The sequence below is a fragment of the Myotis yumanensis genome, unplaced genomic scaffold (assembly GCF_028538775.1).
Source record: "Myotis yumanensis isolate MYYU_CA2020_CCGP unplaced genomic scaffold, mMyoYum1.0.hap1 SCAF_7, whole genome shotgun sequence".
Taxonomy (NCBI): domain Eukaryota; kingdom Metazoa; phylum Chordata; class Mammalia; order Chiroptera; family Vespertilionidae; genus Myotis; species Myotis yumanensis.
In genome coordinates this window covers 39,218,791-39,290,879 of record NW_027223758.1, presented here as the reverse complement: position 1 = coordinate 39,290,879, position 72,089 = coordinate 39,218,791, and the positions used below count along the sequence as shown (strand labels likewise).

At 39.4% G+C, this 72,089-nt stretch overlaps 2 protein-coding genes across 2 annotated transcripts; both read right to left on the bottom strand.

Annotated features, from left to right (window-relative positions):
- Nucleotides 1-20,528: 20,528 nt before the first annotated feature.
- Nucleotides 20,529-25,887, bottom strand: LOC139014565 (mucin-7-like). The gene is made up of 3 exons (XM_070421527.1): nt 25,789-25,887; nt 23,283-23,363; nt 20,529-22,432 (listed from the first exon to the last, which is right to left on the bottom strand). The coding sequence occupies exons 1-3, from the start codon at nt 25,843-25,845 to the stop codon at nt 21,776-21,778; spliced, it is 795 nt and encodes a 264-aa protein (XP_070277628.1). The 5' UTR covers nt 25,846-25,887; the 3' UTR covers nt 20,529-21,775.
- A 23,723-nt stretch (nt 25,888-49,610) lies between these two features.
- On the bottom strand, nt 49,611-59,462 carry DYNAP (dynactin associated protein). The gene is made up of 3 exons (XM_070419503.1): nt 59,406-59,462; nt 56,000-56,164; nt 49,611-50,003 (listed from the first exon to the last, which is right to left on the bottom strand). The coding sequence occupies exons 1-3, from the start codon at nt 59,460-59,462 to the stop codon at nt 49,611-49,613; spliced, it is 615 nt and encodes a 204-aa protein (XP_070275604.1).
- Between the last annotated feature and the right edge of the window lie 12,627 nt (nt 59,463-72,089).

Here is a 72,089-nt window from a genome sequence, read left to right as displayed (position 1 = left end):
CTTTTATAGCAGCTTCTTTCACTTAGCATAATGTTTTCCTGGTTCGTCTCTGATGGAACATTACTTCTCTTTTTTTATCGCCAAATAACATCCCACTGAATAGCTATTTCAAACGTTATTTTTCCATTCATCAGTGGATGGGCATTTGGGTTCTTTCCCTTGGGTCTATTTATGAATAATGCTGCTTTGAACTACGCATGCAGGTTTTTGTGTAGACATATGTTTTCATTTCTCTTGGATACAGACCTAGGAGTCAATTTCGGGTCATATGGTAACTCTTTGTTTAACCTCTTGAGGAACTTCTAGACTGTTTTCCAGAGTACAGTATCTGCATCTTCTTACATTCCCACCAGCAGTGTAAAAGGATTCCAGTTTCAACCCTGTCTTTTAATGAAGGAAAAAAATGGAGATGCTGCAGGTGCATTTATTAACCGCTGTAATTGAGGTAAGCGTTTGCTGCTTGCAGTGAGAGAAGATATTGGAGTTCTCTCAGTTCATCAAGAAGAAGATTGCACCATACTAAAGTTCATAAACTGCTATCAGGGAGCAGTTTAGATCTTGAAACAATATGGCTCAGATGCAAAGAAAAAATGAACATTTACAGCTGTTTTCATTTGTAATTTAATTGTATCTTCTATTCAACAGTTTTGGTTAAATAAGGACAGGAAAACTATTTTTATGTGCATAGCAATTATCATTTGAGTTTGTATTATTGTGAAGTTTAGCAAACTATCCGACAATGTGGCTTTCCTTTGAAGTTAAAATTGGGAAAAAATATTTGAGTTCAATGCATAACGTATCACTATCCATAGGGTCTCATTCCTAATGGATCCTTCCATCACTGAAAATGAGCTTAATCTAGTATTGGTAATGATTTTATATTCTTTAAAAGGAGAAATCAAATATAGCATCTCATGTTCCAGGACATTAGAAAACAATATAAAAGAAGATATCTGCATGTTATATAAATGAATACAAAAATTATAAGTTCATTTATCAAAAAAGATTACCTGTTCACAAGTCCTAATGAGAGATCCCATTTGGTGAGCATTTGGCTAATAACTCAGCAGCTGCAGAGCATTATTACTTAATCTAATTATTTCCAAGGAGACGTGATCTATGTGCTACAAACAAAAATGCACGCAGAGCAAACAAATAGGTGTTTATGTTTCTAACTATTCCAAATTACCCACCAAATGTACAAAAACAATATTTACCTATGGGCCACTTGCATTCCCAATGTAATGCGAAGTCTACATCATCAGTGTCGAAGCATCTTGGAGAATGAAAGCAATTATGCAGATAATTAAAGAGAAAGCAATCATTTTGCCCACCCCCCTTTTCTCTATATCCCTCCAATTATCAGAAAATTAGCATGAAATTTTTTTTCTTTGAAAAAGTGAACTGTATGAGTAATTGTTTTAATATTCTGCTTTATTTTTTTCTAGAAAGTCATATCAAATGAGAATCCAATTAGGAGGATTTGTTTCCTACCCAAATTGTGAATGTAAGGATTGGTTGATAAAGCACCCATTCCTCATGTGGAGAAAATGGGGTCAAGAGCTTCGACCTTCATGGAATCGAATGGGACTGGAGATACGATTCTGCTAACAACCAAATGATTGCTTATTAGTTGTTTCCTGGGCCAAAAACAAGACTATGGATTCCAGTTTTGTGACAGTTGGGAGATTTTGAAAATGGATTATATTGTGTCCGTATTCTTTTATTTTCTTATATAAAATAATGACATTGTGATTATCTCTTTTGAGAGACAAGCTGAAATATCCAGTGTCAGGATATCTACATTTTCTTTTCAAATGGTTCAGAAAAAAAAGTCTGGAGGTAAAACAAATGTAATCAAATGATGACACTGGGAGAATCTTGGTCAAGAATAAATAGGTGTTGCTTTTCTTACCATTTCTTGAAGGTTTGTCCTTTTTTACAATCAAATATAATTTGGGGAAGGGCTGAAAGGGCTTCAGGTGAGAAATCTAAATATCCTCTAAATCCGTGTGTGTGTGTGTGTGCGTGTGTGTGTGTGTGTGTGTGTGTGTGTGGTGAAATCTTATTAGCTAGCCCAGTGGTCGGCAAACTCATTAGTCAACAGAGCCAAATATCAACAGTACGATTGAAATTTCTTTTGAGAGCCAAATTTTTTAAACTTAAACTATATAGGTAGGTACATTGTTATTAACTTAATTAGGGTACTTCTAAGGCTTAGGAAGAGCCACACTCAAGGGGCCAAAGAGCCGCATGTGGCTCGGGAGCCGCAGTTTGACGACCACGGATCTAGCCCATTGTGAACTGTCCCTCTCTAAGTTACTATAACTCTTTCTGGCTATCCACTGAATTAGCAATAGTCATATTCTGCTCCCAATAAACATCTGTAAATTTGATTGATTGATGTCAGTTTGAAGTTCAATCAGTCTCTAACAAAGGTTTTGTAAGAGCTGATGATAATAACAATGATGACAACAGCAGCTGCCATTTATCACACACTCCTGTGCCTGGCATAGGGCTAACCATTTCACATAAAGTACATCACATGATCATACTTACTCTCCATGTAGAATCCTGGATTTTCCAACAATTCAAAAAAACAAAACACAAAACCCTGATTTGCCTCAGTAAAGCAGTTCTTTTCCTGTGGTGTCACAAGCTGGAGATGTTTAATGGAGGTTGTATAGCTCTAAAACCCAAGGATAAGCCATCTCAAAAGCAAAACTATGGAGAAACAACTTGTGGAGGCCAAGGTAGTGGTTCCCATTGTTAGTGGTGATTTCAAGACAAGCTGCAGTGGAATAACCCCGAGCCAGTCACCACACCAATCCATCAGAGTGCTGGGCCAGACACTCCATAGATCCTACATTTCCCCAACAACCTGCTGACTGCTTTTCCAAACTATCCCTGTCCATGGGTAAGGTTAATTAAGAGAAAAAATCCCGGTGCCTATTTCTGAGAGGGAAGATGTCTTTTCCATCTACATAAAGCTATTTAAATGATATCCCATGGCTTTACATTAGGTGTCCTTGACTCCTGACATCCAGCAAAGAATCCTGTGGGCCACACATGGTGCATAGAACTGTAAGAAGTCCATGGAGATAATCCCATATGTAGCTACTGGCAAGGCAATTTGTCACAGCAGCACTGAGGCTAACCTGAGCATGGACATGGTTGTAAGAAAATCATTGAAATGGATGCTGTAGAAATGAGAAGTTATGGACACATCTAAGAAAATAATAAAGCCTCAATATCTTAGCTGTATGATGTTATCTTTGGGTAATCAAATAATAGTAATTAAAGTGAGTGATAATTTCCTATCAATAGATTTATAATGTGTATTGTTGAATGAGCTAACTCATGAAAGACAATGTGTTTATTCATATTTTTTCTGAAATATGTTTTATTTTCTAGGAAAAGAGATAGCAATCTTACTCATATTTTAAAAATATATTTTTATTGATTTCAGGGAGAGAGAGATAGAAACATCAATGATGAGAGAGAATCATTGATCGGCTGCCTCCTGCATGCCCCCTACTGGGGATCGAACCTGCAACCTGGGCATGTGCCCTTGACCAGAATCGAACCTGGGACCCTTCAGTCCACAGGCCGACACTCTATCCACTGAGCCAAACCGGCTAGGGCTTACTCTTATTTTTTAATGATTAACTCTAATTAGTAGAGTTTATTTATATGACTATGCAGAAAGCAGAGTGAAAGATATTTTTCATAGAATAGAACTTTTTTGTTTTATAAAATTCATTTAATAACCCACGTGGTCCTTCATTTTTTAATGAAATACTAAAGTCAAATACATTGGGCTACTGTAGCTTTTGGCTTTGCTTTTCCCCTCAGTGACATATGTCTACGTGGAACAAAATAAAGGATAAAGCAAACAGAAGACGTGAGCATCCTTGTCTTCAGCTAAATCCAACAGATTTATGAACGGGGAGCCAGAATGTTGGCACACTTACCTGGCTCTGGAATTTAGCTTTGCTTAACTCAACATCATCCCGCATGCCATGTGCCACACTGGCCAAGTTATTTCCTCCTCTACAACCTTTGCAGGCAGCTTCTATTTCTGGAATGATTTTAATTCCAGTCATCACATAGAGGGGTCCTTCTCACCAATTGGATCTTGGCTTCCATATCACCTTCTCAAGGAGGTCTTTCCTGAACCTCTTCCCATATAAAATCCTCCATGGGCATACCTTTTATTTTTTAGCTCCAAAGGTTGTTTGATTCCTTCATAGCACTTATCACAACTTTAAAGTATTTTAGTCTCATTTGTTTATGTTTTGCTTATTTGCCTATTTTTTGTCCTTCCCGCTATTCTTTATGGCTCATGAAGGCAGGACCCATGCCTTCCTGTTCACGTTGTACCCTCCGCATACAGCAGAGAATGTGGCAGATGGTGGGTACTCAGTTGACACTGGCTAAAGGAATGAACAGCTAGGTCACTAGACATTCATCTCTAATCTGGCCTGAATTAGGAAAGAGGACTGGATGGTTCAGACTGGGTCAATTCCCTCTTTGACTAGGGTATTACGGTCTGCTAGGCCACAGTAAAATATAGACAAACATAGTTTGGCTTAGCACAACACAAGTTTATGTCTCAGTCATGAAACAGCAGGAGATGGTTCTAAGTCAATAGGGATGGGGCAGAGTGACTGACCCGCAGCCCTCCCATCACACATGGCTTCCAAGCCCACAGTGGGAGCTGACAGCCTAGTCAGCCACAGGGGAAAGAGCACCTGGAGTGCACATGGGAGGTTTCCAGGAGCTCAGCCTGCACAGGGTACACAGTCGTTTTGCTTGTTCCAGTCACGTGTCTACCTCAGCTGCAAAGGATGCTGGGAAACACAGCCTAGTTGTTTTTTTCTGGAAGATTTTGGATAGCATAAAGAATTTTTAAAATTCTTTTATTCATTAACCTGATAAGTGCCTGTTAGAAGTCTGAATTTATAAACGTGAATAGATCCCTCCCCAGAAAGCTTACAGAGGAGCAGGAAAATATATATGTAAATAATAAATACTCACTGTGATTTTTAGTTGTAATACAATGTTCCATCTAAAGAATGGATTAATTTGCTTTATCCTGAATTAGATTCTGCTGTACAAAAGTTAAATGACATTATCAAAAGTGCCATTTGGAAATGAATATCTTCTTAGTGTCACAAGACCACAGTAAAGTGACCCTAAGAACAAATTAGTTGTGTCAAATGCTGAGAACGTATTTCACCTTTACTGTAATATTAAACTTCCAGTATATCCCCACCAAAATTTTAATGGTAAAAATTTTAGTCATTATTATATTTAATAAGCTATCAGATTTTTTCTTTTATTCCACATTTATTAATGGTAATATTTGGATTTGGCCTCAGCATTAGCTGAATATGGATTTTAACACTTGATCATTCAGCATTCAGTCAAAATATGTATTCTGTGAACTTCTAAATAATTTTAACATACAGACATTTTTATATAAAATATTTAATACTAAAATATATTTAGCAAATAGTTTAATGATAATACAGACCTACCTCATTCATTCTAGTGGTTATGTTTCATTATATTGACATCCTCTGATTTATTGAATCATTCCTCTAGAATGGAAATCCAAGTGGTTTCTAGCTGTTCGATTTTTGCAAACAGTGCTTAATGAACATGCCTTTATCTTTGTATACTTCTGCCAGTGGATGACTGGCATATTTTCCTGGGAATAGAACACTCTCTGTGTGAATTTTAAACTCTGATAGGGATTGCTAAGAGCTATACAAAAAATGCATCATATACTTGGAGTGCTCGTAATTATTTTCACCCCACCCCCCAAAAATGTATTAATACCTGGATCAGGACTAAACATGGCATATTAAAGATTTAGAAGAGCTTGTTAGCTAGAGAAAAAGATACATATCTAAATTTTAAAATATTCAATCTAATTTAAAATTATTTTAACTGTTGCTAACAAAGGAAAACCAGTAAGCAATTAAGAACTTTAACATGTCTTCCTTCTGTCGTTTTTTATTTGTTCATTATTGTCAAGAAAGAAGAAAGAAAGAAAGGGAGGGAAGGAGGGAGGGAGGGAGGAAGGAAGGAAGGAAGGAAGGAAGGAAGGAAGGAAGGAAGGAAGGAAGGAAGGGAGGAAGGAAGGAAGGGAAGAAGAACCCTTTCTAGGTCCTGGTCCCTGGTGACTTTTGCATTCTTTCCAACTGGCATCCACCAGATGTCTCCCCTTCTCTGCTCAGGTGTACTTTCAGAAGTCTATAGACGCTCCTATTGGTAAAGTAAAACTTAAAATATTTGCTCATAGAGTTTGTTATTCAGGGTATATCTTATCTCTTTACAAATAAACATGAAAATGCTTCTTTTAGAATTAGACCCTAACATTAGTAAAAGTGGCTTGATGCTAACAAAATTTCCTCTATTCTAGAAAAAAAAAAAAGGACTGTACTGATAACAGAAAAATACTTTTTAAGAAAAGATCATTACACATGGGGGTAATATATACCTTAACAACATAAAACTAATCTACTTTAAAAAATCCACCAACTAAACCAATCTGTTCTGGTGTGATAGTAATAACCCCCCTTCTAACTGAAAGATATTCAACCCTACCTACATTTTTATGAGAGCCTGTTAAATACTCCCAAAGTTGCTCAAGGGTAAGCTCTTTCCAGTATTGCCAAATTATATAAATATTAGGTTTTAAATGCGTGTGTTAACCTCCTATTGCACTTGGTACAGACAGTGATTTATAAAAACAAAACGTTTAAAAAAATCCTATTTATGAAGGAGCTGTGCAAGCAGGAGAAGGAGGAGAGGGAAGAGCCTTACATAAGGCAAGAGAGAACTCAGTAATTCAGCTGCGTGTGGTATTCTGAGTACTACACAGCCATGGGAGAAGTGTAGCTACAGTGAAACACACAGGCCAAAGTTCTTTTAAGATGCAGTCAAATCGTTTTCTTGTTCAAAACTGGGAAGTGGAAGAGGAAAAGAACCATATGTATTCTTTTCCTTAACCCTAAATCTCCCATTTTCCTCCACTTTTCTTATTTCCCTGAAAGGCTTTTCCTTAGAATCAAGCTTGGAAAAGAATGATTTCACTCATATATGGAATTTAATGAACAAGCTGAACTAACCAGCCAAAATAGAGATAGTTTTATAGATAGAGAGCAGGCAGACAGCTCTGGGGGAGGGAAGATTAAAGGGGGTGTTGAGCAAAAAGGAAAAAAGAACTCATGGACATGGACAACAGTGTGGTGATTGTTGGGGGAGGAGGTGGAGGAGGTTGTAAAGGGGATAAATGGTGATGGGGGAAAATAATAAATTAAAAAATAAAGTATTTTAAAAATTAAATTATTTTTAAAAAACAACAAAAACTGGAATTCTATACCCTACAATCCCCACCATTCCAAATCCTCTAATGTAATATATATAATATAGGTACTCCTTTTTTTCAAAGTTTTATTTCCTTTTATCCCATAGCAACTCTGCAGACATTACTGCAACTTAGAGCAGTCAAGGAACTTGCATGCCACACACACTTGGGGGTGAGACAAGAGCACAAAACTCAAAGGTATTTTCACCATTTGGCCATCTTTTCTCTATGGGGTGCCTTCCCCTTTTAGTACTTCCATGTACATAAACTTCTAGTCCTTTAAAAATAAAGACAATTGAACCTTATCATATGAAATCATTGAATCAAACTCTAATGGATTAAAGTTATACTAAAAAGCACATTCAATAAGAAACTGTATTTGAATATTTATATAATCTTTAGTGCTGGAGAAAAACTTCAGAGGCATAGCACTACAGCAAAAACAAAAAAAAAGAAAAGAGAGAGAGCTCTTCAGATAAGAACAATTCTATGCTTCTGAATTTAAGGAATCATAGCGAAGTCAAATTTACAACAGTTGTGACAAGTTACTTAGCTTTTCAATGTTTAAATATCGCTTACAAGTCAGTAAGAAGAGACAATTACCCCATTAAAATGGGCAAAAGACATGAACAGGGCAGTTTTACTAAACATACATCTAATAAGTAGAGATGAAGTAGCACAAGCAAGCATGAAAGCATGTCCATTCTCACCAGTAATGAAATGAAGCATAGACACTTGATGTTCAGCTAATCTTCTTATGTCAATTTGGGCAAAATTTAAAAATATTATTTAATTTGGTAATAGTGTCAAGAAACTAGACACTCGTACATTTTTGGCGTGAAATAAAATTTGTATGATCTTTATGCAGAACAATTGGATAAAATGTTTTGAAAATTCTTAAAAGTGTACATATTTTAACCAGAAATTTTAGATACAGGGATTTATCTTACGTTAAAAAATTACTCCTGATTTCAAAGATGTTTGTTACAGTACATATTTAAAAACATCTTAAAAATTGAAATCAACCTAAATATCCAACCATAGGGAATTGGTTAAACTAAAATGGATTATTAAATAGAATATTGTAAAGTCATTAAAAAATACCATGTTGTAGGATCATATTGTTTTGACCTGGGCTGAATATAACAAATTGCTGGGTAAAAAGAGAAATTTATCTCAATAAGTGAGGTACTTTATCTTGTGCTTTGAGGGAAAACATGACACCTCTGTACAATAAAAGAAGTCTAAAGAACAATACATCAAAATGCTTACAGTGCTTGCCATTGTATGCATGCTGATACGATGAATAAAGTTGAAGGCCTGGGGAGGGGCAGAAGTGGGGTGGAAGGAGCCAATAGGGAGAAAAGTCGAAATCTGTAATACTTTTAACAATCAAGATAAATTTAAACTTTTTTTAATTTTCCAAATAGTCTTTTGCTTTGAACACATTTTGTTTTCCAAATTAGAAAAATACTATTAAAGTATAGACGTGCTAAACATAACAGACACTTGAATTTACTTATGTTAAGCCCAAGTAACTTCAGCCTGAGGCTGGTCAGGAAGGCTTTGGAGCAAAAAGAAGAATTTGGAGTTCAGATTTCCCTTTCTCCCCAGCAGGCGAGAAGTATCTCCAGGGGAAGGACTCTCGCCTCTCATTAGTTCCTTTATCCAATGTAGAGAAGTTCTTTCACAGAGAAATGTGTAATATTGCTATTTCCACAAACAGGGTAGGGCCAGAATCTGCAGTGATTTCCACTTGTCAGGAGGTGCTTAGCGGGCAGTCCTTTAGATCTTCAAATAAAAATGTCTCTATGAAAGGCTTAGGTAGGATTACTGCTGAGCCAGGGCATTCAAGTTGGAGGAAAATGCTCCATGGGTAGGTTTTCTTCCAATCATTTCTGTGGTCATTCAGGATTATTCAAGAAAGTGATTGCGACATCAAAGCCTTGAACAATTTAACAAGAGCCACTTTCCATTTCCCAGAAGCCCCGGGGCTCTCTGGGGCCCAGGTGTGGAGGACAGCTGGGAGGGCGGGAGTGACAGCGGAGAGTCCCTAAGGGGAGCTCCTGTCTCCTGGAAGCCACTGAGTAACTCCTAGGAAACACCACTGGGCACAACCTGGCTGGGAGGTCCACTCACTGTTTTTGTTGTCTCCATCTCAGAGCCAGAACGGATGCCTCCTGCCTTCCTCAGTTTCCCCACCAGACCTGGCTTTGACTTCACTAGTTCATTTCAGGCTGTCCCACATTTTAGTATTTTCTGACACAAAAATAGAGTTGCTCACTCATCATTAAGTCAGCTGGAGAGAGGATCCTGAGAAAGCAGAGTTGACATGTTTTTGTAAGCATGCACACTGTTTGTCTGTGAAGTTATTCAATAATGACAAGTCAAAATAACTAATGTTCTGATTCTGTGCCATAAATATCTAGAACCATTGTGCAGTGCAGAAAAGCAAGCAGAAGATGACTTAGCCATGAGAGCAACCTTACAACTAAAGCCAGCCCTCCAACTGAGAACATCTGCCCTGAAGCACTATAAACCCCCACATTCAAAAACATAGATTATTGTCAAAAAGACAGAAATCTTTTCACTTTCAGAAAAAATGCCCATTGGGCTGGGAAGTAACCAAGCTCAGGTGAGGTGCTGGGGGAGGCCTACTCAACCTGTGTTGGTAGAAGCCACAGCAGGCCTGTGCACTCCTTACTAGTAGATGGTTCCTTTCCAATTCAACATGGGTATTGAAATTAGACCCACCTTGGAGGATAAGATAATCAACCCTGTTAAATTGCAATTATCTGAAAGGTGCTTTCTAATAATCAGTCCCTCCACACATTTAAAGTGGAAATCGTAAGAATATTTCATTACTACTGACATATGACAAGCACTTAATTATAAGGTACAATTATTCAACTGAAAAATACTATTATATTTAATCTTATAAACTCTATACTTTATATGCAACTATTTACAACTCCAAGATTTAGATAAAAGCCTTGACAAGATTACAATTTATACATAGAACTGATGTTCAAACCCGTTTCTCTCTTCAAAAAGTCCCACACTGGATCACTCTCATTCATCTAGATTCTAGATTCTAGAATAATAGAACCACATTGCACCTAATGTTGAAAATCAAGTATTTTTTTCATTCCCAAAAGAAGTAAAAATAATAATGCCACTCTTTATTGTTATGATTTTTTATAGCTTCAAAATGCTTTCATACCCATGATATCAGATTATCTTGAAAACAAACCTTAGCAACCAGTTTGATTATCTCCATCTACACTAATAAAAGAGAAACATGGTAATTGGCGTACGACCGCTACCCTTCCCATTGGCTAATCAGTATATCCTTATGCAAATTAACTGTCAGCCAAGATGGCGGCCGGCAGCCATGCACTGAAGCGAGCATGAGGCTTGCTTCCTCCAGGGACTGCAGACTGCAACGTTCCCTGCCTCACTTGCCAGCCTCTCAACTGCAACTCTAAGCAACTATTACTATGTTGCAAATAAGAAACTAAACAAAACCGGCTTTCAGTCAGCCCCGGACCGCAACATTGTATCCATGTTTTCAGCAGCGAGGCCTCAGAGCTAAAGCTGGCCCAGAATAAAAAAAAAAAGAAAGAAAACAAGGAGCGGTTGGGAGCTTTTAGTCAACTGCCAGTGGGAAAACAGCCCTCAGCCCCTCAGCCAGCCTGGCCAGGCACCCCAGTGGGGACCCCCACCCTGATCCAGGACACCCTTCAGGGCAAACCAGCCGGCCCCTACCCGTGCACCAGGCCTCTATCCTATATAGTAAAAGGGTAATATGCCTCCCAGCACCGGGATCAGCGGAGCAGCGAGGCCTCCCAGTACTGGGATCAGCGTGACAGGGGGCAGCGCCCAAACCCCCTGATCAGCCCTGCCCTGTGCCTGATAGCAGGGAGCTCCCCAATCCCCCAATTGCCCTGCGACTCTGTGTTTGACAGGGTGCAGCGCACCAACCCCCTGATCGGCCCTGCTCTGTGTGTGACAGGGTGCAGTGCCCCAACCCCCTGCCCCCACGGGCCCTGCTCTGTGTGTGACAGGGTAGCGCCATAACCTCTCCATCGGCCCTGCCCTGAGTGTGACAGTGGCGGTGCCCCAACCCCCTGATCGGCCCTGCTCTGTGGGTAATAGAGGGTGGCGCCCCAACCCCCCTCCACGGGCCTTGCTCTGTGTGTGACAGGGTAGAGCCATAACCTCCCCATTGACCCTGCCCTGAGTGTGACAGGGTGCAGTGCCCCAACCCCCTGATCTTCCCTGCTCTGTGTGTGACAGGAGGCGGTGCCCCAGCTCCCCTATCGGCCCTGCTCTGTGAGTGACAGGGAGCAGCACCCCAACCCCCTGATCGGCCCTGCTCTGTGCGTGACAGGGGGTGGCGCCGCAACCTCCCCATCGACCCTGCCTTGAGTGTAACAGGGGGCGGTGCCCCAACCCCCCAATCAGTCTACCCTGAAAGTGACTGAGGGTGGCATTGCAACCTCCCGATCCGCCCTGCTCTGTGCATGACGGGGCGGCGCCCCAACTCCCCAATCGGCCCTGCTCTGTGCCTGACCAAGGGCTGCACTTAGGGATTGGGCCTGCCCTCTGCCACCCGGGAGCAGGCCTAAGCCAGCAGGTCGTTATCTCCCGAGGGGTCCCAGACTGTGAGAAGGCACAGGCCGGGCTGGGGGACCCCCCCCCCCCCCCCGCGAGTGCACAAATTTTTGTGCACCGGGCCTCTAGTTTTATAGATAAAGAAGCTGATTTCCCAAAAATGGGAAAGGTTCTCCCAAGGGTACATAACTGTTTAGAAGCAAGGCCTCCATCCTGCCTTAGTGGTTCCATGTGCAGTGTGGGTTCTGTACCCATGATGCTCTTCTAGGGCCATGTTTTTTGCCAGATGCTATCATTTCTTCAGGTGGTACCCTGGTATGTATGATAAGAACACTTTACAGAGAGAGACCTGTGGAAGTATTTGAATTTGCCCTCCTGCCCTGAATCACCCCCATGACTAGGATAATCTAGCTCAATTGTCAAAAGCAATTGATTTAAATGCATATACGTTATGAAGATGGCCTTGGGGGATAGAGTCTGTGAGAATTTAAAGTAACATATAAACTGAAATATACAAGAATGTATTTCATTCACTAAAACATTCTTAATTAAATTTATTGGGGTGATACTGGTTAATAATATGATATAAGTTTCAAGAGTACATTTCCATGATACATCATCTGTATATTGCATTGTGTGCCCACCACCCAAAGTCAAGTCTTCTTCTGTCACCATATATTTGACTCCTTTATCCTTTATTGTTTAAATTTAAATCTTAATTTTCTGTACCAAAATGGTCTTAACTGGTCCCCAATTTTTTAAAAATAGCTAAATTTGTTTTAAAACATTTTTTGTTACTATGAGGAGATGTGTGTATATTAATGTGGCTTAGCCAGCTATTAACACATTCACTCTGATGCACTTGCAGGAGGGAAGGTGAATCCTTTTATCTCCCACTTGACCTTCACCTCCAATCATTGCAGGGTCTTGCTGTGTGCACTTTAATTTTATTCCACCCCACCCCTAACTTTCATTCAGCTTTAGATAAAGTAATACTTTCTCAGAAGCTTCAACAATCTTGTGGCATTTTTCTTCGTTGAATGCCCATATTGGTTGTAATTTCCTAAATATTTATAAATTATTCATTCAAGGAGGAACAATAGCCAGAAATATGCTAGGTGGCAAAGGTAACACCATCCTTGACATAAGAATTCACCATTAGCCTCGGATAACATTTATTGAACACTTGCCAGGTGCCAGGCTAATATAGTAATCTATTCACTATTCACAATGGACACCTGAAGTAAGTGGTCCTTTTAATGTCCACTTTCTAGATGAGAAAACTGAGGCACTGAGAGTCCAGGTAATTTGCAGAAGGTCACACAGTAAGTGAGAGAGCCAGGTTTCAAGTCCCTGGCTGCCTGGTTTTAGACCTTGTACACTTTAACTACTCTATGTACTATATTTAGAGACAAGTAAAACCCTCTGAGGACTGAAAAGAAGAAAACCTGGTTCTAGGGGAAAATAAAAAAATTGAAGATATGATTAAAAATATGAAAAATAAAATTCCATTGGAGTACATGATTTTCTTTCTTCAAACTAAAAAAAAAAAAAACATAAAAATGAGGTAGTAATAAAAACTGAGTTAAATACATTAGTAAATACAGGATGAATGTCAAAATGGAAGTCAGAAAAGATTTCATGTTAGCGCAGACCCGGATGAGTCATGGCACTTCAGCGTTGCCACTAATACACTGCCTGGAAAGATAACAGGGTTAAAGTCCTTTGCACTGTGCCAGCACTTACCACTTTATTTTAGCTTCAGGATTTTCATCTCAAAAGTCAGGAGTTTGGATGAGATAATCTCCATGATCTCTTCCTGCTTGATGTTTCTGGGATGTAGTCAGTACCATAACTTCTTGCTTTGTAAGTTTTTCCGTTCCAGGAACAGGGCTGGGCTCTGCGGGGTTACTCACAGGCATATGGCATGGTTTTCCTCCGTCCAGGAGGAGTTGTGATGCTCACCTGTGCCAGGTGAAACTCCTGGAGACCTGAATCCTCAGCTGCTGTGGTTGGCACCTGAGGTCAGCTCCCTTTGACCCTGTAATTAACTATATCTGACTCATGGTTAGTAGACACTGTTAGAACTTTACAACTGTCAGAATGTTTATAAAAGAGTACTTGGGGCTCATAGAAGGATTAAGAATATGAAGTGAAATTTGTTTGTCTTTTTATTAAAAAGCTCTTCTTACTTTGACAGTTGTATTATTATATGTCTTGAAGAGGATCTTTTTTTATTTGAGTTTCTTTAGTGACTTATGAGTTCCATGAACTTTGATGTCCAAATATCTTCCCAGATTTGGGAAGTTCTCAGCATTATTTCTTTAAATAAGCTTTCTGTTCATTTTTTCCTCTCTTTTATTTCTAGAACTCTAATAATTTTTAAACTGATTGTTTTGATGTAACCCATATAGATCACATAGATTTTTTTCACTCTTTTTCTCTTCTTATTGCATAATGTCAAATAATCTATCTTCAAGGTTCCTGATTCCTTTTTCTGCTTGGTCAAGTCTACTGTTGAAGCTCTCTTTTGAATCTTTTAGTTCAGTCATTAAATCCTTCAGCTCCAAAATTTCTATTTGGTTCTTATGTTATGTTTTCTGTCAAATTGTTTTTCTGATGTTGTTAAAGTATTTATCTGTGTAACTTGTAGCTCTCTGAGAATCGTCAGAACAAGTAGTTGGAATTGTTTGTTGAGTAATTCCTGGAAACCCATTTCTTTCAGGCCAGCTACTGAAAGTTTACTGTATTCTTTTGGTAGATTCATGTTTCTCTAATTCCCCATGATTTCAGTAGCCTTGCATAAGTGTCTGCAACATTTGAAGAAGGAGCCACCTCTTAAGGCTTTATGAACTGACTTCAGTATGGGAGGACTCTTATGTGTGGGAGGGGGCATATTACAGCACATTGAGAACCAAGTCTAGTGGTGTATGGCGCAAGTGTGTGGTGATAAGGGGTCAGGAGGACATGCTGTCTCTTTGGCTGAGGCTAGTAGAGTCCACAACGTTAACAACCATGTGGTTCCTGGCAAGCACAGCGAGGAGTCTGCAATGGCTTCAAGGGCTGTTGGGGTCTGCATCAGCATCTCCAGGTCCAGGGACCATGTTCCACAGAAGGCAGCAGTTGTGGCCAAAGATAGTGGTGTATACACTTGCCTGCAGGGGCCAGATTCAGGTGCCTGTGTCGTGGCAGAGGCCTTTTGCAGACACACACAGTGGTGGGGGCCAGGGGAGGCGGCCAGGCTTCAGCTAACTGCAGGCACATGAGTAGCTACAGGGGTCCTGATTGGCCGTGTATACTACTCAGGCTGCTGTATTTCCCTACAGGTGCACTGCAATGGAGGCTAGTGTCAGGGGTTGGACTGGGGAGATGCATTGCACAGCTAGAATGGCTAGCTAGAGGTAAGCACAGTGGTGCAGGCCAGTGACAGAAGACAGGGCCTGATTTGAGCCTATAAGCAGCTGTGGGGCCTTGACTGTCGCTGTGCTCTCCCATGGCTACACAGTCTTCCCCCAGCGATGGACACAGCAGTGGAGGCCTGTGACTGGCATCAGGCTTGCAGAGCGTAACTGCACAGCTGGAGCGGCTCTCGCCATGCACACAAGGCTGGGCATCAGCTGTGAAGGTCCGTGCTGGTATCTTGCACTCCCATAGCCACAGTGGCCCGGGCTGGCTGCTGGTGTAGTTACCAGGTTCCAGTGGGAGTAGGGATGGGAGGGAGTGAGGAGGAACTCGGGTGGCTTGAATAGTTGGGGCGCAAAAACCAGTGAAATCTGTAGGTGGTCCTCTGAGCTGCGCTGCCCACTGGTTCCTTCTTCAGAGGCAATAACCACTGGATCTATCTGTAGAACAGGTCGCCGCGAACCATGATGACTCTGGCTGCATGGTACCCAGTGCTTTTCTTCGTGTTCATAGCCATCTCTGCATGCCTCGGCTTTGCAGTCTGGGTGGGGCAAGACCTAAGCCGGATCTTCCTGCAATGGCTCGAAGGGCTGGGGAAGCTGACTGCTCACGCTGCTCATCTTTTCCTGGCACGGGAAACTTTTTCTAGCTGGGAAATTCCCTTGGGCGCTAAACAATGTCTCCATGGGAGATGGGGTGATTCAGGCAAAATGAAACTGTCTTCCTTCTCTGTATTTGCAATTATTCTGGCTTTTGTTGTTGTTCTGCTGAGTTGCTGAAGTTTCTTCAGTGGACTCCTGAGCTCTTCCAGAGCTGTTTTCCTTCATGAGGAGCTGTCCAATGGGTGACCTTTGTCCCGGGACAGAACATCTTGGTGGTGTTCTCCCTCTGCACAATTATGTCAGTTTCTCCTTTTTGTTGTTAATCTACCATGTTTTTGTTTTGTTTGTGGTATGCCTTGAGGTACATTATGGACATTTTAAATTTTTTAAAATATATTTTTATTGATTTCAGAGAGGAGAGAAGGGGAGAGAGATAGAAACATCAATGATGAGAGAAAATCACTGATGAGCTACCTCTTGCATGCCCCCTGCTGGGGGTTGAGCCCACAACCCCAGCATGTGCCCTGACCAGGAATCAAACTGTGACCTCCTGGTTCATGGGTCGATGCTCACACTGACCCACACCAGCCAGGCACATTATGGACATTTAAAAACTCATCCTGTGTTCTAAGTGTGAAAGCACCAAGGAGTAAGTCTCATATGAAGTCAGGGTAAATAAAAAAAATAATAATTTTTAAAAATTGAAACTGGTGGGAAAAAATGATGAATGTTGCATTTGATTTGAGGAAGAAACTGTTTGATGGTAGGAATCATTTTGTAGGACAAAGAGAGACTTTAACAAAATTTCAAAAATGCTCTCATGGTCCTACTGGTTAGGCTTAGTGAATAGAGCGTTGGCCTTTGGACAGAAAGGTCCCAGGATCAATTCCAGTCAAAGGCACATGCCGGGATTATGGGCTTGATCCCCAGTAGGGGGCGTGCAGGAAGCAGCCGATCAATGATTCTCTCTCATCATTAATGTTTCTCCTCTCTCTCTCTCTCTCTCTCTCTCTCTCTCTCTATCCCTTCCTCTCTGAAATCATTAAAAATATTTCTGTAAATGCTCTCATGATGAAATGACAAAAATCAGCTACAGAAGTGACAATCTCGAAACATGTTGGACTTGTTTGTAGCACTGATATCAAAGTCTATCACTGATATAGGAGTCTAAAATATCACATTAATGGTAATTAATAAGAAGCTTAGGGGGTTATTGAAGAAGTTAAGGACTAAATAGGTTAAAATGTACAAATAATTTGTTACAAAGTAGAGATGTTTCCAAAGTTCAAAAGCCTTTTGAAATTACAAAAAAAAAAAATCAAAGTGAGTGGCTTAAATAATATAACTTCTGAAAGGGTTCCCTAAAATATTTTTTAATATCATCATGGGGCAGCTACCTATTACAGCAGATTTTCTATATAGATAAATTGACAGATTTGGGGAATCAACTGCCCAATGGAATTTTTTATTTTTTGTAAGGCATCCAAGAAGTGAATTACACACTTATTTGGTAAAATGTATTGGAAAAGTTAACATGTTGATCCCACACGAATTACTTTGCATTTAAGAGCAAATAATGGACTCACAGAAGTGCTTGTAGGAGACGTTGTAAATGGAGAAGCTTCTTGATTTAAAATAGATTTATTTCTGTCATGTGAGTATGGTGAATAAGTTTTTAAAATAAATATTAGAACATGTGTGGTTTTGATATTTGCTAAATAAAGCATTAAAACTTGGTACTTTTACATTGAATATGCACACTTCACAGCATTTTCATAGTACTTTGTACAATTTTTGTTTGTTACATATTTTAACTTGTGAAGATATTTTTCACCACTGTTTACTATTTTAATATTTTATTAAACCATAAAAGTCTAAAGCAAAAGAGTATCTGTGAGCTCATTCACATCTCTATTTTACAAAGCACAGAACCTTGATGATCTCACATGCCCTTAATTACAATACCCTCCAACCGAATATTTAATGTAGGAATTTCATTGTTAAGAGAAGGTTCTCCTTAAACACAAAAAAATATCATTCTTGTATTACCACACTGCATTCTATCTACACTAATAAAAGAGAAACATGGTAATTGGCATACGACCGCTACCCTTCCCATTGGCTAATCAGTGAGTATATGCAAATTAACTGTCAGCCAAGATGGCGGCCGGCAGCCAGGCAGCTGGAAGCAAACATGAGGCTTGCTTGCTTCAGTGACTACGGCCTCCAACGTTCCCCGCCTCACTTTCCGGCCTCTCAGTTGCAACTCTAAGCAACAATCTACTATGTTACAAATAAGAAAATAAACAAAAGCCCAGAAACCGGCTTTCAGTCAGCCGGGCTTTAGCAACATTGTATCGATGTTTTCAGTGGCCAGGCCTCAGAGCTAAAGCTGGCCCAGAATAAAAAAAAAAGAAAAGAAAACAAGGAGTGGTTGGAAGCTTCAGTCACTCGCTTCCGGAAAACAGCCCTCAGCCCCTCGCCCAGACTGGCCAGGCACCCCAGTGGGGACCCCCACCCTGATCCAGGACACCCTTCAGGGCAAACCAGCCGGCCCTCACCCATGTACCAGGCCTCTGTTCTATAAAGTAAAAGGGTAATATGCCTCCCGGCACCGGGATCAGCGTGACAGGGGGCAGCACCCAAACCCCTGATCGCCCTGCGGCTCTGTGTGTGACAGGGGGCGGGGCCACAACCTCCTTATCTGCCCTGCTCTGTGCCTGATAGGGGGGAGCTCCCCAATCCCCTGATTGCCCTGCAGCTCTGTGTTTGACAGGGTGCAGCGCACCAACTCCCTGATCCGCCCTGCTCTGTGTGTGACAGGGTGCGGTGCCCCAACCCCCCCCCCCCCCCCGCCCATGGGCCCTGCTCTGTGTGTGACAGGGTAGAGCCATAACCTCTCCATCGGCCCTGCCCCGAGTGTGACAGTGGCGGCGCCCCAACCCCCTGATCGGCCCTGCTCTGTGGGTGATAGAGGGTGGTGCCCCAACCCCCCTCCACAGGCCTTGCTCTGTGTGTGACAGGGTAGAGCCATAACCTCCCCATTGGCCCTGCCCTGAGTGTGACAGGGTGCAGCGCCCCAACCCCCTGATCCGCCCTGCTGTGTGTGTGACAGGGGACGGTGCCCCAACTCCCCTATCGGCCCTACTCTGTGAGTGACAGGGGGGAGCTCCTCAACCCTGTGATGGGCCCTGCTCTGTACGTGACAGGGTACAGAGCCCCAACCCCCTGATGGGCCCTGCTCTGTGCGTGACAGGGGGTGGCGCCGCAACCTCCCCATCGACCCTGCCTTGAGTGTGACAGGGGGCGGTGCCCCAACCCCCCAATTGGCCCTACCCTGAGCATGACTGAGGGTGGCATTGCAACCTCCTGATCCGCCCTGCTCTGTGCATGATGGGGCAGCGCCCCAACTCCCCAATCGGCCCTGCTCTGAGCCTGACCAAGGGCTGCACTTAGGAATTGGGCCTGCCCTCTGCCACCCGGGAGCAGGCCTAAGCCAGCAGGTCGTTATCTCCTGAGGGGTCCCAGACTTCGAGAGGGCACAGGCCGGGCTGGGGGACCCCCCCCCCCCCCCCGCCCCGAGTGCACAAATTTTTGTGTACCGGGCCTCTAGTATTATCTAAAAGTAGAGGAAGGAAACAGCAGCTCTTACTAACCATCTAGTTACGTAGAATGGCTTCTACAAAACTTTAACAACATTTTTTAGCTGTAAATTTATTTGTGTTTTTATTAAAAGCTCTTCTTACTTTTAAATCACAAAGCAAATTTTAAGTCATCTAGGGAAGCACATCTTAACCTAGTAAATTGAATCTTTCTTTTTCACAAGTATTTAAATCAAAAGTACAATAGAAATGAATTGATTTAATACTATACTGGGGGGAGGGAGGGAAACATACATTCTTATTTCCTTTTGTGGAGTTTGAGGATGGGGGTGGAATGGGAAGACTGCTTCACTCTAGCCTTTTCCAGATTGAAATCTTTCTACACGTTTACTAAGTATCAAGCACTTAGAATCCTATATAATAAAGAGGTAATATGCAAATTGACCATCACACCCTGGTACAAGATGGCCGCCCCTATGTGGTCAAAGGTGCCACCACAAGATGGCTTGCAGGGGAGGGCAGTTGGGAGCGACCAGGCCTGCAGGGGAGGGCAGTTGGGGACAATCGGGCTGGCAGGGGAGCAGTTAGGCATCTATCAGGCTGGCAGGGGAGTGGTTAGGGGCAATGAGGCAGGGAGGCAGGTGAGCAGTTGGGAGCCAGCAGTTCTGGATTGTGAGAGGGATTGGAGAGGGTGCAGGCTGGGCTGAGGGACATCCTCCTTAGTGCATGAACTTTTTGCACAGGGTCTCTAGTCTATATACATAAAAGCCTCAGTGATTGTTGCACCCGAAACAACTGAACAGATGACTGAACAGGCAGCGTGGGGCAACCAGGCCAGCAGGGGGGTTAGTGAGGGACAACCAAACGACTGAGCAGCGAGCTGTGTGGGGCAACCAGGCCGGCAGGGGGGTTAGTGAGGGGCGACCAAACAACCGAACAGCAGGCTGCGTGGGGCAACCAGGCCAGTGGTGGGGGGGTGGGGGAGGCAGTAAGGGGCAACCAGGCTGGCGGGGGGTGGCGGGGGAGTAAGGGGCAATCAGGCTGGCGGGGGATAGGGGCAGTTGGGGGCAACCAAGTCAGCACAGGGGGCAGTTGGGAGTGATCAGGCCATCAGGGGGTCTGTTAGGTGTGATCAGGCAGGCAGGCAGGTGAGCAGTTAGGAGCCAGTGGTCCCGGATTGTAAGAGAGATGTCCCCCAAGGGGTCCCCAATTGGAGAGGGTTCAGGCTGGGCAAATTTCATGCACCGGGCCTGTAATATAAGTAATATTGAACAAGAGTCTGTGTTGCATAGCAAATTATAAGCCACGTGCCCCAAAGTTATAGTGCAAAGTATAAAACAATTTATACATTCAAATTTTCTAAGTAGTAGTTTATAGTGGTTTAGAGATTAGGCAGAATATTAAATATGGAAAATAATATTGACAATATTAGTGAAAAGATGCCGATATAGAAAATACATCACCTGTTACATTCTAAGTGTGCTTTTGATTTTAAATCTTTTAAACCCCCTTAGCCCTCTCATTTTCTGTTTAAATTATCTCTACTTAAATCCAAATGTTCACCCCTTTTCAACTTTCAGCCTTTCTCTGAAGTCTCCCTTGATTATTCCTATCCTTACTGACCTACCCCCTTTTTCTGCATTCCCCATAGGAGGAACACTTCTGTAATGATCAGTAGGTACTTAATAATCCATGCCATGCTCATTAGCCACTTTGATTGGACATTTCTTTCTTTCCCCACTGGGATACAAATGCTGACAATAGACTGGGAAATAATCAATAACAGATGGCAAATACTGGCTTAAGACCCAGCATGTAGGGAGTGAAGTAGAGCAGGTCCACCTGGCGGCCTCTTCAGCAGCTGGAATCTTCATGGGCGATAAACGAGGTGGGTTGTACAGAAGGGGTGAAGAGAAAACTCTGGGTCCCCGGCTGGATGAGTCAAACAGGCTCAGGGAAATTTTTCTTTTCCAATCATTTGAAGATTGGCGGTCCCAAGACTGAGTCATCACCATATGGGAATTCCAGCAAATGATTGAGCAAGAGGGGCAAGATTTCATGAAGACAAATGCTGTGGAAAATCTTGGCAGAGAAGACAGAACAGCTTAGACATGCCTCCTTCAGAGTAAGACTGTTGGCCTGGCTTGAGGAGGGCTGAGGGCTCAAAAATGTCATTCGTCATCTTCAATTTCGACTTCGTGATCCTGGGTGGTGGTTTCAGCTGGCTGCATGGCAGATGGAGGCACCGTGGTAGGAGAGCTTTGATTGGGCACAGTGGCAGGTGGTGTGGTGCTCTGAGATTCAGTCAGGATCGATGTGGCAGGAGATGTGGTAGGAGATGGGGTAGAACCAGGGGTGGGGGCAGGAGAAGCAGTAGCACTAGTGGTGGGGACAGGAGAAGTAGTAGCACTAGTGGTGGGGGCAGGAGAAGTAGTAGCACTAGTGGTGGGGGCAGGAGGGGCAGTAGTACTAGTGGTGGGGGCAGGAGGGGCAGTAGTACTAGTGGTGGGGGCAGAAGGGGCAGTAGTACTAGTGGTGGGGGCAGGAGGAGCAGTAGTACTAGTGGTGGGGGCAGGAGAAGTAGTAGCACTAGTGGTGGGGGCAAGAGATGAGGTAGAACCAGGCGTGGGGGCAGGAGTTGCGGTAGAACCAGGGTTGCAGATCACATGACTGGACTTTCCATCTGTGTGAATGACGATGGTTGTACCCATGGTGTGCTTGCCAAAGTGAACAAAATATAAGACCAGAACAACGAGGGTTGTAGCAATTAGACAGGCCAGCAGACACACCAGAAATGTTTTCCAGAGTGACCATGGTTTTGCTGTAACCTGCAAAGGATTATAGTAAGTGGATATTTCAGCAAATTACATAGGAGCTGCTTAGGTAAGTGATTGCAATTAGAATAAGGCTAACCTTTTCCAAATGATATAATTTAAAGCACAACATATCAACCTCCACTCTGTCTTTCAAATAAGCACAAAAACACCCACAGACACACACCCCTTGTCCACTAGTCCATGAGAACAAAATGTTCCCTCTTAGTTACCCTTTCACAGTAAAGCAATAAGGCGTCATCTCAAATGCAAGTAGATTGCCTCAGGAATATATTACATTAAGTTATTATCTGCTACTAACATTGCAATATCAATTATCTAATTAGTCCTCATGGGTAGAAAAATAATGTATAGGCATATCAAAACATTTAGATTGGTTATGTTTGGGTGAAGAAAATTAACAAATATTCTTTTTTTCATCATTATTTCCTGTTTTCATATTATCTATTGAGAGTTTATAATTAGAGAATTATTTATTAAATACATTTTTATCTATTAACCATAAATGAAAGAACTTTCATTGAGCCTAGAAAGACATTAAAATGGGAAATCTCTAGTATGGAGGAGATCTTGAAGGAACAGACTACAGCTCTCATAAAAGATTGGGGGCTGCAGGTTCTAGGTTTTGCCCAGAGATTATGGAGGGAAGCTCTGAAGAAGGGTTGAAGAGCCAAAAGACAGCAGCAAATGAAGGGTTAAAGGAGAAGAGAGCCCTGCGGGGCTGGGGGGTGAGGAGGTGGGGGGGGTGCAGGAGCTGCGGGCCTGCCTGTCCCATTTTTCCATTTTTCCTTTGTGCCAAAGGACTACTGAAAACTTCCCATGTCCCCCAGTTTTCAAACCTTACCCATTGCGGCTGGAAGGTCACAGGAGATGATCTACAACAACAGTGTGTTCTGCAATTTGAACAGTATGGATTTCTGGGTAACTGCAGAGAAAGAATTTAAAACAGACAACCAACCCTGGTTTTTGAGGTTAAAGAAAGTTTATTTGAACCAGAAACATAGACATATAAAATATATTAAAAATTGTGTGACTCTAACATGTATCAAATGAAGAACTCATCAATCTAGGAGAATCTGAAACCCTAAAAATGATTTAATGATATAAATTATAAAAATACATTTTTCATATCAAATGATCAAAGAAGAAAAATAAATGATCATTTCAGTAGATGCCCAAGGGTCATTCAACAAATTTGAGTAGTCCGTTGTGACACAGACAAACAATACAAATCTCAAAGAAATAAAAATAAAAGAATAATTCCCAATTGTGGTGAGGAATATTGACCTCGAATCAATGACCAACATCATATATACCAGTGAAATGTCAAGCACCTTCCTTTAAAGTCAGGAGTGAAGACTATCTCCTACCACCAATATTAGGTAATATTTTTCCCATTTTTAAAATTGTAAATCATTTCTTATTTTTCAATTACAGTTCACATACAATAATATATTAGTTTTAGGTGTACACCACAGTGATTAGGCATTCTATAACTTCCTAAGTGATCATCCAGATAAATCTTGCACCCATCTGACACCACACATAGTTATTAAAATATTATTGATTCTATTCCCTATGCTATGCTTTAAATTTTTATTCTGTAACTATCAATTTGTACTTCTTAATCCCTTCACCTTTTTCACCCAGCTCCCCACCCCCTCCCCATCTGGCAAACATCAAAATGTTCTCTGCATCTATATGAGTCTGTTCCTGTTCTGTTTGTTCATTTATTTTGTTTTATTAGACGTTCTCATCAACATGGAGCAATAATAAAAGTGTGAAGATAAAACTAGCATTATGTCCACATAATATAATTGTGTACAAACAGAATCCCATATATCAAAATGTGAAAAATATATGTAACAATACTTGTTGTTTGTGTGTGTGTATGTGTGTGTGTGTATTAGCAACTGCAATAGTAATAAAACATATGAAATGGTTAAGCATATAAAATACCATAGGGCTTATATAAAGAAAACCATGGAACTCTACTGAGGAACAAAAAGACAGCTTAAATAAATGTCCTCTTATAGAAGGTTTCAGTAGCATAAGCTCTCAATTGTCTAAATTTTAATTAAGAGCTTTATGGAAATTTTACAGGGAAAAAAATAGACAAAAATCTAATGTGGCAAAATAAATCAACCAACAATAAAATTACATTTGATTGGGGTGAGAGGAGGCAGAAAGCAAAATATTAGCAGTGGTTTTCTCTGGGATGGATCATGAGTGACTCTTTTTCTTTGTAATTTTCCAAATGTTCTAAAATTATAGAATAATGGTAAAAAAAAAATGTCTCCTGCCCCTTGTTTTGGGGGGATCTAAGAGATTGTCATCAGATTACTAAAAAAATGGGAAATTCTAACTATTTCCTTTCATAGTCTCAGAAGTTGATTTTACTGTTCGTGTTTTTTAGCATAATTAACTAATTACATGACTTAATGGAATAAACATAGCTCATTTAATATATTATGAAAAGGAGACAGAAACAAAATGATGTATAAGAGATACTAAAGCAGTGACATTTTTCAGCTTCCTTCACACATAAGGCATGCTATACATTAATGCTATGGTGGTACCGTTAATGAATCCCCAAATACAGCCTTCCAGTTGAAAAGCAATTCGATGTCAAATCCTAGCCTTGTATTTATTTTGTTTCACTTGTGGCTTGGTTCTACAACCTCAAGCTAATTCTAAAATTTATTTTTCTTTGTTAGGAACATAGTAGTCCAGATATTTGAAAAGTAGCCTATTACAATGAATAGATTATATGTGAGAAATTTGAGTTCAATTTCTGGTTCTGCCACTGGCTAGCTAGACTTCTAATGTTTCACTTTCCTCATTTGTAAAATGAAGGGATTTGTTTGTGAATGAGAACCTTTATATGTTCTAAGAAATAGAATTTTTGCATTACTAGAGTAACACATTTTAAGCATACATTCTTTTGCCATAAGACATTTTTTATAAATTATCATTTTAAGTACACAAGTAGGCCCATGAGAATAAATATTTTCATTGGATCAAAATATTCAGAAATACAAATAATATTGTTAATATTTGCTATAAACACATTTCAAACCATCTACTCAAATTTTGTCTTCTGGTGTCTTCTGATATAAATATCAAAATTTAAGCAAAAAGTCTAATGCAAAATTCCCAAGTGATGTGAGAGCACTATTTGGCATACTAAACAACTCCCTCAACACTTGTGATCAGTGATAATAAAATTTCAGATTCCATAATAGCAAACATCAAAGATATGCAACTTAATTTTCTTGAAGGGTTAAATGTTAAAGGTCGAAAGCAAGAATATTAGACATGAAAGATTAAAGGCTATTTGCAATACTCACCAGCTCAGCTGCATTTTGTTCAGTATCCCCAGCGTGCTGCCCCTGTTTTCCATCCATCCCGAGGGTGTTGGGATCCCAGATGCGATGCTAACAATGCCTGTGCTCACTCTCTGGGTTAGAAGTTAGGAAACACTGGATTTATGTTAAATAACTGTGTATTTATTCAGTCTGGATTACGTAAACTAATAGGCATCTATTTCCTAAAAAAAAAAAAAAAAAATCCCAATTTCAATCCCAAAGTACAAATTGATACTAGTTGGAGAAAAATAAACAGAAAAAAATTGCTCCCTTTAGAAATGACACGTAGAATGTTATCTCAACTGTGAGAATGACTCTGAGCAGATATACACCCTTGCCCTCCTTATTTCACAAAACTTACTTGAAATCCCTTAAATTTGATTTCTAACAGGTTAGGGATTTAATTTTTGCTTCTAAAAAAAGCTCACAAAGCCACTCCTTAATTATGAAGATTGCAGAATTCTGTGACTAAGCAGAGGGATTATGGTGATGACTAATTCTAAAACTTTCCAAAAAAAAAGACAATATTGATATTACTGGATCATGGTAAACTTAGATGAATGGTGACTAAATTCTACTGCACTATCTATAAGTCAGTGGCTACATTGAGATGGACAAGGAAAAACACATTACAATGGCTTTAGCTGCAGTTAAAAATAAAAATAAGAGATAAGTACACTTTGGTAGCTCTTAATTATATAAATCAAGGATTATCCACAGTAAACCGTGCCTGCTTGTTAGCACATTATATTTAGATTAGGTAATAATTGTCACTGTTGCTGATGACTCCTAATCTTTTAGATGAGCAGGAACTGGAAAAGAATGTCTTTGGTTCTTTCTCACTTCTCACAGATAGAAGTGTACATGATACAGCGAAATTGAGGTGGTGTTTCCAATTAGTCTGAGAGGTGATGCTCTCTGACCTTCTGGCAAAATGGTATGCAGTACAGACTAGAGGAAAAAAAATGACTTTAAAGTTCTTCTTAGTCACGCATTTCCTGTAGGCCAACAACTTTGGTTGGGGGATGCTTAGTGACAGAAACTTCCAAAATATCAATAGACTTACACATGCCCTAACTTAAGAGCAGACATGCCTTCTTGTATGGAACAGGTATATTCATGAACTGTTATGTAAATAAATTCTAAATCTCTGTACTAATTAAGCAAACAGTAAATATCTTTTAAGTCACTGTTAGTTGCTAGTTCCTCCCTTCCTTCCTCCCTTCCTTCCTTCCTTCCTTCCTTCCTTCCTTCCTTCCTTCTTTCCTTCTTTCCTTCTTCCTTCCTTTTCTTCTCTTTCTTTCATTCCCTTGTGGCCAAAATAAATCCTGTCTCATTAATCCAGTGTCATCTGATGGTATCTGAGCCCACTCTTATGTAATGGTTGAATAACTTTAGATCTTCAAATTATAATTCTAAACTTCTCAGTGGTCGTCTAAATCTTAGAGTAGCAAATATCTGACAAAGTTAGCATTAGAAAGCTGGTTCCCTAACTTTTTTTTTCCAATATAGGCTACTACATTTTATTAGAAAGACACGCCCTCTCTAAAGCAAAAGGGAAAGTCAGAAGACAGTGACAACGGCCTTCAATGCACTGAAAAAACAATTGCTGGTGAGCTACAAGTCTATGCTCAGCAAAAATATCTACCAGTGAAAAAGTTTAAATCAGATTATTTAAAGTTATCAGCAACAGACACTCACTAAAAGAAATGCAAAAGAGCAGAAGGGAAGAAATCTCAGTGGGAAGGGTTGAGATGTAAAAAAGAAAGGTGACAAGATAGGAAGGTCCACTATAACGCCTGCTCTGCAATATTGTACAGAAATTCCTAATCAGGGCAGTAAAATAGCAAATTAAAGATATGAAGAAGTTAAACTGTTCCTATTTGCATATGAGTAAAAACATAGAAATAAGAAGGCAAGCAAACTATTAGAATGAGTCAGAGTATAGCAAGATTAGTAGATACAAAATCAGTACAAAAATAATTTAAGAAATCAATTGTGTTTTTGTATACCAACAATAATATTCAGAAAACTAAAACTTAAAGAAATATTACTGGAAATTTTCAAGTATCTAGAAATAAACCTAACCATAGACATGTAATACTTTTACTGGAAATATTCTAAAACTTTATTAAGTCATTAATGAAGTCCCAAATAAATATACTGTTGGCAACAGTTTCAATTGGCGAGACCATTTAGAAAACACTTGACATTATCTAGTAAATTGGAAGACATTCATATAGTACTGTGATCTAGTAATTCCACTCCTTGTATATTCCCAAGGGAAATACACAGATGCACGCGCGAACACACGCGCGCGCACACACACACACACACACACACGATGTAATTGTTCAGAATCCTTAGAAGGCCTGGAGAGAGTATGTTTCTGGGTTCTGTTGTAAATACTCTGAAATGGAAAGCTTATCTATATGTCAAAGTTATGGTGCCAATTTTAAATCCCAGAAATGTCAACTTTTCAAAGCAGTTGATAACAGTGCAGAGAAATTAAATACGTTGTCCAGAGAGCATGGCTATTGGGATCATTTGTGCTTATTCTTGGTGCCAAAAATCAGCTAAAAATCAAAAGAAAAGATCAATTTCTGCTTCTCTCCCATTGCTAGTTGACTTGCTTGTGGACTCCCAAATAGAGAAATGTAGAATTCTGAGAAAGTGATCCAGAAGCTCAGTAGAGGAAGAAAAAAAGTTGATAGATTAAAATATTAGAAGTTAAAACACTCTAGCTAAATTAATTTTTATTATATAATGTGTGTACATATACAATAATACAAAAATAAACAAATATTAATGGCACACTTTACTATAAACATATACACAATGTATATGCATATAAGTGCACATATATACAAAATAGTAACAATTCCGGCATTTCACTTATAGATATGACCTTAATATACAGTGGATGGCACTGTCACTAACCATGTAACAAGGCTGCCCAGCTTACTGCGTTCTCCTCGCTTTGACTATGTTTTTAGTCTTTGCTAACTGGGTCAAGAATAAAGTTTTGTGTGTGTGTGTGTAGTCATGTCCTTTGTTTTATGCTCTGAAATTAAACAATATAATAGCCATTTACATATTATTCAACATTCACTTTACAGAATACTCATAGGTATATATTTATATGTTTATTCATGTTCATGTTTATGTTTATTCACGCTCATATTTATGTTTTATGGCAGTTTGACTTTGTGGTTTAGTGTTCTTTTTTCTAGTAAATATTTATGTTACAAGATACTAGTTACCTTCCCCCCCGCCCCCGTGTGTTGCAGTTATTTTTTTCTGTAGTTTTTTTCCTGTTTTATAAAGAAATTTATTTTTACTTACAGAAGTTTTTAAAACTTAGGAGGGTAAGCTAATTATCTCTGCTTTTTATGTTTTCATTTTCAACAATTAACTTTTTAGTACATTGGCAATCGATTTCGATTTCTTTTTTCCCCCAAACATTTAACCAATTGTTCCAGAACATTTAATATATATTCCTCTTTCAATTTGTAATATATAAGTTTTTACATTATAGATTATTTTTTTCAAGTTCTTATAAACAACCTAACCTAATTTCAAACAAACAATTATTTAATTAAGAGCTTAATACAGGTAAAGGAAGTTTGTTGAACATTCTTGTTATGACATACAGGGAGTAAATATTTTGACAAATATGACATGAACACCCAAACTTTTATGTTTTATTTGAACTTTATGAAATGTTTTATATGAACTTTATGGTCTACATATATTGTATATTATAACAAATTAATATTTGGTTATATATCTAGTAGATGACTTCCTGCTGTCTATTCTCCACAATCATTTTCTTAATTCTCATCAATACGAACAATTGACATTTGACACATGTCCTTTCTTTTGACAACACCTTTTTCTGAAAGTATGTCCTCCCTTTAATTACCTACGGATTTCTGCATTTTAATCCTGTGACTATAATTCTTTCTCTGAAGATATTGTAGTCCCAGCTAAGCTCTGCTATGGCACTGAGCACGACCTATTGTAATTAAATATATTTCAATAGGGCAGGGACCAGGCCAATTTCTGAAATGTATTTCCTGAGTGGTTAGTACCCAACAGCATAATTTATAAGAACTTAATCAATACTGGGTGACTAACTGATAAATTACTGGTTGAGGTTACAAAGTTCCATAAATACGTGATTTATGGTAATTACTAGAGAATTTCGTTTGGGAATACATGACGCCCAACAGACTTGGAGCACTTGAGTTAATTGGTGCACCCAAGTATTAGGCGTCACTTTTCTGGTCTGAGAATTCTATCTACTCTGCAAAATGTTTCATTACAATGAAGGTTTCCCAAGTTCTCATTTCAGCCAACTTGATAGAACCTTTCAATCCGGCGTCCTTCTGGATGGCTATACTTCAGTATATCTCTTGCTTTGTCCTGATCAGCAGAAAATGGAGTCTGAGACCAAATCTGCACTGAAATGAATCCCGGAGCCTTTGTGATCACTGTTACAATGACCTGCTGAAACTACCCCTCTAGAGTGACTCAAGCAGCCCATTTTGACAGAGTGGCACGAGTTGGGGAAGTAGAAGAATGGTTACATTTGTTATTGCTGGAGATATTTCCTGACATTCATCAAAAAATTTATAACAATCAAAATACAAAGAATAGTAATACAGACACCTACCTCTGTATCTACTGTCCATAATAAAACATAGCAGTCACTAATACAATTGAAGCCCCATTACACATTCCCCTATAATATCCTCTATCTCCAGAAGTTGCCAGAACCTTAAATTATGTGTTATCATTCCCTTCTATTTCTTTATAGCTAGACTACATACTCCTGCATTTTTAGAAACATAAATGGTAAAGGTATTAAGCTGTATGCTTCTGGACTTGCATTTATTTATTTATTTTATTTCTATTTTGAAATTTCTACTTCAAACCATGCTGCTATGAACATCTCATCCATGTCTTCTGGCACTAAGAGTTGACCCTTGAACACCAGGGGATGGAGGAAGGGCAGGGGCCTGAGGGTTAGGGGCACCGACCTCCTGTGCACTCAAAAACCTAAGTATAGCTTTTCACTCCCCCAACTTAACTACTGATAGTCTACCATTGACTGGAAGCCTTACTGTAACATAAATAGTCAATTAATACACATTTTTATGTTATATGTATTATATACTGAATTTTACACTGAAATAAGCTTGAGAAAGAAAATGTTGTTCATGAAATCATAAGGGAGAGAAAACACATTTATAGTATTTATTGAAAAAAATCCACGTATGAGTGACTCATGTATTCGAACCTGTGTTTGAAATGATATAGATATAGCTATTACTAGAGAAACACAAAGAGAGAGAGGAGTTGCTATGTTACAGGGCATGCACATTTCAAATTTATTGGAAAATGCAAAAATATTTTCCTAAGTGCTTGTACTAGTCTGCATCCCTACAAGCAGTGAATGAGAGTGACCATTTTTCTATATCATTGTCAATACTTGAGATTTTCAGACTTTTAAAGCATACTTTCCAATCTAGTGGATATAAATGACCCCAGAGTAAATCTAGTGGAGAATGCAATTCCAAAACCATTACCTCCTTCCCAGACTTTTCTCTGGAGTCTAGACATCTGCCCTCTATTAGATTCCCTCTCTTATACGTCCCAAAGACACCTCAGCATGCACTGGTGGACCTGGATTGGACTAGGGCTCATGAAAAGGGGCATTGGTGGTCACAAGAAAGTCCGAGAACACATATAATGGGAGTCAGAAAATGAGATATCCAGAAAAGGAAGTGTTTGTGGTTGGAGTATAAAATTGAAATTTAAACTTTTAGTGGGGGAGTTGTTCTTGCAGAGGATAGGGTCTATGGGTCATTGGAGGCTAAATGACCACTATTTACATAAAGTGACGGTAGAGAAAATGAAAATGACCAGGAATTGAATAATGATGGTCACAGGGAGGTTAGAAAGTAGGAGAGCCAAATGGCAAGGGCCTCAAATAATGTGTTTTAGTGAGAAAAGGTAAGTAATGGTTTGCCAGCAATGATGAGCAACTAGAATGCTTGCCTTCCCTTCACCCCCACTGACATCCCCAATGTGGTCAAAACATGCTACAAAGAAGTAATGAGTCATAGTCACTAAAGACAAAGGGAAATGTTATCCTATGGAAAGAGACAGTGTTCTTTAAGGCAAAAAGATGGTGGAATCACTGTTGAAAGAAACCAAAAAGGTAAGAGAGTTTGTAACAGGTATTTCATAGGACACAGTGGGAGAGGTTAGGAAGAAAGGGACGAATTAAAAGGTGAACTAGGAGAGAGAAAGTAGAGAGCAAGATGGGGATGAAAGTCAGGCCAGGCATTGGTGATGAGAAGGGGTTATCTCTCCTTCAGTTAGAAGGGGTTATCCCGGTGGAATCTGCAGATCTCATTCTTCAAGGGGCACTTTGGTGAAAGCCTTTTCAGTGCAACACAAGCCAAGGCCTGATGTCTCAGGGTTCCAAATTGCAAGACATGGACACAATGAGTCAAGGTCTGATCCAACACTTGGAACAAACATTTCTGAACCAGGTGAAGCTTGGCACAAGACTAAGCACTGGGGATTAAACATTTGTGCAGCTCGGCTTTGGAACTATAGGCGCAATTAATTTATAGTCCCAACATGCTCAGTAAAAAACAACTGCTTATCCTTGAATTTGGTTTTATTCCCAACCTTGAGAGGTTATTCAATTTGCCCAGGAGTGGAATCTCTGAAAAACAAGTTTAAAGTACCTTATTTAAATTTTTAAAAACCTTCAGAATCTCAGAGCTTGCCTGGTTTGAAGATTCTCCCTGCACTGTTGGAAGTCTGTTTTTCATAAGTAGACAGTAGAAAAGGGTCCAGAAAAGAAGAGTATGGGACATCCATTATTAACACATTGAGTGAACTGCTTTCCTCACATCATCTTTTTTAAAAATTTATCTTTATTGTTGAAACTATTACAGATGTCCCCCTGTTTCCCCATTGACCCCCTCCTTCCCTCCCCCCTCCCAGGCCTTCACTGCACTGTCTGGGTCCATGGGTTATGCATATATGCATATAAGTTCTTTGGTTAATCTCTCCCCACCCTCTACCCTCCCACACCCACCTTCCCTCTGAGATTTGTCAGCCTGTTCTATGCTTCTCTGCCTCTGGATCTATTTTGTTCATCAGTTAATTTTGTTCACTAGATTCCACATATGAGTGAGATTATGTGATACTTGTCTTTCTCTGACTGGCTTATTTTGCTTAGGATAGTACTCTCCAGGGCCCTCCATTGTTGTCTCAAAGGGTAAGAGATCCTTCTTTTTTTATAGCTGCATAGTACTCCATTGGGTAAATGTACCACAGCTTTTTTATCTACTGACGGGCACTTGGGCTGTTTCCAGATCTTAGCTATTATAAATTGCACCACTATGAACATAGGGGTGCATATATTCTTTCTGATTGGTGTTTTGGGATTCTTGGGATATAATCCTAGAAGTAGGATCACTGGATCAAATGACAGTTCCATTTTTAAGTTTTTGAGGAAACTCCATACTGTTTTCCATAGTGGCTGCACCAGTCTGCATTCCCACCAGCAGTGCACTAGGGTCCCCTTTTATCCACAATCACTCTTGTTTGTTGATCTGTTGATGGCAGCCATTCTGTGAGGTGATACCTCATTGTCATGTTTTGTTTTTTATCTTTATCTCATTGTCTTTTTAATTTGCATCTTTCTGATGATCTTGAGCATTTTCTCATATGTCTCTTGGCCATCTCACATTATCTTATTTCAACTCTTAGAGAATAAGACTACTTCCACCTCAGCTCCCAATCTTTCCTAAGGGGTTTATGTGGGAACTGCAAATACAAATCTACTCTGCTACTTCTGCAGAGGAAAATCTTCTAGAAAAAGTAGTAGTCTTTTAGAGTATACATTGTATGTGGCACTATTTGTAATAAACTGGTAACCAATCCATTGTTTCCTTTTTCTTTTTTATTGAATTTATAGGGGTGACATTGGTTACTAAAATTATATAGGTTTCAGATGTACAATTCTATAACACATCACTTGTATATTGTATTGTGCATTCACCATCCCAAGCCAAATGTCCTTCCATCACCATTTATACCCCCTGTACCTTCTTCTACTTCCCCTACCCGCTTTGCCGCTGGTAATCACTATCCTGCTGTCTGTATCTTGGAGTTGTTGTGGGGTTTTTGCTTAATCCCTTTACCTTTTCCACCCATCCCAGCAACCTCCCTCCCCACTCACATCTGTCAGTCTATTCTCTATCTATGAGTCTGTTTCTAGTTTGTTTGTTTATCATGTCCATTAGATTCTACATATGAGTGAAAATTTTAGGTTTAGGCTGCTAACTATGCTTAATTTGAGAGGATGTTCAAAGAGCTTTGCTAAGTCCTGAAGAACCATAAAGAAATTGTTCTCTGACATCATGCATCCTATCTTCTACCTGGCTGTTTGCATAGTTAACCACGTGGAAAAGTAACATTGATTCTGTATCTGCAGAAATTGGTTTCTCCGGTGGTTGAAATCAAAAAGCAATTTAATTCTATATCTACGTGATTACCATTGGGTCACACGATGAGAGGTCTGTATATTACAAGTGCCTTTATGAAATCGTACCTATTTAACCTTAATATAGGTGAAATAAACATTTTTGCCAAACATATTGATTTACCAATAGACAACTAGATATTTCATGACAGGTGGAGAGTTCAAAATATAGGTAAAATGGAAGAGTTAAAAATGTTTCTACTATTCACTGGGTTTCAAGTTGTCAACATCTATAGGCTTGTCTTATATTTTCCTTCCATTCCATGTCAGCCATTTCACAATCCCAACTCTAGAAATATTTGTCACTTTGTTTAATGCCTTTTGTAGTTGCAGATTTCAGGAAATACTGGACTTAATTGATGTTAAGCTACCTATGATACATCTACCTCAGGGTGGATTCAGTTCAACAATAATGATTTCATATTATAGGCTACACCTTTTGGGATAGGATGTTTGGAGCATATACATTCTGTAAAACAATAATATGACCATGCCACCATTTGACAGAAACTTTATATAACTACTTTTTTATGAGTTTTTCTAACAAGACAATGAATCTGAAATCCAGTATAAAATTTGTTCCATAGACCTACTAGTTTATGTTAAAGTATCTAAAATGACAAAGACCATTTGTCTTTGTAAAAGCTCCGAACTCTTTATATAAATCACTAGAAAACTCTATTGGCAATTGCCCAAATCACTTTAAATTCTAGACTTGAATAACTTCAAACATTGCTTGTATGCAGGTGTCAATTACCTCCTACTGACAAAAAAAGAAAGCAAAGATCTAGCTCACCTGTCATCTCCTACTTAAAACCATGCCTCCAGCCTATTGTCTTGACTTATGTAATCACTCACCTGTTTTCTTAACTGAAACATGAAACTTAAGGGACCACAGAAATTACCTAGTCTCATTTCCTCACTTATCAGATTTGCAGAGTTGTGGTGAAGTGAGGTTCCCTGACAATCAACTTCACCATCCACAATTTCTGTCCTTTTAGCTTAGTTTTAAACTTTGACTAAGGCAGAAGTTGAAGTTTCTTTGAGAAGTCACAGGTAAATAACCAAACTGGAAAAAAAAATTATCATAGTGAATTGAAGCCAGCTTAGCTACAATGATGGAGCAAGAAGATCCTTTTCCTGCCAGCAGGCATGGCTTAGTGGTTAAGCGTTGACCTATGAACCAGGAGGTTACGGTTCAATTCCCAGTCAGGGCACATGCCCAGGTTATGGGCTTGATCCCCAGTGTAGGGCATACAGGAGTCAGTGGATCAATGATTCTCTCTCATCTTTGATGTTTCTTCTCTCTGCCTCTCCCTTACTCTCTAAAATCAATAAAAACATATATTTTTTTAAAAAATTTTAAAAGAAGATCCTCTTCCTAATTGGAAGTAGGCTGGTGTGGGAAATTGGATGGTGTATAGTGTGTAAATATATTCTGATAGGTAAGTTACAGTAGTGTCTCTCTCTTTTTCTGTCTGGAAAATCTGAATTATTCTTTGAATTGAATATCCCGCTCACGACCCACATTCTCCACTAAACCTTGCCTGGTAGCTGATAAAGAATCTATAATCAGGACATCATTCCCCAACAACTTTACCTTCTAGTTTACATTTATAATAATTGTACTACGAAGAACTCTTTTTTAACTTGACAACTTGGCATTTTACATTCATCTTGCTTAACGCTTTGTTCCATCATACAGAGGTAATGTAGTTGACAAAACTTGGTTCATTACTGAAAAATAATCATTCATTCATTCATTCAACCAACACCCATTGACATCAACTTTGTGCCTGGTATAGTCCTATGCTAAGTGCTATGGGTTTAGAAGATAAAAGACAGTGAGCTCAGTTGGTAAGGAGATTACAATACAGTGTGGTTTGTGTTTTGATAAAGCAACTTACTTCTTTGAGCCCTCAGAGAATGGTGCCAAACCACATAAGCCAGTTGGTGATATTAAGGAAGTTATTCTATAGGATTCCACAGCTAAGCTGGGGGTTAAGGATGGGTAAGAAGTAAGCCAGGTAAAGAAAGAAGAGTGCAAGTTCCAGGAAGAGCCAGCAGTTTAGGAAAAGACTGGTGGATCCCAGGGAAATGCATTAGGCGCAGGCTGGAAAGGAAAGGCGGCAGATCTCGTGTAGGAAACTCGATGCTATTCTGAAGTGCCGGAAGCCGGTCCATCCTTGCTGTTTGACACAGTCACTGCAAGAAAGAAACATCTGCACAGCATGTGTTTCAAGGGACCTGGCATGTATAGCATATTGTTCTTAATATGTTTGCTCTCCTTAGTGCCATGTGTTTTAACCAAGGTCACCTCTCCGAGAAAGGTTGTTTCCCCAGGTGGGGATCTTTCCCTGATGTTAGGGAGGGGATACAACCCCTTAATTAAGTGCCAGGCGGGTAGTTAAGCTACATAATCTTTACTCCCTGGAATGGAGATAAGAAACGCCCTAACCTTTGTAATAGAAATTGACAGGATTAAAATCGGCTGGTATAAATACGGATGTAACAAGACAATAATCATCAGATCTTCATCAGATCCTCATCAGTTCCTAACCAGAACTCCGACCAGAACTTTGGCTTGGAGATCCTGGCTAGAGGTCCTGACTAGGCTGCTGATCAACTGAAGGCTGTCTTCGTGTCATTCCTTCTTCACCGACTCCGTCCACACCTTTGGGGACCCCTGGACCCGCTGGGATTGGACTCCAGCACTGAAGGCTATTAGAAATCAGAGGATTCACTTAAGCAACAAAATAGAATTTGTATTTTTGGAAAGATTTCTCTCACTGAAGCATGGAGCATGAATTGAAAGGGCAAGAGGGGGAGAGAGGGAGCCCAGGCTAGAAGTTGAAAGAACCAATCCCTGGGATCAGGCCTATACCAGCAGTTGGACATCCCCCAAGGGGTCCCAATTGGAAAGGGTGCAAGCTGGGCTGAAGGGATGACTCCCCCGCCGCATGAATTTCATGCACTGGGCCTCTAGTAAGTATATATTTTCCAAAAGCTGTTTTCAACTATACTATGTTGAACCCCACTTGCCAATGAATAGTGGATGTTGTAACAATACGTTTCCTGAAGTAGCTTTTCCCCCTCTCGTGCCTACACTGCCAAGAACGTTTCTCCAGTGCCCTGCGCTGTCCTGTCTTTCTCCTGAGCACTCAATGCCAATCCCTGGAGAAGATCCTGTTAGTGGATACAAGCTCCCCTTTTGTCTGTGGCTCCTGGGGTTTCTGTGTTCTCACACTAGCCCATACTTGGCCTTTAGCAACTTGATTAAAAAAAATGTTAGTTGAATTCCTAACTGCTGTATTATGACCCCATCTTCCTATTGTGTTCTGCACAAGTGAAGCAGCACCTGGGTCCCGCCTTTCCTTGGAGACTCCTGTCTTTATTTGAATTTCAGGCTAGTAGGTTACTCTGTGGTGTCAGTTCTCTGATGGGTTCAAAATGCCATGATTTTGTGGATTGTCCGTTTTTTTCTTGTTAGGGTGAAAGTGATGCTCTTTCTGCTTCCTATATCTTAGTAAACTGGAGGTTTAGGCAACCTACCTGCTCTGAAATGCCATTTATTTCTTCTTTGTAAAATAAAAAGATATTAACAGTCACCTCGTTGACTTCTCATGAAAAATGTCTGAGATATAAAGCACCTCATCTACAATCAGTTTTATTAAATGTCCTCCCACTCTCAAGTTGCCCGCTAGTGTTTATTTGGAATTCATTAAAAGTTTGTTGTGTAAACTATGTCATTTATGCACACTTTGATGACTGGGTGGCAATCTTGGTACCCCTTTTATACAGCCTGTTTCAACATCAGTTTTCATCCTTTCCAAGAATAAGATAGTTGCCCTAACCGGTTTGGCTCAATGGATAGAGCATCAGCCTGCGGACTCAAGGGTCCCAGGTTTGATTCCAGTCAAGGGCATGTACCTTGGTTGCGGGCACATACCCAGTAGGGAGTGTGCCGGAGGCAGCTGATCGATGTTTCTCTCTCATCGATGTTTCTAACTCTCTATCCCTCTCCCTTTCTCTCTGTAAAAAATCAATAAAATATATATATATATTTTTAAAAAGCTCTTCATTAAAAAAAAAAAGAATAAGATTGTTGATAGAGGTAACGGGGTGACAAGATTCTAACCAATGCACCTGACCAAAATAGGTCTAATGATACAAGGGAGCCCATTGGATTTGTTTTCCTTTAATTCATTTAATTGATTCACTTATTCAACATGGGCTTACCAGGCTCTTACTAGATGTTTGCCAGATATTATTCCAGTCTGGCATTTAGGGTGCCATTCAGCTGAGAGGAGGAGACCACAGGGTAGGAAAGGTTCAATGCCGCTGGCAATTATGTACAGAAGCAGACTCTAGCGTCAGGCAAGTAAGATAATAATGTATGTTGAAATGAGAATGAAATGATGAGGTAAGGTCTCGCTCTACCTCAAAGAAAGAAAAGGAAAAGCTTCTCCATGAAGCAGGGATGCTGTTAGCTCTGTGTTCACTGCCGCCTGCGACCTGCTACGGTCCAGATTCACCTCACCACGTGGACCACCTGAGCAGCCTGCACCCCTCACGCAGACTGTTTTCCTTATCGCTGCAGCCCAGGCACAGGTCTGGCCCAGAGTGCTCCAGGTGTGTCATTTCCACACATGAAACCATTTTCAACAGAAAAGAAAAAGTGTGCCATCTAGGTGAGCTGTAGTTGCTGAAAAGATAACCTAAGTTTTCTTAATAACATTTTTTTCCAAAGGATAATAGTAGATTTAGAAAATACAAAAGCATAATCAACCAAGAAAGTTACCTAAAACTTCACTAGTTGAGAGAAGCTTTTTTTAAAGCATATTTCTGTCTTTCTTTTCCTCTTGAAATTGCATTGTATATTTTATAATCTGCTTTTTTTCAAGATGTTTGAAAATATCATGGCTATATTGTATTTCATCATGGAGCCTTTCTGCTTTTTGGACAACTGTTTTTTCAATATTTTGCATTTGTAAAACTACAAAAATCTAATTTGTACCATATTTCAAGTATTTCCTTAGCAGATATCCCAATAATTGGACTTACTCTGACAAAGGGTATAACATTTGAAAGCTACCAATATAGGTGGCCAAGTTTTTCCCCTCAGTACATTCCCTCAAACATATAATAAAAAATATTCCATAATTCAATAATAGTGCCATCAACCAAATACAGGATTGCTTATTTCACTTCATGTTCACCACAACTAAGTGGGTTTTAGTCTCAGTACCACTAAGGAAAGCAAAGGCATTTGTTATTTTATTTTAAACTAGAGGCCCAATGCATGAAATTCGTGCATGGGGGGCAGGGGGGGGAGGTCCGGCAGCCCAGCCTGCGCCCTCTCACAATCCAGGACCCCTCAGAGATGTCCAACTGCCAGTTTAGATCGGGCCTAAACCAGCAGTCAGACATACCTCTCTCAATCCAGGGTCCCTCGCTCCTGACTGCCCGCCTGCTTGCTCCTAACCACCTGCATGCACACTCCTTACCACTTGGCTTGCCGCTCCTTAGTGCTGCCGCAGAGGTGGGAGAGGCTCCTGCCACTACTGCTGCTCTAGCCAGCTGTGAGCCTGAGTTCTGGCTTAGCAGTGCTCCCGCTGTGGGAGCGCTCTGACCACCAGGGGGCACTGGTGGTCACTGCACATCATAGCGACCAGTCATTCTAGTTGTGCCATCATAGTGGTCGTTTAAGCTTTTATATATATAGATTATTCATGTTGAAGATTTTTTGTTACTGAGTTATTATTATGTTTCTTCATAGTCTCTGTTAATGTGCTTTGTACATGTAATTGAAGAGACCTCAGTGATTTTCTAATAGTAGAATTATCTTTAATCTTTTATAATTAATTTCTCTTCAGGGAAAAGATCTCAGCCTACTCCAAAGATTATGGGTTGTCCCTCAAATTCCAAGGAATCACAACTATAGGAGAACAGTTCTCTAAAAGGAAGAGGGCTTTAGGTACTGGCTGCTATTTATTTAGGTACAGAATGCTGCTATTTATTGCAGGAACAGGTGAATCATTCAAAAATCTAGTTCCCTCACAGGGAAAATCAGAGTTAAAGGGCTTTTCTTGGTCTTCTTAAAGTGAATTAATCCCAACACAATGTTGAATTGATGAAAATATATCCCCAAAAGGTCTTAATAGTTGTCTTTTTTTTTTTAACCGGGGTGAAATCTGAGCCTTTTGGAAAGAATGTCTTGGCTGCACTCAACTGTTTCAGAGCATCTGCATGTGAGCCAGCTTTGGCAATGGCCCAGGAAGTGACTGCTTGTATTGTCACTTGAAACTATTTTGAACATCAACTTTCTGCAAGTAGGCTTTTAATATTAGCTTTGAGAAAGTCACAGTAGCTGCTGAGCCATCTTTTGTCCTGATGTAGATTAAGTGGCTGTGACTCAAGCAATAACGTAATAGCAATCCTAAATAAATTGTATTATAATTTTAGCTTCATTGAAAGTCACCCCACCTTTTACCCTAGAGGGGGAACAGAAGTGCTGACTGAAACAGAACCCTGGAGTGTCCAATTCTGATGACATTCTGCCTCTTCTTGGTCAAATGGCTGAGAAGTCATCTTAGATCAATAAATAAAAATGACTTAAAGTGTGAGCCAAGATTAAGGGGTAGGAGTCACTGCAGATCTGAATGGAAAATAAAAAAGGGATACTCCAAGAGTATCACAGTTGCCAGAAATATTAACCCAGATGAGAAAACCAGAATACCATGCCAAGGCAGCTAAAGAGAAAAGAGTTAACAGAAGCATCCAGGAAAACTAAAGCTAAAAGATCAGAGTCCACCAGGTGTGGTCTTGAAACAAAGTCAAGTAGAGGGCGTTTGCCACAGTTTTTTTGTTTGTTTTTGAAAGTGGTAATTTTCTTAAAATCTTTATAGTTGAAAGTAATACATAGGTCCTCCTTTTTCCCTCATTAACCTCTTCCAGCCTGCTCCTGTCCCCCCTCTAGCCTCCCCCGCAGGCCCTCACCACCCCATTGTCTGTGTCCACAGATTATGCATATCATTGGTTGACTCTTCCCACCCACCCTCCCCTGCCTTCCCTCTGAGGTTCAACAGTCTGTTCATGCCTCTATGTTTCGGGGTCTATTTTTGACCATCATTTTATTTGGCTCATTAGATTCCACGTATGAGTGAGATCATGTGATACTTATCATTCTCAGCTGGCTTAGTATTAGATATCTATGTTCCATTTACCCACTGACAGGCCACAGAGCACATTTGGTTCAAGTGTACTAGAAAGTCCTGATGAAGAAAGTGGCCCCCTGCCTCATTTCATGGAACAACCAGCTGGACCTTATCCAGCACAACAGGAGGCAGCCGCAAGGAGGGCAAGACAGCAGGCCAACAATAACAATGGCCACTTATAGCCCACAGCCTCAATGACCAGCACTAATTGGTCTGAAGGACAACATACTCCATCTAATCAGACTAGAACACTTACACCCCCCAGCCTCCTCCGCCTCTTTTGGTTTTTGCGCATAAAATTCAACCCCCAGGACAGCGGAGGCTGAGTCCTAACCTTCCCCGGTTGTGGCTTCATCCCCCATTCCCTCTAATAAACTCCCCTCTTGCTCGCTGTGTCTGCCTATTTCCTTGAGCAACTCTATTCTTTTTTTTTTTTTTTCACTAAAAGTATTACAAAGGGTATTACATAAGTGTCCTTTTTTCCCCCCCACCCTTGACAAGCCCCTGGCCTCCCTTACCCCCCAGTGTCTTATGTCCATTAGTTATGGTTATATGGATGCATACAAGTCCTTCGGTTGATCTCTTACTCCCCTCCCTCCTGTCCCCCAACCCTCCCTGGCCTTACCACTGAAGTCCGACAATCGGTTTGAGGCAGCTCTGCCACTGTATTTATTATTGTTCAAAAGTTTGTAATGGTCTTAATTATCCATGAAAGAGTGAGATCATGTGGTATTTTTCCTTCATTGACTGGCTTGTTTCACTTAGCATAATGCTCTCCAGTTCCATCCATGCTGTTGCAAATGGTAAGAGTTCCTTCTTTTTAACAGCAGCATAGTATTCCATCGTGTAGATGTACCACAGTTTTCTAATCCATTCATCTACTGATGGGCACTTAGGCTGTTTCCAGATCTTAGCTATGGTGAATTGTGCTGCTATGAACATCTGGGTACATATATCCTTTCTGATTGGTGTTTCTGGTTTCTTGGGATATATTCCTAGAAGTGGGATCACAGGGTCAAATGGGAGTTCCATTTCCAATTTTTTGAGGAACCTCCATACTGCCTTCCATAGTGGCTGCACCAGTCTGCATTCCCACCAGCAGTGCACAAGTGTTCCTTTTTCTCCACATCCTCTCCAGCACTTGTCGTTTGTTGATTTGTTGATGATGGCCATTCTGACAGGTGTGAGATGGTACCTCATTGTTGTTTTGATTTGCATCTCTCGGATGATTAGTGACTTTGAGCATGTTTTCATATGTCTCTTGGCTTTCTGAATGTCCTCTTTTGAAAGGTGTCTATTTAGATCCTTTGCCCATTTTTTGATTGGATTGTTTATCTTCTTTTTGTTAAGTTGTATGAGTTCCCTATAAATTTTGGAGATTAAGCCCTTATCAGATATGACGTTGGCAAATATGTTTTCCCACGAGGTGGGTTTTCTTGTTGTTTTGTTGATGGTTTCTTTTGCTGTGCAGAAGCTTTTTATTTTGATGTAGTCCCATTTGTTCAGTTTCTCTTTAGTTTCAACTGCCCTAGGAGCTGTATCAGTGAAGAAATTGTTTTGGCATATGTCTGAGATTTTGTTGCCTTTGTATTCTTCTAGAATTTTTATGGTTTCCTGTCGTACATTTAAGTCCTTTATCCATTTTGAGTTTATTCTTGTGTATGGTGTAAGTTGGTGGTCTAGTTTCATTTTCTTGCATATGTCTGTCCAATTTTCCCAACACCATTTATTGAAGAGACTATCTTGGCTCCATTGTATGTTCATGCCTCCTTTGTCAAAAATTAATTGAGCATATTGGTTCGGGCTAATTTCTGGACTCTCTATTCTATTCCACTGATCTATATGTCTGTTCTTGTGCCAGTACCAGGCAGTTTTGAGAACAGTGGCTTTGTAATACAGCTTGATATCTGGCATTGAGATCCCACCTACTTTGTTCTTTCTCAGGATCGTTGCAGCTATTCGGGGTCTTTTTTTATTCCAGATGAATTTTTGGAGAGTTCGTTCTAGATCTTTGAAGAAGGCCATTGGTATTTTAATGGGCAGTGCGTTGAATGTATAGATTGCTTTGGGTAGTATGGACATTTTAATGATGTTGATTCTACCAATCCAAGAACATGGTATGTTCTTCCATCTGTTTATGTCTTCCTCTATCTCTTTTTTCAACGTCCTGTAGTTTTCTGAGTAGAGGTCTTTAACCTCTTTAGTTAAGTTTATTCCTAGGTATCTTAATTTTTTTGGTGCGATGGTAAATGGGATTGTTTTTCTGATCTCCCTTTCTGAAAGTTCACTATTGGTGTATAGAAATGCCTCAGATTTCTTGGGGTTAATTTTGTATCCTGCTACATTGCCAAATTCATGTATTAAGTCTAGTAGCTTTTTGATGGAGCCTCTAGGGTTTTGTATGTATAATATCATGTCATCTGCAAATAAGGACAGTTTTACTTCCTCTTTTCCAATTTGGATGCCTTTTATTTCTTCTTCTTGCCTAATTGCAATGGCTAATACTTCCAGTACTATGTCGAACAGGAGTGGTGAGAGTGGGCATCCCTGTCTTGTTCCTGTTCTTAGGGGAAATGGTGTTAGTTTTTGACCATTGAGTATGATGTTGGCTGTGGGCCTGTCATATATGGCTTTTATTATGTTGAGGTATGATCCTTCTATTCCCACCTTTCTGAGAGTTTTTATCAAAAATGGGTGTTGGATTTTGTCGAATGCTTTTTCTGCATCAATTGATATGACCATGTGGTTTTTTTCTTTCAATTTGTTTATGTGATGTATCACATTTATTGATTTACGGATGTTGTACCATCCTTGCATCTCTGGGATAAATCCTACTTGGTCATGGTGTAGAGCAACTCTATTCTTACTGGTACACATGGCACACAGAGTTTTATTTTGTCTTAAAGCAGTTACACTCAGAAAAGCTGCCTGGAAGCTAGCTAAAATCATGCTAGGTATTGTCTGTGATGCACCCACAAAAAAAGTTTTAAATTTTTTGATGATATTGTTAGGAAGGGAAATATATTATAAAGTTTCAAAGTAGCAAATGCTGAGATCTGAAAATACGTGACAAAGAAACAAGAAATAGAGAGAGCAAGTACGGTATATAAAGTTTCAGCAGGTAGAGTGAGAGAACATTCCAGAAAGATGCTTAGGCCAGGAACTACATCTGCCTTCTAGGAAGGAACTGCTAAGATTTTATTGAAAACTAGAGGCCTGATGCATGAAATTCGTACAAGGGGCTCGGCCATCACAGCCATGGTGGCTTGCCTTGGCCCTTGCAGCCCTGGCTTCGTCTTGAAGGTCGTCCAGAAGGATCTCCAGTCTAATTGCCATATTATCCTTTTATTTATTAAAAATTAGTGTTGTTTTCCCCACCTGCCACCACTGATGCTCCTCTTCCAATGATCAACAGTGACCTGAAGTCTTCACTAGGAACTGAGAGAATTTATGAACTCCAGATTTATGGAAGCTGTGAGCATTCAGAAAATAATCAAGTACATTACTAAAGGGTGGGAAATAAGTCTTATAAAAAATTAAAAGAATTGAAATGATTCCATTTAAACAAAAATTGGCTAAAGTGTTTTACTAATACTAACATTTAAGAGTTAAATGTTCTTTTCTTGCAGAATCACGCCTTAAAAATTATCTTTCAAATATAAACATTTGAAATAAAATTTTATTGGGGTCTACTATATGCCGGGTGGATACAATAATAGGTAATACAGAAGGTGTATTGTCAAGGATCTTACATAATACAAATCAGCTATCATTTACTCATTTGTTCAATGTATATTTTTAAAGACCAATTTTGTTACAGGCTGAGGAAATCTTAACCTTTATAAAATGAGCTGTTTATGTATTTATTTACAAGTATGAGTAAACTTCAGATCATTTATCATTCTGATGATTAATAGATCTCTGAAAGAATTGGAAAATGACAACTCAAAATCAGAAATTTAATGGTCTAATCAGTGATGCTTTAAACATCTCAGAAAATATTCCTAACCAAAACAGCAAGGAGGGAAGTGAAGGTCAATTTGCATTATAAGAATTCTAAATTAACAACGTATGTACTAAAATGTCACCACTTCTAAGTACATATGATTAAAATAACTCAGCTAGTTAAAATTAACAATGAGTAGCCTTTTAGGTTCAACTTTCAGATATTTTAAATGATTTAAAATTTGTGCAGAAGCTTTAATTTTAAAGTTTTTTTTGGAAATATTTTATTATTTGATAAATGAAACATTCCTGTCTTGATCATATATGTAATTAGTTAAGTAGATTTATTTTGTACATGGTTGGTTTGTAATTCTTTTTCTTGCATACCTAGAACGAGATTCTGATTTTAAATATTTTTAATTAGAACTTATATCACTATATTATCATTTTTAGACTATGATTGTTGAATCAGTGATTCTCAAACCTGCCTGGACAGTACAAGCATCTATGAAGTTTTAAAAATTATACATTATTAGTTCCAATCTAAAGATTCTGGTTTGGTAAATCTGGGATATCATTAATTGTAATTTAAATCTGCTGAAATTATTAAGAATTCAAAAATTAAGTCTAAATTAATTTGCTGCTCGGTTTGTGTTGCTATTTTTTTCTGTCTCTTTTAAAAAATGAATTTTTATTGATTTCGGAGAGGAAGGGAGAATGAGAGATAGAAACATCAATGATGAGAGAGAATCATTGATCAGCTGCCTCCTACATGCCCCCTACTAATGATCGAACCTGCAACCCAGGCATGTGCCCCAACCGGGAATCAAACTGTGACCTCCTGGTTCATAAGTTGATGCTTAGCCACACCGGTGGGGCTGTGTCTTCTGTCTGTAGTACATAGCTAAAACTGAAGAGATGTCTTTTATTTTGTTTAGTTGATTGACCTACAAGATTGCAGAAAATTATGTAATTTTTAAAAAGAGATTCACATTGAGGAGAGACCAAGATGGCGGCGTAGGTAAACACCGAAGACCGCTGCCGCAAACAACCATTTCAAAAATACAACTAAAAGACTGAACGGACATCACCCAGAACCACAGAAAGGCTGGCTGAAGAGAGACTCTACAACTAGAAGGAAAGAGAACAGCAAATCGAGGCTCAGAGGCGGCGCAGTGTGGAAAATACAAAGGTACCGAGGTGCGCGCGCAAAGCGGGCTGGTGGCTGAGGGCGCGGTTGTCGTTTTCTGCCGGGAGTGAGTCTCAGACTCTGGGCTCCAGATCCGGGCGAGTCTCTAGGGACCCAGACTCAAACGGGAGAAGCGGGATTATCCGGCATCAGTTGGGACCTGAGGGCAGCTTTCTCTCCGAGGTTTGCAGCGGCTGCCGGGGTTCTGAGAAGCAGAGCCTCTGGGAACGGGACTGAGCGTGGCCATAACTGCTCCCTCCGCCCGCCCTGTTGATCCCGCCCCGCCCAAAACCTGCGCACAGCCATTTGCCGATCGCCTCAGGCAAAGGCTGGATTAGCACCTCCCCAGAAGGCAGACGTTTTCCACACAGCTGATTTCCACAGCCAGCCGGCCTGGTGGTCAAACCCCTCTAGTGTTAACTACAACAATTAAGGCTTGGCTAGAACAAGACTGCGCACAGAGACCACAAGGGGGTGCACCAAGAAAGCATAAAAGATGCGGAGACAAAAAAACATGACAGAAATGGAGGATATGGAGCTAAGAATCGCAATTTTGAGGGCTTGCCATAAATTTGTGCAGAGCCTCACGAAAACTAATGAGACCCTCGATGCTACGATAAAGAAATTAGAAAGTAAGCATACACGGACTGAAATAAAGAATATTATACCCAATAGCAGACCAGAGGAGTACAATAATCAAACCAAAGATTCGACAAAAAACACCCAATTGGAAAAGCAAAATGAAAAAAGAATCCGAAAGTGTGAAGATAGTGTAAGGAGCCTCTGGGACAGCTTTAAGCGGTCTAATATCAGAGTCATTGGAGTGCCAGAAGATGAGAGACAGCAAGATATTGAAAACCTATTTCAAGAAATAATGGCAGAAAACTTCCCCCACCTGGTGAAAGAAATGGACTTACAGGTCCAAGAAGCGCAGAGAACCCCAAACAAAAGGAATCCAAAGAGGACCACACCAAGACACATCATCATTAAAATGCCAAGAGCAAAAGACAAAGAGAAAATCTTAAAAGCAGCAAGAGAAAGAGGCTCAATTACCTACAAGGGAATACCCATACGACTGTCAGCTGATTTCTCAACAGAAACTTTGCAGGCCAGAAGGGAATGGCAAGAAATATTCAAAGTGCTGAATACCAAGAACCTACAACCAAGATTACTTTATCCAGCAAAGCTATCATTCAGAATTGAAGGTCAGATAAAGAGCTTCACAGATAAGGAAAAGCTAAAGGAGTTCATCACCGCCAAACCAGTATTATATGAAATGCTGAAAGGTATCCTTTAAGAAGAGGAAGAAGAAGAAAAAGGTAAAGATACAAATTATGAACAACAAACATGCATCTATCAACAAATGAATCTAAGAATCAAGTGAATAAATAACCTGATGTACAGAATGAACTGGTGATTATAATAGAATCAGGGACATAGAAAGGGAATAGACTGACTATTCTTGGGGGAAAAAGGGGTGTGGGAGATGCGGGAAGTGACTGGACAAAAATCATGCACCTATGGATGAACACAGTGGGTGGGGAGTGAGGGTGGAGGGTGGGGTGGGAGCTGGAAGGAGGGGAGTTATGGGGGGAAAAAAGAGGAACAAATGTAATAATCTGAACAATAAAGATTTAATTTAAAAAAAAAAAAAAAGAGATTCACATATACTTTCAATATTAATGTAAATAGAATATGATTGTTTAAAAGGTATTTGCAATCTAAGGAGACATTGAAGAAATATAACTTCACCAAAAAAGAAAGAATTATAATAAATTCTAGAATTTCCTCTACATAAATTTGTTTAAATCGTACCTATTCAAAATTTCTGTTTATTATGCATTTAATTTGTGTACAGAGGAATGCAACATTCTGAACTGAAAATAATACATATTACAATCTAAATGGCTAATTTTATCATAAGGTTTTTTTATAAAACTTCTTTAATATTTCTTAAATAAACAAATTGGGTTACTTTTTCTATATGAAATTATGTTATTTTGAATGACAGCACCAACAGCAGATTCTTTATAGCTTAAATGTTCAGTTCTTTAAAAACAGGTTTAATACATTTAGAAGTCCTCAATGTTGATTTAGTGAAGATTGAAGTAATTATTCCATTATTCACTGTCTAAATTCTTGTGAATAATGTAGCTACCATGATGTCTTCAAGTGGCATCATGGTAGCTACTGAAGGAATATAAATAGCAGTAAATATTGACTCAGCTATTGCAGAAGAGGTAGCTACAGTTTGACGGAAGAGCTAGTGGAAAAAGATAGTTGTAGGTTAATCTTTAGAGATAACTAAAGGTTAACTCGCCACAGAAGAGAACATTTTGATGCCTGATGGTAGTTCTATTAGGTAAAGTGATGATATGGCATTTGTAGTTGTAGGTTACAGGTTGATGAAGGAGACTGATGACTACTGTGATTGTAGGCTAAGTAGAAATTACAGTCGTTGTAGGTTGAATGGACGTGGTAGTGGTTGTAGATTCAACTGAAGTAAATATAGTTGTACATTAAAAGAGATGGTGGAAGTGGTGATTGTTTTGGTTATCCACTGAGATAAAGTTTTATCAAAATTTTATGTTACAGCCCTAGCTGGTTTGGCTCAGTGGATAGAGTGTCGGCCTACAGACTGAAGGGTCCCAGATTCAATTCTGGTCAAGGGCACATACCTGGTTTGCGGACTCAATCCCCAGTAGGGGGCATGCAGGAGGCAGCTGATCAATTATTCCCTCTCATCATTGATGTTTTTATCTCTCTCTCCCTTTCCCTTTCTCTCTGAAATCAATAAAAATAGATATTTAAAAAAAATTTTATGTTACAATTGCAACTGTTATAGATTCTGTTTACATGGAGGCTTCTCTGGTTTTAGTTAAGTAGGAGTGATGGCTGTTGTGGAAGTAAGTACAGTTGAACGTGTGGAGGTTGTAGGTGCAGTTGAAGTGGTGGTTGCGGCTATTGTGGCTGTAGATTCAGTAGACGTTGAAACGGTTGTAGAGTCTGTCGAAGTGGCTACAGTTGTAGGTTCAGTTGATGACGTGGTGGTCACTGTGGGTTGAGGAGCAGCAGAAGTTTTTCCATGAATAGCAGTTACAGGCTCCCCATCGTTTGGGGATACCTTGATAACAATGGAAGAGTTGTCATTTCCTCTGTTATTCACCAGGCATATTATGAGGACTCCAATTGCTGTTGTTATCACACAGGCTAAGAGACAAGCCAAAAAGATGTTCCACAGAGTCCAATTACAGCAGCAATTTCTTTTCACCTAAGAGTGTCAATAAAAATATTAGTAATGAAACACAAAAAGTCTTTCGATTTATCATCCCTTTTGTTTTGTGTACAACTTAGTGCATTAACATCATTTGAATCCCTATAATCTCTGAAGATATTTAGGCTTAAAATCCAAGTTTTAATCCAGGTGGAATTAATTGCATGCAATCTCTAACTTTAGAAGAAATCAAAATCTGCCAATATCTCATCTTCTCTTATTCTATTTTCCAATGATGGGTAGGGGGTTCTTCATCTTTTCCTGTAAGCAGAATGGCATTTTAATAAATTCTCTGTCATACACCTGATCCTCCACTGGACATTGTCATTACCCCAACTGCTCCACTTCCAAAATCACTTCCTTAAGAATCCAGTGTTCTAACCACCATCTCCTCTCCTTCCATCTTGTTTGTTCAATTATTAGTATAAAAACCTTTCTTTACTTTTATTAAAATCTTCAGCCCAGGGTGGGTAGGAAGAGATCCACCAAAGGATTTGTATGCATATATGCATAACCCATGGTCACAGACAATACGGTGGTGGAAGCCTGGGGCAAGGGGCGAGGGGTGGGGCGGGCTATAGAGGTCAATGGGAGACCAAAGGGGACATATGTAATACCTTCAACAATGAAGATTTCTTTTAAATCTTCAGCCCAGCAGTCCTTGCTTCACTCATATCCCTCCTTGTCCACCTTTTGTTCTATGTTGCATGATTTTAGTAACACTTACTAATTCCCCAAAACCTCCCACAGTTTCTTCTTTTCATTTCTTCCAGCTGGCAAACAAGTGGCATTCTGCTTTCTCTGCACCTGCCCTTGAGCAGCCACACTGTTGGGGAAAGTCAAGCACCTGGATTGAGCAGAGTCAGGATAAGTGTGTGATCACCATTCTTGAGTGGAATTTCTGTACTTCTCTGCCATCCTATTATAGTTCTCCGATTATATTTCTCAATCTTCTTCTTTCTCCTCAAACTTGTAACCTCCACCCACCAGCCTTCACACACACACACATTGAGAGGGTTCACTTTAAATGCAGGCAGATAGGGCAGGGGTCCAGTGGGAAACAAAGCAGGTGGAACATAGGCAGGGGCAGACATGGAAGTTTGAGCAGCCTAATCACAGAAACCAACCAAGCAGAAATAATAAAATGTTTCTGGAATCAAAGAGGGAGGCATGGGAAACCAAGGGAGGGCCTGCAACAAAAAAGTGAACTGGCACACAGAAACAGAGAATGTTCGGGTCCATTGCTGGGCAAGAACAATTGAGGGAATTAACAGAGATAGACATAGAGCAGGCTTGTAGCAAATATATACTCCTGGACTACAAGGCTTGAGGAGGGCAGCCCATTATTGCTCCCCACCCCTGTGAAGGGAGTCTGAATCTGCTTGTAATACATTTCCCACACTTTTGCTTAAATCTTCTGGCCCGTGGAGCTCATTCTTTCATGTCAGAAAACACGACCCCAGGGAAACACTTCGGCTCACTGTTCTGGTTATCAACATTGTCCCTTCCCATTCTCATCAAATGACTTCACATCCTTCCTACTTCACTAGGGAACTTGAAACCATCAAATGAAAACTTTTTTTAATTGATTAATTTTAGAAAGAGGAAGGGAAAAAGATAGAGAAACATCGACTTGTTGTTATACTTATTTATGAATTCATTGATTGCTCCTTGTCAAGTGCACTGACCAGAGGTCAAACCCACAACCTTAACGTGTTGGGACAATGCTCTAACCAACTGAACTACCTATCCAGGGCCTCAAACTGAAAGTCTTTCAAACCCCTTCTAGGCCCCAAACCTGCAAACCTAAACCTGCCTGGGCTCCACCTCTCTTTCTTCCCTGATTTACACCAGAGGAGCAAGCCCTCCTTCTGCCTGAGACGGATCTGCCCATCTGTCCTTCCGTCCCATCCCCTCTGCACTTTCTTTCCTTTTGATTTCCCCTTTCTATTGGACTGAATACTTCACCACTTTCCTCTTCACTGGATTCTTCTTTTTAACATTTAAACACACTCAAATCTCTCCCCATCTTAAACAAACAAAAAATGCATCATGTGATTCCAAATCCTGTCTAGCTACTTCTCTTTCTTTGGAAAATGAAATTTCCTGACGGTTGTCTAATGCAATGTCTCCGTCTGCACACTCTTCAATCCAAATCAGTCTGGCTCCTGCTTCTGTCATGCCATGAAATACCTCTTAATAAAGTCATCAGGGACATCCATTCTTTAAAATAGAAGTAACCTAGTTTAGCTCTTCTCTTATTTAAGCCCTCAGTAGCATTTGCCACTGGAGGCCATTCCTCTTTCTCTTTATTGAATAATCTCTTTCCTTTGCTTCTGTGATATTCCATTCTCATTGATTTCCTACCAAACCCCTAGAACAGTGGTTCTCAACCTGTGGGTCGTGACCCCTTTGGCGGTCGAACGACCCTTTCACAGAGGTCGCCTAAGACCATCCTGCATATCAGATATTTACATTACGATTCATAACAGTAGCAACATTACAGTTATGAAGTAGCAACAAAAATAATTTCATGAGGAATTGTATTTAAAGGGCCAGAAGGTTGAGAACCACTGCTCTAGAATCTTCTCAGTTTCTTTTGAAGGCTCACTATCCACTTTGGGGCTTTATTGTTGACATTCACTTGTCTCTGTTCACTCTAACCTGGGATCAACAAACTTTTTCTATAAAGGGCCAAATAGTAAATATATTCAACTTTGTGAGCCATACAGTTTCTGCCACCACTACTCCAGTCTGCCACTATCATGACAAGAAGTAAACAAGTAGGCATGACTGTATCCCATTAAAACTAGATTTACAAAATAGTGGTGGGCAAGATTTGGTTACTGTGCTTTCTTTCTCATCTTTCTCATCCATAACTATTATTTTAATTACCACTTATATCAGAGTGACTTTCAAGTTTATGTCCAGCCCAGCTCTCCTCTCCAACCTTCAAATGCTTACATGACATCACATCTCAGATCTCAAAGGTACCTCAGACTCACTGTATCCAAACTCAAAGTCATGATCTTCCCAGTGAACCCTGGCCAGCTCCCACATTTTATTAAATGGCATCACCATCTATTACATTCAGTTCCAAAAGCTGGAACTGAGAGTTCATCCTTGAAACTTCCCAATCTATTACTAAGCCCAGTAACTTTATCTGCTAAATACCTCCTACTATTGTTGGCTTCACCACCCAGAGGCAGCATGATCTCCACAGGCACCTATTTTTGCAACAATGCCTGAGTATTGATCAATGATTGTGTTATCAGGAGAGGAATGATACACTATGAGGGTTGTTTTTTTCATAATTGTTCTTGGCGTAGCACCAACTTTTAAAGTAATAGTATTCATAGCCTGTTGATGAATCAAATCCTAATAATAGCCCTTTATAACTTCCCATCATCTGGCATGGAGGTAGCAGCTCAGGACATAATACGACCAGAGGGACTAGAGAACCCACCTGAGTGCACGGGCTCCTTCCCAGGCTTACTGACTGCAAGTGCACAAAGGAAAGAGCACCCTCACCTGGGCGTGGCTCAGTGGTTGAGCGTGAACCTATGATTCCAGATCAGGGCAAATGCCTGGGTTGCAGGCTCGATCCCTAGTGTGAGGCATGCAGGAGGCAGCTGATCAATGATTCTTTCTCATCATTGATGTTTTCGTTTCTCCCTCTCCCCCTTCATCTCTGAAATAAATAAATAAAACTTTTTTAAAAAGGAAAGAGCCCCGTAGAAGAATTCCAGTGATGTACATTTTAACCCTACTTACCTTCTCATTAATCCTGACCACAGATTAAGTTATTTACTAGTATGGTTTAAAAGAAAAAAACACACTGAGATTTGAGATTAGAAACACTGTATTGAAATCTATATTCTGCCTATGCAAATTGTTTAGCTTCTCTGAGTCCCTACTTTTTCATTTATGAATTGGTGATAAAATTGCTTGTGACTTATAGGATTACCTTAAGAATTAACAAAAATGAATGCTTCGTTAATTCTACAGTGTTTTTGCAAATATTTATTGTTAATAGTCTTAGTCAACAAAGCAAAGTGGAAGACAGCAATCTTTTTAATTGGAGAGATGTGTTGAAATTTCAGAGTTATGACATCTTATACAATTTCTTATCTTCTCTGAGCCTCAAATCTTCTTATCTTAAAATATAGGTCTAAAAATATCTATCTCACTAGTTTTCAAAAATACTTTTATTTTGGATGCAGAGTAGCATATGGATTAAGATCAAGAGCTTTGGAATCAAGAAGATTTGGGGGGTTGAATTTTGGTTCTGCCACTTATTAGCTGTGTAGTATTTGGCAATTTTATCTTTCTAAGCATCAGCTTCCTTATAATGATAATGATACCTAACTCATAAGAAATATAAGATAAAAATAAGTGTTTGTAAAGTGCCTGATATAGTGTCAGGTATGTAAATTTTCAATTGTCTAAAGTGCTTATTATATTGTTACCTGGATGAGAGTAAAACCCTCAAGAAGTAGAATATAACACTCATGCCTTATAGACAGACTAGAGTAGACATTAAATGTTACAAAATATGGGCCCCAGTATTTCTTGGGTTTCATGCAAAGAGTGGCAGCCCCAAGGCAGCAGGAGTACAATGAAGGCACGGGTCACCAAGGCCAGGGCAATGAGGACCACTAAGTTCAAGTTAGCCCTAGAAAAAATACTTTCTTTACCTTGACCAAAGGCGCTTTAATGGAGTCTAATCCTTCTTTTAAAAGAAACTGAAAAAGAGCAGCTCCTTAAAATAAAGTGCATGTAACCAGAGAACAGGATACCTAAGTTCTCCTGTTTTAGTCACTTCATCACAAGTTATGTGAATTCTGGCAAATCTCTTCGATTTCATAGGCCGTATTTTCCCTGATTTTTAAAGATGTTAGAATGGGACTAGGTCAGTTATTCTCATCACTGGTTGCATTTAAAAATATTGATGCATGGACCCCACCCCCAGAGTTTCTGACTTAATTGGTCTGGGGTGGGGCTCAGCTATTGGTACTTCATCAACAACCCCTAATTCTAATATGCAGCAAGGGTTAAGAACTACCAGATCAGATGTTACCTCAGATGTCTTTCAATTCTACGATGCTATGAATTTCTTTATCTCCACAAACGAGAAGAAAGATTTCCTAACTCTGCCCTGTGGAGCTCATTCATTCTTTTCTATTGCCCCAGCAACAGTATAAACAGATTATAATTTTAATCCAGAATCAAAAAACAAGACTCAGACTCTTTCTACTGACCATCTACAGCAAGATTAAGCAACAGAGGGTAGGAATTCTAGAGTCAGGAGAACCCAGCCAAACTTCCAAGCAGAATAAGCAATTTATAGTTAAGGTCAAGACTAGGGCTGAAGACTGAGAGATACAGTCCTGAGGTAAAGTTCATTCAGCCGACCAATAGGGTCACAAACCAAGGAGAGCTGAGTCCAGTCTCCAAAGCCAGTGGAAAAAAATCTGCAGAACAGAGCCAGGTTTCTATATCAAGGTCATACGTACCAGAGGTCAGAAACAAGAGACAAAAAGAAAGTGCCACCAACACTGTTCAGAAGCTGGAACAATGTAAGAAAAGTGAGCGCTCACCAATAGAGTAGGACCCTTGAGGCTTTAACTATGACCCAGTCTCCCACTGGAGTCTAATTAGAGAATTAAGCTGCACATTGCCAACATATACGCTCCTCTGCCCCTCCCCAACCTCGCATTTGCACTTTATATTTATTCCTTTGAATTTCACATATGTTCTCTATATATGTGAATACTTCAGTCCCCAACTAGGACTTTGGCCCTTTGAAAACAGAAACTACAAAGTATTTTCCTTCTTATGATCTGCCTCACAATGACTTATAACTTTAACAGCTAATACAGCAAAGGCTTACCATGAATGTGTGTGAATTAAATGATTGAATACATTTCCTGGGAAAGAAAAGAACAAATACATCCCAACCTGGGTAAAAGCTGCAACACATACAACATTACCTGGGTATGGGATGATTCTGTGTGTGTGTATCCTGAATGTCCAAGGACTCCTGGGCCCACGCAGACCCCAGTTGAGTTGGAAGAGAGATCACAGGTTATGTCACGTGAAAGTGGGCGCCAGCATGCAGAGCTGTGAACCTCTTGGTCATTTGAACACGTAATTGGCTGTGGAGATAAAGCATAAGTGAGTAGGAAGATATGGTGATACATTTATCAAATTAAACTCTGTTAAAAATAAACAATAGTGTGACTTTTAAGAGGAATAAAGATAAGACTTCTGATATGAATAAATATTTTTTATTACTCTATGAAAATAAAAACATCTAGACAGATTATTAAACATCACATTTTAACCAATTTTTATAAGCGACTGATGTTCCAGATCAGAAATGTGTATCATCTCATCTTCTCCGTCATATTACAAGCATGTATTAAATACCTTCATGTTGCAAGTTACTGTATGCGGAGCATATATGAGAAAGCTTCTCTTAATACAAGGAATAGAATGTTAGAGCTAAAAAAAAAAAAAAGAACTGCTTGCAGCTTATCAGGTAAAACCTCTTTATGGTCATTTTGGTAATGAGATTTTGAAGCAAAAAGAGTTGAATTTATTATCATTATCATTATTATTTCATAATAAACATAATAGCAAGCACCGGGGTCCATACCTCCCAGTGTTAAGGTCAGAGTACTTTTCACTCCACTATACTACATATAGTATATTGTTTTACTAAAGTATGATAATAGATTAATATAATGTATGCTATACTACACTACACTAATAAAAATGATCATACAAAGAGATTTTGCATGATCCATGCCATGCTCTACACAATGGAACTCACAAGCCCAGGACAGGGACACAGAAGACAAACCATTTGTCCAGTTTGTGATACGACTTTGCTGGCTACCCATTGGGCGTACAGCAGGGTAAAAACAGTCCTCAACAAGGACACCAAAGGTCTCTACTCTGGGAATTTATATGCTCGAATAACAGGGAGAGAAAACACATTTGTGCATCGTTAACAAATAATACAATAAATGCAATATGTTGTTGAGGAAAAGGTGTGATACAGGTTGAACATGGTGAGTTCAGTGGGAGATAATTGGGGGAAGAGGTGTGCTAAAAGAAGCAAAGTACAAGATAAAGTGAAAATGAGAGAGGAATAGGTTCAGGAATTTATGGATCTTGATCAAAAGTTTTGTTACATCTCAAAAATAATGTGGAATCATCCGGGGCTCTTCAACTCATGGAACAATAACACTTTCTAGCTGTGAGTCAAAGGCATCTTTACCTCTCCTTGCTCGTCTGCAAAGGGAGGACACGAAAATACCCACTCGGAGATTTGCTGTGAGGATCTATGAGTAGGTAACTGCCGGAGGGTTAGAGCAGTCAGACAGAGAGCATGCACTCAGTAAGTGTTAGCTATTGCTGTTGTTAGTATCAGTATTCATGTTTCCATTCCTACTGTTACAACTACTAGTTGTCTTCGATCATGTTGATTTAATAACACATTACTAGATTGCTATAAAATGGCTAATCCAACCACCAGTAAATTTCATAAAATTGTCAAACTGGATTGTATGTGGCCATTTGTCTATTAGAAACTGTCATTAACAATGCAAAAAATAAATCATTGTTATTTAATATAGATAAGGTGAAATGCTCTCGGCAGTAAAGTGATTGCTAGGTTAGATTTTTCTAAATGTTATACCAAGGAAATAAAGAAAACAGCTCTATGCTTTATTAAGATTTAACCCAGTCCATATTATTCACTAGCTAAATTTGAGCAAAGTTGGACTTACCTTTAATAACAACCTTGCCTATCGTCCTAAGTGCTGATTCTGTTGCTTTAGTTATTACCCAATTTGCCAAAGGCTGATAATATTTTAACACACTTTGCAAACAAAGTAAAACTCACTCACCCGGCCTGTTTTCCAGAATGTTCTGGCCCTGCTGGAATCCCATCCCTTTCAGAGAAGGAAGATGATAAGTGGTGTCTACACGAAGGGTACAGAACCTATGATCTAGGCTTGGCTTCTGAGTAATATTTTTACTGTGTTAGGTTTCTCTGAGTCTTAGTACAGGCAGAGTTTCTATACAAAATTGGAATAGCTGGAGAACTGGGAATAATATTTAATCCAATATCCAGCCTTAGTTAATAATGGCCAGAAGCAACTGAAGTGCATTAGCTGTAGTTACCAAAGAAAGTTCTATAGGTTTTTCCGGTAACTTTATAAGGATTAACTTATGATCTCCTACATCCCAACAGAAAAACAAAACACCAAAATTTATTTTCTTTTGATTTATAATCTTCAAATAATCCTTAAAGTTCATTATTAAATTTAGTCTTCAGAGAAAAATATATAGCTATGCTCTAAATGTCCATAGTAAAGTGAAATAGTCAGCTGTCCATATACATGCTATAAAAACAATTTAAGAAAATATCTATAAAGATCATCAGGTTTGTTGCTATCTAGAGAAACTATAAAAATGATGAATATTTGGCTCAAGGTATTTTTTTTTCCCATTTGCAACTTCCAGCATCCTGAAGACCCAAACTTAGTATCTCAAACTCAGAAGAGACAAAGAGAACATTCTTGAGGTGGGGCCTTTGTTCAGTGACTCAAGAACACAAGCCCCTTCTCTTCTGGTGACAGGAATCACCTATGGGAATCCTTTTAGTCACTAACACCGAGCAACAGGGCTGTCTTCTTTGGCTTACACTGCAGGCGATGAATACAGGCTGGGAGCCACGGCTCCAAATTGCAAAGGTAAAACATTTCATTTATGCTTCAGGCAGTGAATTTTAACTTTCCATTTTAATTTTTAGCACATTTCCATCAAAGATTATTGGTTCAGACATAACCAAATACATAAAAAGCACTTAACTATATAGTGAGGGCTCGATTCCAGGTGGAAGACATTTTAAAATAGACAAAAGATTATACTTTTGTACAAAGTAGAAATATTTAGAGGATTTCTTTCTCGGGTCTAAAGACAATATCCAGGATTAATAGCAGGATTTCCAAAACACCTACAAATCTGAGTTCTGACAGATTTATAAATTACACATAAAATACAATCTCAAAACGAAACCAAAGTTGTTGAATGAAGAGGATAAATATAGAAAGTTAAATAGATTTATTCACATATCATGTGGTCATAGAAAATTTCTAATGCTTTATATCAGTAACTATATAAAATAATTTCTAAAGTATAATATAGTAGAGTATAGCATGAAAAGTTGAGGCAAATATATAATACACGGCTACTCTTCCTTTCAGAGAAGAATGCAAAATTATGACATTGACTGCATAGTAGTAAAGAGATTAGATTGCTCTTAAATGCTGAAAACAAGACTGTCACATAAGCAAAATTTTAAAGTAGAGCAATAATACTCACCGGTTGGTTTTCAGACTGTTCAACGTTTACTACGTATTTCCCATGTTTCCTGTCCATTTTTGAGTTTGCAATACTACAAGCTTAACTCCAAGAATATTTTTCAACACATGCATTGCCCTTTATAACCCTGAGAAATAATTAAAATGATTGATGAAAAATCAACTCTGATGCATCAGTGCAGGTGTGGATTAAAAAAAATAACAAATAATTACCAACTAAAACAGGATCCACCTTAGAGAAGGAAATGAATTAATTACAGAAAGACACAAGAAAACCTATACTTCCTCTGAGCGGTCCTGTGACTACCACCCTCAACAGAAAGGAACTCTGAACATCTTATATAAGTTTCAATCCTTCGGCACGGCTGGGTGGGGCTGGCACCTAGAATTAGACTTGCCCACAAGGACAGAGACTGTGGGAAGTCAGGCTCCAAATAAGAGCAGGGACCTGGCGGCTCCCAGGGTGGAGACAGTTTCGTCATCCATACTGACCCTGCACCTCTGTCCAGGCATCAGGCAAATGGTTGACCAGCGCCTCTGAGAGGGTCACAGAGTGTGGGTCAACAGTGAATCGCGCAGCCCATATCTCTCTCTCCTTGAGAACAGCACAGCCTTGGATCTGGAAGCTCAGGTTCACTGAAGGAACCATAGTCCACAGGGGTGGGCACAAAAAGCGTAAGGGCTCCAGGCTTCATTGAGAACTTGCAGAAAATAGGCTGGCTACTAGAATGGGAACTCAGAATGGAAATTTAAGGAAACCTCAGGCCTACAACATGGGGCAAAGAGAGAAATTGGGGCTTGTCAGTCCAGAACCATAGCTAGGTCTTCAGAAATGAGGCCTTATGGGGAACTGGGGTCAATCCTAAATATGGGATTAGAATAAGACCCAAGTGCTCATTGGTGGGACATTGTAGCCCTGCTAGGGGTACAGTGGACAGTGCAGGAACCAGCAGTCCCAGAGTCCAAAGGTGGGACTTTGCTTATTTCATCAACTTCATATTGGGTGGAAGATGGGGTGTGAAAGACAAGAGCTACTAGGGCTGAAGCAGCTCGCAGAACTTCTATCTGAGTCAGGTTTGCATCTGGGACAATGGTGGCAATGGAGGGAGGACCGAAGGAGGCTGTAGTGAATTGGGCTTGAGGAGCAGGTGGGGAGAGGGCAGCCGGGCAGGGCAGTGAGGCGAAGCTGAGAATTCCTGGTTACTCCGCTGGGAGTAATATTTGAAATATCAGGAAAATCCAGGCGGTGGTCTTTGAGGGATGAAACTGGTCATGGTTTGCAAGAGGCTAGTTCTGATCCAGAATGTAAAGGTCTTCAAGCACCTGGATACATAGAGAGAAGGAAGGAGCAGTCTCAGAAGACAGCAGCTGAAACACACAGAGCAGCAGAAAGAGGCAAGGCATTGGGGGACATTCTGAAGGTCGATCTGGATGTAGTAGGAGGCTATAATGAAAATAGAGAGCTATTAGGTCAAATAGACAAAGGGGAAAGGCAAATGTCAGATGTGAACTTTAAAATGTGCATTGAGACTGAACAAAACAGTAAGATGTTGTGTAAGGAAATAAATGAAAATTGTACTTGGAATAACCAATTTTATAGCCACTAGTGTCAGTAAAAAAAAAAAAAAAGATTGTATGACTACCCCTGAATTAATTCCAGTTATGATACTGTAATTCACATTGCTGGCTGCCTTTTATGTCCCCTGCCTTGTACTGGATGCTGAAATATGAATAATGGTCCCATTATCTTCCCCGAGGAAGGCCATACATAAGTGGTCTCACAACTTTCACGTATGCCCCCTCGATTCATTCTTCACAAGGTGGCTAGAATGCACTTTGTGAAATGTCAGACTGCTCCACAACCCTGAATGACTGCCCATTAGCCTTGGGGTAAAAGCCCAGATCCTTTCCATGGCCAACAAACCTGTGAGCTTGCTGGACTCTGCTCACCTCTGAATCCGTGCTGCACTATTTCATACATCAGATACCATGCCCCAGCCACACTGTTCAAAGAGCATTTGAAGAAATATTTCAAACATATAAAAGGTATAAAGAATAATCCGGTAAATAGCCCAAATCCCATTCTTAGCTAGCTTAAGAGATTCAGGGTTGCTTTTATTCATAACACCTCTGAAGTCAATTATGTGGGTGTTTTCCATACCAACCAGTTCTCCAGCTTTTTCAGATACCAGTTGGTGTCCTTACAATTAAATCCAATTCTGACACTATCTACCAGGAGTTAGCATCAGATCCCACGGCTTAAAGGGCTCAGTCTCACCAAACTGCCCCAAATTCAGATGCCAGTCTCAAGTCCTGAACCATTTGTACTTCTGACCAGCTGGCTATAAATCTGACACTCCCCTCCTCGGGTTTGATAATTTGCTAGAATGGCTCACACAACTCAGGAATGGCCTTAAGATTTATCAGTTTACTAGAGGCCCGATGCACAAAATTCATGCAAGGGGCTCGGCCCTCTCAGCCCTGCCAGCCTCAGTCGGCCCTCACAGCCCCAAACTTCATCTGGAAGGTTGTCCGGAAGGTTGTCCAGATGGTTATTTAGTCCAAATGGTTGTTCTGCTCTTCAGTCTAATTAGCATATTTGCTCTTTATTACATAGGATGATAAAGGCTATCTGATACACAGAGGTGGGAACAGCCAGATGATAGGACTTGGGGAGAGGTCTAGAAATGTCACAAGTACAGGAGGTTTGTCCCCCTGGAGCAGGGTGTGCCGCTCTCCCAGCACATGAGATATGGTCACCAACTCATAGTTATCCAAACCCCATTGGTTAGGGGTTTTATGGAGGTTTCATCACATAGGCATGATCGGTTATTAATTCAATCTCCAACCCATCTCACCTCCCTGGAGTTTGGGGTGTGGGGCTGATAGTTTCAGGTTTCTGATCAAGGTTTGGTCTTTCTGAAGACCAGCCTCCATCCTGAAGTTAGGTAGGAACCTGCCAAGAGTCTCCTAATTAAAGCAAAAGACACTCCTGTCAAAACTGTCACTCAGGGAACTACTAGGGATTTAGGAGCTCCATGCCAGGGACTGGAGACAAAGACCAATTATCTTTCTATGATATCACAGAGATAAAATATTTTTACATGCAATAGAGCCACCTCTATTCTTAGTCCTAGTCATATTCTCCCTCTCATTTGATGTTTATATTTCCCATGTAATTTTTAATGCACTCCAAAAATATACAAAATTGTGTGCATGTTTTAAAATTTATATAAAAACTATTATACAGTATTCTTCCATAATATAGGTTTTTTGGGGAGCCCATATTACATTTCAACTACACTCACAGCTATAACTCTATTTTATTCATTTCCACTGTTTTATAAATTTCCATTGATTGAATACATTGCAATTATTAATCTATTCTGTTGATAGAAGTTGAGTTTGGTACCATTTTTTACTATTATAAACAATGATGTTCTGAATGTTCTAGTACAGGGGTGGGGAACCTTTCCTCTGCCAAGGGCCATTTGGATATTTATAACATCATTCAAGCCATACAAAATTATCAACTTAAAAATTTGCCTGCTATATTTGGTCAAACTCACCCTAATGCCTTGGCAGGGCCAGACCAAATGATTTCACAGGCCTTATACAGCCCACAGACCAGATGTTCCCCACACCTGCTCTAGTATATACCTTCTTGGGGACATTTATTAAAATGTTTCTAGATGTTTACTCTTACCTTCTTTCTATGGATTTTAGAAATAGATGTGGAGAGATTCCGAACTAATCGGCTGTTTTCATGCTACAGGAATTAGAAAGCTTCTCTTTTGTCACACATATTTTGAATTGTGATCACATTATGCATAGACACACATACAGTATCTTTTTTTCATTTAACATTTTAGCATATGCATTTGCCCCACTAATCTAAAATCCTTTAAAAAAAAAACACATTTAATGTCAATGTCAGGCGTGGAATTAGGTCAGATGTGAATTACTTGAGCTACCTGTTAAGTTGTTGTGTGTCTTCAATTATGAGTAATACTGGAAGGTGTTATTATCTATATCTCAAGCTATTTTCCAGGGACCAATGCCCAGAAAGTGGGATTACAAAGCTGAATAATATTGACAGAAGGACATGAAATACATGTGTGAATATATTCTGAGGGCGATGGTCCAGAGAGAGAAGGTCACAAATGTAATGATACAGGTATACCCACTCAAGATTCTGGATTCAACATGCTTGCGTGAGAGGCTTGAAAGCACTAATAGTTTGCTCATTTGGTTGCACAAAACAAGAACAGTGGGGGATTATGTTTAATGGAGCTGAAATGACACAACTTCTTTGATATAATACAGAGACATGAAGCAGGGAACAGAGTGCAGAATCTCAGAGGAAAGTTGGGGGAAGGGTGAGTGGCTGTGAGGTAATCAACCAAAGACATTGTATGCATATATACATAACTCATGGACACAGACAATAGGGTGCTGAAGGCCTGGGATTTGGGGGTCAGGCAAGCTGGAAGGGATCAATGGGGGGGCAAGGGGGAAATATGTGATACTGTTAACAATAAAGAACTTTTTTAAAAAAAAGAATAAATTAAAAATTCAAGGCTTAGGAATGGATATGTAGCACTGAATTTGTCATGTGTTTCTTACCAATTCCATTATAGAATCCAGAGGACAAGCCCTTCAGCGTTTAGTGAAAAATAGGATCAGAGAGGGCAGCAGCACAATCCCTGGAAAGCGCTAGGCCTAGACCACCCAAAGTCTAGTCTCCCTCCATCACCATTTATCACCCCTTTACCTTCTTCTACCTGCTCCCACCACCCTTCCCCTGTGGTAATCACCCAGTCCCCCGACTTCTCTAGCCTCTGACAGCTGTCACTCTGTTCTCTGTATCTGTGAGTCTGTTTCTATTTTGCTTATTAGATTCCACATATCAGTGAAATCATTATTACAATTACCTTTTTTAATTCTTTATTGTTTAAAGTATTACATATGAATCCTTTTTTTCCCCATTGACCTCTCCCCTCTCATTCTCCCCCCTCCCCCCAGCACATGCCCCGCCCCCTTACTGGCTGTGTTCATGGGTTATGCTTATGCTTATATGCATGCATACAAGTCCTTTGGTTGATCTCTCCCCCCCCCATCCCCCCCCGCCCCCCCCCCCCCACCGCCCCCACGTCCTCCCCTCATGAGTCTTGCTTCAGGCTTATTTATCCTTTCAAAGAACCAGCTCTTATTCCCATGGATATTTTCTATTCTCTATTTTGCTTATCTCCACTCTATTAATTCATTCCTTTTACTTACTTTGGGTTTTGTTTGCTCCTCTTTTTTCTAGTCCCTTTAGGTGTAAACTTAGATTGTTTATTTGGGATTTTTCCTGTTTCTTGTGGGAAGCCTGTATAGCTATGAACTTCCCCCTAATAACTGCTTTTGCTGCATTCCATAAATTTGTAAAATTGTGTTTTCATTTGTCTCAAGATAGTTTTTTGTTTCCTGTTTGATATCCTCTTTGATCTGTTTGTTGTCTAGAAGCCTGTTGTTTCACCTCCACATATTTATATTTTTTCCAGTTTTCTTCCTATAGTTGATTTCTAGTTTCATGCCATTGTGGTCAAATATGCTTGAAATAATTTCAATCTTCTTGAATGTACTGAGGCTTATTTTGTGGCTTAATATGTTTCTATCCTGGAAAATGTTTCGTGTGCACTTGAAAAATTGTGTAATCTTCGGTTTTTGGATGAAGTGCTCTATAAATGTCTATTAAGTCAAACTGACATAATGTAGCATTTAAAGCCATCATTTCCTTATCAGTTTTCTGTCTGGATGGTCTATCCATTGAGTTAAGTAGTATTAAAATTCAACTATTGTATTTTTAATCCAACTATTAACTTTTACCTTTATATCCATTAATATTTGCTTTATATACTTGAGTGCTCCTATGTTGGTTGCATAGATATTTACAACTGTCATATCCTCTTCTTGGATTAATCCCTTTAAAACTATGTAATGTTCTTCTTTGTCTCTTTCTACATTCTTTATTTTAAAGTCTATTTTGCCTATGAGTATTGGCTACTGCAACTTTTTTTTATTTATATCTTTTTCTATTGCTCCACTTACAGGTGTGTGTGTCTTTTGCTCTAACATGAGTCTCTTGTAGGCAGCATACAGATGAATCTTGTTTTTTATCCATTCTGTCACCCTATGTCTTTTGATTGGAGCATTTTGTCAATTTACATTTAAAGTAATTATTGATAGGTGTTTAATGCTATTTTGTTCATTTTTTTGGTTGCTTTATTCTTCTTTATTCCTTCATTCCCTTGATATCTTATTTATTTTATTTAATGTTTTGATTGGATTCCTTTCTCTTTATTTTTTATGTATTTTAGTATGTTTTGGTTTATGGTTACAATTTCTTATATATTCATCTCTATCTATAACAGTCTATTTTTAGCTGATAAGCATTTAAATTCAATTCATTCTTAGATCACATTTTGACATGTTTTACATCTTTTTGTTTCATGCATCACCTGATTATTTATTGTAGTTATAGCTAATTTTGTTATTTTGTCTTCTAACCTTCATATTATATTTATAAGTGGTTGATTCAGTGTTTATTGTACATTTGCCTTTACCAGTAAGATTCTTTTATTTCCTGTATATTCTTATTTCTGATTATGGCCCATTTTTTTTCTGCATTAAAGACCCTTTAACATTTCTTGCTTGTCTGAGAAACTCTTTGTCTCTCCTTCAATTCTGAACAATAACTTTGCCAGATAATAGATAAAGGTTGTAGCACTTTAAGTAATTCCTGCCACTCCCTTCTGGTCTGTAAAGTTGCTTCTGAGGAATCAGCTGATAGCGTTATGGGGTTTCCCTTTTACGTTGCTTGCTGTTTCATTCTTGCTGCCTTCTAGATTGTCTCTTTTTCCTTAACTTTTGTCATTTTAATTAGTATATGTCTTGGTATGGGCCACATTGGACTCATCTTATTGAATTTCTCTGTGCTTCCTGGAGCTGGATATCTGTTTTCTACCCCAAATTAGAAAAGTTTTCAGTCATTATTTCATCAAATATTCTTTCTGTCCCTTTCTCTCTCTTCTTCTGGAATCCCTACAATGCAAATGTTAGGGTGTCTAATGTTATCCCAGAGATCTCTTACTCAATCCTCATTTAAAAACTTTTTTTTTCCATTTTGCTATTGTGTTGGGTGATTTTGCTATTCTGTCTTTCAGGTCACTAATCTGTTCTTCTGTATTAGCTAATCCAGTGTCAATTCCTTTTAATACATTCTTCTTTCAGTTATTATATTCTTTATCACTGGTTTTTAAAAAATATATTTTGCTGACTTTTTACAGAGAGGAAGGGAAAGAGATAGAGAATTAGAAACATCGATGAGAGAGAAACATTGATCAGCTGCCTCCTGCACACCCCTTACTTGGGATGTGCCTGCAACCAAGGTACATGCCCTTGACCGGAATTGAACCTGGGACCTTTCAGTCCACAGGTCAATGCTCTATCCACTGAGCCAAACCGGTTAGGGCTATCACTGTTTTTTTATTACATTTTCTATTTCTTTGTTGCAGAGCTCTCTGAGTTCCTCTATTCTACTCTCAAGTTGTTGAGCATCCTTCATACTATTTCCTTTAACTCTTTATTATGCAACTAGAGGCCCAGTGCATGAAAATTCATGCACTCAGGGAGTCCCTCAGCCTGGCCTTTGCCTTCTCACAGTCTGGGAGCCCTCAGAGGATGTCCAACTGATGGGCCAAAGTTGCAGCCTGGCCTCCCTTCTGCAGGAGGCGACTGAAAGGCCAATCAGGGGACAGTGAGTGGTTGGCCCCATCCCCCCCATCACCCCTCTGCCGCTGTTGGTCCCTGCCACTCCCCCATCACTGTTCCCTCCCTCTGCCCACTGGGAAAAAGCAACTGTTTGACCCATATCAGTGATTTTTTTCTAATTCCAATTGCACTAGATTCCATTCTGGGTTATTTAAAAATGTCAAATGTGTTTTTATTGATAAAAATTTTTTAAATTCATTGAGCAAATGTTTATGGAGAACACAGTACATGCCACACATTTTTGGGGGGCAATGGGGATTTATACAGCAATACATAAAATAGACAAGCATTTGTTTTATTGGAGCTTACATTCTAATTCTATATAATAAAGAGCTAATATGCTAATTAGACCAAACAGCAGAACGTCCCAAAGACCTTCCGGACAAAGCTGGGGCTGCAAGGGCCAGGCAAGGCTGCGAGGGGCTGCGAGGGCTGGCCAGGGCTGCAGGGGGCTGCAAGGGCTGGCTGGGGCAGCCGGGTTGCAAAGGCCAGCCAGGCCTGCGAGGGGGTGTGAGCTTTGGCTGAGGCAGCTGGGGCTATAAGGCCCAAGCCCTTGCAGAATTTCATGCATCATGTAATTTGTAGTACATGCACTACTTGACTATTGATTATATACTTCAAAATTCATTTAAATAATAATTGTGTTTTATTGTGGATAATACTCTGCTTTTATAAATAGACTAGAAGCCTGTTGCATGAAGAGATTCGTGCACTAGGCCTTCCCTTCCCCTTGCTGCCAGCACTGGTTTTCCTCCAGCACCCGGGACCCAGGCCTTTGCTGCTCCGGCCGGAACCTTCAGCCTTCTCTCCACGGCTTCGTACCTCCATATGCAAATTAACCACCATCTTTGTTGGGTTAATGTGCATACTCTCCTGATTGGCTAGTGAGTGTAGCAGAGGGACAGTCAATTTACACATTTGTCTATCATTAGGTAAGATATTATTATGTTCAAACTCAAAGGACCGTATACATTTAGGTTAAACTCCAATAAATAAAAGTGAACTCTTCTTACTCCAGCCTTTGTGTGCACTTATAGTGAGCAGGAGTTCATCCATTTTCTAGAGTCTAACATTCCTTTCTGGGCTGACTCTCCTGCTAGATCATTCTTCTCTATGTTGAGTCAAAGTTTTCCTCTCAGTAACTTTGACCTGATTCTCTTTTCTAGAGAGATACACAAAAATAAATCAAATTCTTCTAAATAATAAGTCTTAATTATTTTGGCACCACTATCATGTTCTTCATTATTTAATTTTTTTAAACCCACTTCTTAAAAGACAAAAGTTAGTCATTATACTTTTACATAAGTCCAATAATTATTTTTAATGGGTGAGGGTTAAAAAAGAAAAAAGAGAGAGAATAGCACTGCAGCACCATCTATGGTAACAAAATGTCACTGCAGCCTCCTCACAGGGTGTGAACACCCAAATGAATACACACTGCACACATCCACCAGAATGACTAGTTTAAAAGGCTGCCAAAGTCACGTTGGTGAGAATGTGCTGTAATCAGAACTCCATATAATGCCCATGAGAATATAGGTAGTTTGCAATTCATTTGAGAAACTGTTTGGAAGTATCTTCTAACATTGAACATTTTCTTACTCTATGACTCAGCTTTTATTTTCTAGTAAAAGCCTGAAACAGACTATACATACCAAAAGATATATATATAATAATTTTGCACAGAGCACTGTAGTAATATACAAAACCAGAAATAACCTGAGTGTCTACCAACAAAATAATGGATAAATAAATCATGGTAGTGGTAATACAATAAATTAGTATACCACGATGATAGTGAAACAATCATTAGTAGAAGCAAAAACATTCATGACTATCCTATATAATAAAAGCCTAATATGCTAAGTGTCTGGTCATCCAGTCTGCCGTTCAACCAATCAAAAGGTAATATGCTAATGATATGCTAAGGCCGCTCAACCGCTTGCTATGAGGTGCACTGACCACCAGGGGGCAGACGCTCCCACCAGTAGGTTAGCTTGCTGCTGGGGTCTGGCTGATCGAGACTGAGCTAGATGGGCCAGACACACCCTGGAGCCCTCCCGCATTCCCTCCTGTGTCCCTCCCTGGCCCTGATCATGCACCAGTGGAGTCCTTTGGCCTGGCCTGGCCTGCGTCCTCTCGCAATCTGGGAGCCCTCAGGGGATGTCAGAGAGCCAGTTTCAGCTCAATCCCACAGGCCAGGCCAAGAGACTCCATTGGTGCATGAATTCATGTACCGGGCCTCCAGTCACTAATAAAAGTCTGAGCTAAAGATGTCTGACACAAAGGAGTGCCATTCAATTTCTACTATGTTCACAATCAGAGTAATCTGTAGTGTTGAAGATCAGGACAGTTTCACTTTGGGGGGAAAAAAAGGAGGTAATGATTTGGGTGTGGACACAGGGAATGCTGATAATGTTCCTTTTTTAAAAATTTGGGTGTGAGTATGTACACTTGGTGATAATTCATTGAATATAAATTATGATTGGTGCATTTTCTGTACATATGTTGTACTCAACTAAAAACTTTTAAAAAAATACTAATTAGAATATGTTTAAATTTTTAAAAGTATATTGGAAGATTATTTAACTCTAAAAATATTATTTGGTAATAAATTCTTATAATTGTTGCTATTTTCATTTATTGAACAAATATTTGTTATCTACTAGTTGTCAGATACACACCCTGGTTAAGCAGAAGCAAGGTCTCTGTAGAGATGTGGAACTAGAAAATAGAAAGTTGTGTCTTCTATAACAAAAAGAGAAGAGTCCAGTAGGGTTATATTTAATAAAATATACAAAGTATCATTAATTGGAAAAATAATGGGCTAAAAAGGTAAAATTAAACAGTTTTAATAAAGTGTTATTACATTAGTTTCATGTAATTACATTTGAGTAATCTACCAAAATAGGAGGACAGTACCTCTATAGAACTGACTTGAAAGAAAAGTTAAAAATTATTTCTAATTAGCATAATGGCTATTAAAATATTTGTTTTAAGTTGCTGAAAATACATGTTTCCTTTTGAGTAAGAAAAGCACTTCCTGCTGACTCCCAACCATGTGCTCATGTGCCTAACACTATACAGCCATTCTTTGTTTACAGGTACAATTAACACGAACATATGGCAACTGACTTTTGTTAATGCTCAAAAAAATATTTTCTGATTTCTATCAACCTCATTAACCCCATCCAAGAGATGTAACAAGTCACAATGCCCACGTGGGTTTACTGCTTCAACTATTGGTTATCAGTCCCATCTGCATACTTTTTGAAAAATATAGATTTATGGCTCATCTTCAATGATTCTGACTCACTGGGACTGCTTTCCACTTCAGTGGAAGACAAGTACCTACCATGTAAGTTAACACTAACTTAAACTTGTCAATTGTCAAGAATTCTAAATAATAGAAATTGGTAAGTTTATTACTATCTCCATTGCTAGTTTCTTTTTCTGAATAGTCTCTACTATTTCAGCAGATAGCAGGCACAAGTAAATATTTACTCAACATATTTAATTGAGTAGGTTTTTAAGATCAATAGAAAACAAGTTTATTAAATTGAAAATAACACACCTATAAATATTACTTAAAATTAAAATAATTTAAAGAGAAAATGGAATAAAAATAAATTTACACAATCTTTAAAAATTGTGGTAATACATACATGTCTTTAACATGCTATCACCAAATAGAATATCCATTTCCTATTACATATGGAATTTGTATATTAAAAATTAAAACTTTAGAATAATAAATGACTGTATTCATATTTCACTGGTAACATTTTATTAAAACATAACAAGTTTCCAACATAAATAAATAGATTGGATTTATTTTGTATGAAAATTGTATTATTTAAAACTTCACAAAATAGAGACCCTTCATATTAAATGGTTAGGTCAAATTAATGTTATTGTTAAATCTTAATGCTGCTTTAGGGGTGAAACTCATTATCATTATGATGACAGTTGAACTGGTCATTAAGTAAATCCTATTTTAGAGCAGTTATTTGTAGTTATATGTTGGTGGTTGATGGCCATGGAATCTATAGTTACCAATAGTAGATATAGGTTCTGGTATGGAAGTAATGACAGTGGATGTTAAGATTTAATTTGCAGGCATCCTAACTACAGCTGCGATTAAAAGGTCATTATGAATTTGCCATTTCTGTCAAGTGGGAGTGATGATGTGATCTACTGTATTTACCATTAATAGAGGCAGTGTTTGGTTCAGATGAATAAGTAATGGATGGCTTTGAATAACATGTCAACAGAAGTTACAGTGCTTATAAATTCAAGTGAAGGGTTTAGTGATAGGTATTGTAGTAGTAAGTACAGTAGAAATGATGGTGCATAGAAATGGTAGCATGACTGCGTGAACAATAAATGTGGTGGTACCTACTGTGAAATATGAAAAGTTACAGTACTAGCATATTTTGTTAATGTTGTCATACTATACACTCATTTGAAGGGGCAGTGAAATTGCTAATTGCACTGTAATAGGTTACTTAGAAGGTGATGATAATTTTCTATTAACAGGTAATATTGGTTATGGAGATTATAAATTCAGCTGAAGTCATGCTATTGTGTCTGTAAAGTCAGTTGGGTTAGCATCTGTGTTGATTTTATTCTTATTGAGGTGGTGGCAGTGGAGGTAGAAAATGATGTTTTAGTTGAATCAGAAAGCAAACTAGATTCAGTCACTAATTGAGTCACTAGATTCATATACTTACTGTGGGCAACGTACATTCAGTTGAAGAACAAGTATTGGTGTCTGGAGATTCTGTTAAACTGATGCTAATTACACGTTCATTTAAATGGAAATTTTTCAAATTTGAGTTGAATTTGTTGAATGGTTTATAGTTGTACC

Bases quoted from the DNA above. Each gene is read 5' to 3' on its own strand.
- LOC139014565 (XM_070421527.1), bottom strand. From the start codon at position 25,845: ATGGATGGAAAACAGGGGCAGCACGCTGGGGATACTGAACAAAATGCA. The intron at 23,364-25,788 runs GTGAGTATTGCA...CTTTCTCTGCAG, and splicing joins AACAAAATGCAGCTGAGCTG to TTACCCAGAAATCCATACTG. The intron at 22,433-23,282 runs GTAAGGTTTGAA...AATCCTTTGCAG, and splicing joins TGACCTTCCAGCCGCAATGG to GTTACAGCAAAACCATGGTC.
- DYNAP (XM_070419503.1), bottom strand. From the start codon at position 59,462: ATGGACAGGAAACATGGGAAATACGTAGTAAACGTTGAACAGTCTGAA. The intron at 56,165-59,405 runs GTGAGTATTATT...TTATCTCCACAG, and splicing joins AACAGTCTGAAAACCAACCG to CCAATTACGTGTTCAAATGA. The intron at 50,004-55,999 runs GTAATGTTGTAT...TGACACTCTTAG, and splicing joins CAGAATCATCCCATACCCAG to GTGAAAAGAAATTGCTGCTG.